This window comes from Orcinus orca, chromosome 1, assembly GCF_937001465.1.
Source record: "Orcinus orca chromosome 1, mOrcOrc1.1, whole genome shotgun sequence".
In the NCBI taxonomy this organism is placed as follows: Eukaryota; Metazoa; Chordata; class Mammalia; order Artiodactyla; family Delphinidae; genus Orcinus; species Orcinus orca.
The window spans coordinates 39,407,505-39,479,593 of record NC_064559.1 but is presented as its reverse complement, the minus strand read 5'-3'; the positions used below and the strand labels follow the sequence as shown (position 1 = coordinate 39,479,593).

The window sequence follows — 72,089 nt, the reverse complement described above, 5'->3', positions numbered from 1 at the left end:
AAAGATTTGGCCCACATGATTTGGGGGGCTGGCAAGTTTGAAATCTGCAAGGCTGGCTGGCAGGATGGAGGCCCAGGGAAGTGCTGATGTTGCAGTCTTAAGTTTGAAGACATGCTGGAGATAGAACTCTCTCTTTGCTCTTAAGGCCATCAGCTGATTGGATGAGGCCCGCCCACATTAGGGAGGATAATCTGCTTGACTCACTGTCTATTGACTTAAATGTTAATCACAGCTAAAAAAATACCTTCACAACAATGTTTAGACTAGTGCATGACCAAACAACTAGACTAGCCAAGTTGACACATGAAATTAACCATCATAGGTGAGGGTGGAGCCTTATGAATCTTCGTTTTCTTCAGTGAACTCAGCACAAATGCATTGTGTGCAGTAAATACTTGATAAAGAGATAACCAAAGGGCTCTAATTAGTGTTGTATATTCCTTCATTCCACAAACACTATGTTTAATGATCACCTACTTTCTGCCAGGTACTGTTGTAAGGGTTAGGGAAATAGCAATGAGCAAAACTGAAAGTATTGTAATTAAATCTGATTCTTTTTTGTTCATATGTATTGATATCTTGTAGACCCAGTCTGAGAGGGTTTTTATTTGTTTGTTTTAGTTTTGTTTTTAATTAGCTGATGCTGTAAAGTTCTAGAAAGTGAAACCCCTTCAACGGTTTGGTCATCAAAGCCATCAGAGTAGGATCCTAAAATGCCTATTGAGGTTAGGTAATTTGCATAATTGTGTTAGAGTATGTGGTAGACAGAATTGTAAAAATGGCCCCTCAAGATTCTTGTCCCCTGGTTACTCAAACACTAGTCTAGGTAGTGCTGAAAAGGGATTTTGCAGATGTAATTAAAAGTCCCAAGTCAGTTGACCTTAAGATATAGAAATTATCCAGGTGGGCCTTACCCAAAAGACGCATCCTTTAAAAGCAGAGAGTTTTCTCTGGCTAGCCACAAAAGAGGAAGTCAGAGATTCAAAGCATGAAGGGGATTCTAAAAACCATTGCTGGCTTGTAGAAGAAAGGACTTATTTTCCAAGGATGGGAGCAACCCAAAGGATCTAAGACCTGCCTCCCACCAACAGCAAGGGAATGGGACCTCAGTCCTGCAACCACAGGAACCGAATCTGGCCAACAACCTAAATGAACAGATTCTTCCCCAGAGCATCCCAACAAGAGCCCGCTGGCCAACACCTTGATGCTGGCCTTGTCAGACTCCACACAGAAAACCCTGGAGAGCTCACACAGACTTCTGACCTACAGAGGTGCAGGCTAATAAACAGATGTTACTTTAAGCAGATAAGTTTGTGGTACTAAGTTATGCCCCAATAGAAAACGAACACAGAGTACATAGCTAAATAGTGATACAGCCTGTTTTAAAATCTTATTTTTTAAGCGGCTGAGAAAGTAAAACTTTTTCTCATTTCAATAATCTTTGACACATATTTGCATAAAAGAAGAATGTTTTGCTATGTGGTCAGTGGTATTTATCTACTAAAATACCACAAATCTGAAACTTACCAGTTCTGCTTTGGGTGAAAAAAAGTCTATGGTTAAAGTATTAAGCTATTATGCTAAAAGCAAAATAAATTAATGAGGATCCCTAAGCCATATCTACTGTCATTTGTGTAAAATATTTAGTATCATCTTTATCACATGTTATGAGAATAAGTAATAATATGGTCAAACCCCTAGTGTTAAATACCGCAAGGACTAAAGAACTTATGAAGGAAATGAATAATTTGTTAATGCTTTGGAAATGAAGGCTTTAGGCAAGCAAAACCGAGTTTCCTGCTCTTAATAAATGTAGATGGAAGTGTTTCATGGTAATTTAATATGCCTGGAATAAACTTCCACTTTGCATCCGGCAATTTCCTCCTTTTTCATTTATTAGATATTTTTCTCTAGACTCACTCATCTCCCAAAACCTCTCAGAACCACCAACACACCCTGAAGGCAATCCAGACCCCAATACTGACTTTTGAATATAAATAGAATATGGGAGCAGGATGTCAGTCATGGTCTGGATCAAAACAGCCACTGTTTAGGTGAGGAAGCTACAGCCCAGAAAAGGGCCTTGTCCAAGTCACAGGACTTTGGTGGTAAGGTTGGGGCCCAAACTAGTTTTAAGATGGTAAGTAGAAATCTAAGTAAAGCTGCCTAGACTGATACTTGTCAGAATTAGCTTGGTTAACGTGTAGGAGCTGCTTAGGCAGTTTTCAGTTTTGAATTCTGGGCCCCTAAACAAAAATTATCAGAAGAGTCTCCATCCTCCTTATGTTTGTTAACTGTGAAATGAACATACTTCCTGTGGCAGGTCATCTTTGAGGACTGTTAGGTAGTATTTATGTACATGGCTTAAAATTACTGCAGAGTCCTGCAGGTTAGCTTATCTATGAAAATAAGGTTAGCTTTGATATAGAACAGACAAAGAAGCAGAAAGCAATGCAGAAAGCCCCTGACCTAATAATGGAGCCAGGAGTTCTGGCCCTACAATGACCATCTTTCTCGCTCTGGGTTAGGACTGTTGGATAATACGTATAAGGACCACTAGCCAAAAGGGGACAAGAATATCAGCTTTATTAATGGCTTGGCAAGTGTCCAATAATCTCCACAATGTGGGGAATCTATGGTGCAACTTAGACTAGAAAATCTGCTTAGAACTGGTGCCAAAGTGGGCGTCCCTCACCTCTGCCCTGGATTCTGAGCCTTGGGACAAGCAGGAGGGTCCCGGGGGTAAGCTGGACTGGAGGCTCTGGGTCTGAAGTGAACCCACTGAAGCAAGGCTGCTAGGCTGAGGCCCAGATCATTCACATCACCACAAGCAGGATAAACAGTTCTCTTTATTGCACAGACAAGGGAGAGGCCATGGGCTCTGCTTTCCCCACAGAAGGACAGATGTAGAACCTGTGCCAGAGGACCTGCTGGGCCTATTCCTGTTTTGGAGGCCAATAACCCTGCTTGCTATCAACAGTCAGGAATCAATCCTTTTTTCCTCTCTGGGCAAGAGCCAGTTGAGAGTGGAGATTTGAACAGGTGGTGGCAGTTACCTCCTCTGGGAAGAGGTGAGAATGCAGGGAGAGTACTAGGAAGTCTCCCTCCAACATAAAATGTTCACTCCTCTCTAGACAGGGTTTGAAATCAACTTTGTTTCAATATGTTAGAGAACTCTGAACCCAGAAGAACTATTGACAGAAACTTCTGAGAAATTGATAGAGCAATTAATCATTCTTCACGTTGGCCTGGCATGAAAGGTGCCTCCCCAGCAGAACCCAGGGCAGGTAGAAAGTGGTATTTGGAGGACGCCACTATTTCCAGGCTGTATGACCCTTGGAAAGTCCGATCCTCTTTGAATCTCATAAAATGGAGACCAGCTAATCTGTCTGCAAGAGTTGTTAGAAGGTTAATAGCCCATAGTAGACACTTAATAAATGGCATTACTAACAGCTCCTACTTTTTCCATGGGTATGGATACTAAGAGAATGAAGGGGAAAAATACATTCAAGCTAATTGGAGAAGAAAAAATTCCAACTAAAGAATAAGACTGGGCTTCCCTCTGTCCAGATTTCCAAATAAAGACTCTTAGTTGCTATCTGTAGGTCTCTCTATGTGTACATTTATGTGTGAGAATAACTGCTCTACTGTTGCTCTAATTACTCTAATGCTGAATTTTAAACATATTAAAATATTCAATATGTACCAGGTACATCGGCAAACACTGTATGTATATTATGTTGTTTCTACCAGGAATCTGGCACATAGTGAAGACTCAGTAAATGCTTGTTGATGAAATGAATAAATGGTCCTCGTAATAACATTATAAAATATGTATCTCTATTTTGTAAATGAGGAAATGAAGTTAGATATGCAAGTTAGACTTGTCCGAGGTCACATACCCATCAAGCATTATAGTTAGGACTGGAAACCAGTTCTGTGTGGTTTCAGAACCCTGAGTCACTGTATTAACACTACCACACACACACACACACACATGCTCACACACATGTGTTCACATGACACAAACTCTTGACTTACACATGTCTTTACTTATACATAGGGACTCTCTTCATGCTGCTATGGTATGCTAGGGTTGGTTTTCTTTTTTAAACCACTGCCAGGTTTAGTTAGATAGGTACATAAGGGTTCCATAAGGAATAAAGAAGTATGACAGTTAGTGTCATTTATATGACCAGGTAAATATTTATTGTATTAGGCCCCATGGAAGATGCAAAGATAAATCAAGCTGTACATATTGGATCTTTAAGGAGCTTCTAGTTTAGTGGGGGAAATGAAATAAGTATATAGATATTTATGATACAAGGTGGAAAGACATAAAACCATAGAATAGATGTAGATTAAGTGCTATAAGAGTTCAGAGAGGAGAGAGATTGAATGCATGTTCACCGGGAAGATGAGATTAGAACTTCATGAAGGAAGTTAGGTGAAATAGCCCTTGAAGCTGCGTGGATTTAGGAAGGGAACTCCAAGATGAATAGCATGAGCAAAGGACAGAGGTAGGAAAGCAGCGGGTCTATATGAGAAGCTGCATTTTTAGCTTAATAAGAGATAAGAAGCAGAATGGAGAATGAAGATTAGGGAGTTGGGGACATATCATGGGGAGGAGGGGGAGGGAATGATATTAAATAGGAGGCCAAGAAGTTTCGGTTTTATAATGAGGAACGGGTGAAGGATTTTTTTTAAATGAGAGCTGCTTGATCCTAGTGCTGTCTTAGAACACCAACCTGACAGCGATGTGTAAAATGAATGGTCTGGGGAGAGCCTGGAGCCAGAAGTCCAGCTAGGAGTCCAGCTCTCACAGCATACTAGGTGGGCAGTCCCGAGGGCTGGCCACGAATGGGGCAGCGGCAACGGGACAGGATGGTGAGGTCAAATGGACAGGAGCCCTGGGTGCAGGTGAGGGACAGGAGGCAGTGTGGTGGATGAGGAACAGTGCTGGGTACCAGCCTGTAACTGACTGATGGGAGACAAGGGGACACAGTGATAGGTCTGCACCAGCTCACAGCAGCCCCATGAGGCATATGATATTAGCCCTGCTTTACAGCCAAGGAAACCAGACTCAGAGTAATCTGTCCAAGGTCATGCCCTAGACCTCAGTGGGCTTCAGTTTCCTCATCTATGAAAGAAATGAGAGTGATGGGCTAGGTCTAAGGTCCTTTCCTCATTCACATCAGGTAAATGCATGACTCTGACCCTGAGGGAGATAACAAGTAGAGTCAGGAAGGCTGATAACTAATTAGGTGTTAGAGAGAGGAGGGTTGGTAGGAGGTACCCTTTTAAGAAGACACATTTCCAGACCTGGCTGATTGGAGGAATGGTGAGGTCAGTAACAGAAACTGCAGCAACACAGAAGGCTCATGTCTGGGGGGAAATCTGCTGAGTTCAGATTTGAACACGTTGAGTTTGGGGTGCTGGCAGGACATGCAGATATAGATGCACTAGTGGGAGATCACACAAGAGCACATACCTGTTGTCATTCCTTCCTTAGTTGAGGGCCTGCCCTTTCTTCATCTATTTATGCTCTTTGCATTCACTCCCTCCCCCCTTCATCACTCCCTCCCTCCTCTCTCTCTTCCTTTTCTTCCTCCCTTCCTCCCTTCCTTCCTTCCTTTCTCATATGCTTTCTTTCCTCTCTCTTTTCCCTCTTTTTCTTTTACCCAACTGAGTTAAAACATGTAGGAGACTTTTTAAACTGAAAAGCTACAAAAATATAAGGGACTATTATTAATATTTTTTCTATCAGTGGTTCTCACCTTGAGACAATTTTTCCTCCCAGGAGACACCTGGGAATGACTGAAGACATTTTTGTTTGTCACAACTGGAAGGGGGTGATACTGACACCTAATGGGTCAAGGCAAGGAATGCTACTATCCTACAACGCACACAACATCCTCCCCCCAGATGTCAATAGCTGCGTGCTTGAGAAACCCCACTCTGTACCCTAGGTCTGGCTGCAACCACTGCAGCGTTGCTGAGTTCTACCCGCGGCGCTAGTTTAAGGCAGGGAAGACTGGTTTATTCAGTCAGAAGTCAGGCCATTAGAGATGGAGGCATTTGGGGAATCTGAAATTTTTATAGTGGATTGTTTTTCAAATACAAAAATAATAACTGACATTTTTTGAGCCCTTACTATGTGCTAGGCATTGTTCAAAATATTTTATATATATTAACACAGTTATTCCTTCCAACCATACTTTCAGGTAGGAACAAACAAATTCACACAGCAAGTAGGTGGCCAAGCCAGGAAGCAAACCCAGGCAGCCTAGTACCTAAGCCACACTCTTAAACATGTCACCATGTTGCTCAATACAGCAAAAATGAGACTCCTAAAATGTTTGGCATATTCCTTCAACAGTTTTCCTAATAGAGGCCTAGATTATAGAACTCCATTTATACTTTCTCATTCAGGCTTGTTTTTCTTAAGCTACTCAGTTTTACAATGACTAGGTGAGCTACACTTCCATGGTCATAAAATAGAGATTTTCCTCGTTGCAAAGCTAATTGACTGCTAAAGGACCTAATTTGGCCTCATTAGCAAGATAACTGCTTTGCGCCTCGGTTTCCTCATCTGTAAAATGGAAATATTAACTACATTGTAGGATTTCTATGAGGGCTAAATGAGATAATACAACCTCTTTAGCATATGTTCTCTTCAACATATGGTCCTTAGACATGTGCCAGTTACTGGTGCATGGGGAGATAAGTATAGCATTAAGAATAAGCATTGGGGCTTCCCTGGTGGCGCAGTGGTTGAGAGTCCGCCTGCCGATGCAGGGGACACGGGTTCGTGGCCTGGTCCGGGAGGATCCCACATGCCGCGGAGCGGCTGGGCCCGTGAGCCATGGCCGCTGAGCCTGCGCGTCCGGAGCCTGTGCTCCGCAATGGGAGAGGCCACAACAGTGCAAGGCCCTCGTACCACAAAAAAATAAAGAAAGAAAGAATAAGCATCGAGAAACTTTGATAGCAATTTGCCAGAGTAATTTTATATCTGTTAAATCTAACAGTTAAAAGCAACCTTGCATTTTCATTTTTAATAAAAAAATTTCACTTTTCAAATAATACATTTTTATTGTATTCTACAAAACTATTTGTCCATGACAGATAGGGAATTTTTTTTAAAACATACTGGTTCATCATCACAGACAGTATGCAAAGGACTGAAGTAACACGCGTTGAACACTTAAAACGGCACCGGACATTTAGTAAGCGCTTAATAAATGTTAGCAACTAGTAATAATAGCACTAGATTCTAACAAAATGAGCTATCTATCCCAAAGATGTATGTTCCTGAGATTTATCTTCCAAGTCATTGTAAGTTCATCCTCAGTTCTATTAAATCTCTTTCCTACAGTGTGAGCCATTAAGGGAAGTGCTACTATACTCCTTACTCGTTTATCATATATTATCAGACACTAAATATTTTAACAGCTGGTGTCTGCCATTGGTCCCAAAGGGAGTATCATCAGCATCTTATGTAGCTATTCTGGCTGTTATTCTGCCACAAAAGGTGACATAATCTTACACTGTGCCCCAACTACCAAGGGGTCAGTCTCCCTGACTCATCCTCAGGTAGATGTCAAGGAAAACCAGAGCTAGACAGTAGTTACAGTGGTCAAAACAGATTCTACTCAGTATTGTTGCAATGTGAGAAAAGAGACTTTAGTATAGAACCGGGCTTGATTCCAAATACAGCATGGGCAAATGGGAATTTATAGCCAAGGAGCACGGTGGGGGTCAGGGGATGGAAAATTTCTAAGAGGAAACAGCGGGGGTCGGGAGATTCTGCTAGACTGACCTAACAGGATTCTTGCTGAAGACAGGCCAGAGTGATCAGATATCATCTGGTGGAGGATGAGGAATGCCATCAGATAAAGAGGGTGATCAGATATCAAGGGCCAGGGGCTCTTGCTAAAACTGGATTTTACAAGGAAGTGCACAGACGGGCCTAGGGAGAAGGTCCAGGATCCTAACTAAAGTTTGGTCAAGCAAAGAATCTTGGTCAGAGGGAGACCACTGACTCACCCTTCCTGCAGTATCTTTCCATGGTCCAGCGTCCCCTTCCTGAGGAACTACACTCTTTACCAGCCCAGGCATTACTAGACCACTGTTCTGCAGTTCCCTTCAATAAGGCATCAGAGGCACACTTTCCAAACAAAACAAATTCCAGGATCACAGAAATATTAGTGCTGAAATGGTTATACCTCTCCTTGATATTATTGACTGACTACAAGTTTTCATTTAGTAGATAAATGCAAGGGGTGGGAGAAATAAAAAGAAAAATCCATCACATGTAAGTGGTCCAGCTCGCCGGACAAGAGTGCACACTGACCTCCTTGAATTAATGTTTGCCTCCCTCCCTCTGACCTACTCCGCGCAGCCTATTTTCTCTATCCTCTCTTGAACCATTAGACTCATATCACCTCCTCTTCTGAAAGCCCCAGTGGTTTTACAAGGTCATGGGCAGGCAGGTCCTGACTCTAGCCAGCCTCACTGTTCTTCCAAATTAATGCTGCCCTGATACCCTCTGACTTAAGAATCTCTTGAGAATTTGGTGATGCCCTTTAGGATAACCAAATTTGCAATGACTCATTGGAATCACAAAACAAAGGTCTAGAACAATTTTCCTAAAGACTCTCATGGCTCACCAGGCCAGGTACCAAACTGAAACTTCCTGTGGAACAGTATTACGCGAGCCCTTTTTTCCAAGAGTTTTTCATCTGGAATAGGAGTCAGAGCCCTTGGAGAGTCAGGACGCGGGGCTCACATTTTCTTCTTTATTGAAGCTCCCAGGGAGGGCCTCTTACCTGCTTAATCATTCACATCATGATAAAATCTCTTCGCCCCAGGGGAACGTGACTAGATTTCTTTTGTTAAAATCTCATTAAAGCCTGCCTCAGCCTGTAATAATTTGTTAATAGATGGCAGTGCTATTTGGCTGCTACTGGGTTTTCCTTCGTTTCTTCTCAGGTCTCATAATTGTTGCCTTATCTCCAAGGCATTTGATTGTCACTGAAGTGTAAAAGATGCTACTGCCACTGCAGACCGCTGGGGGAACAGCCCACATTATCGTGAGGAAAGGGACGCCTCATTAGTTCCTTCATTCCTCTTTTCCCTTTTTAAGAGTCTTTTTATTCAGCTGAAAAATATGGCTCTTCTTATAAAGCCAGGCCAAATCCTAGGTATTTTCCCTGCTCAGTAGTTTGAGTTAAGCCTACCCGCTGAGGGTCTCTCCCTTGGGTTGTGTCTTTACAAAACCACCACAGCAGATAGTTTAGATTTTTTCAAAAGGTGTTTTCTGAGTGTCCATGCAAATGGCAGCAACTAGAGCATTTCTAGAGGTATGTGACAGTGTCTGTCTATGGGTGGGGAGATAAAAACCTCAGAGGTTTGTGGTAGAAATCACAAGGATCATGGAGGTGGGAGTGCCTTATAAACTCTAGCCCATGGAGACGGAGGATCATGAAGTGATTTGGAGTACCTGGCCTCTGGCTGAATTTTGGGCGGCCCTGGTGCCCATAAGCCTAAATAGAGGCACAAGTACTCAATACTAGACCTACCAGGCCATGAATTCCCTTTACAAAATATAAAGCAGGGCGTGTGGGGAGGAATGCGTTGTGTGTTTTCATCTGTACCGCTCTATCTGTTGATCAATTTCTGCCATCAGTCAGAATACAAACATGATGCCTGAATCACATAGTCATCCCATACTCTCTCTGACAGTTACGGGGGTAAAGATTCTTCTGATGATTTGATAGGGAAAATGGAATTCTATAAATACTACTACTAGTACTAGTCTTACTGCTACTGCTAACATCAATAGCTACCATTTACTAAACACTTACTCTCTGCCAGCCACTGTTCTAAGATCTAAGATCTTTACTTGTATTAATTCCTTTACTCTCACAATGACCTTGTGAGATAGGATTATTATTAGTCCCATTTTAAAGAAAAGGAAACTAAGGGTTTAGTGATGAGCAATAGAACACGAGCATTCTGACTACAGCGGTTCCTTCCTTATCTATTTAAGTTCTTTACATTAGCTAAGCTAAAGTGTATTTCAATTTATACTGGAAACAGAGGGTCAGTTCACCTTCCTTATGCCAAACCACCATAATGGACATAAGAGTGGGAAGGCAGTTGAATTATCCTGAGCTATTGGCCAGCTACGTCATCGTTATTGCTGTGCCTTAAATCTAACTTCAGACTTACCTGCTAGAGAGGGAGGCTCTCTTGGAACAAGTGACTTAGCATTGGCATCAGTGAGAGGCAGAGGAGATACAATGAATAAGGTACGGAGATGTAAAGAAGTGAGGATGGCCTGGAACAAGGCCGGTGGGAAGGGGGATGAGGCAGGTGGGGGCCTTCACTAGAGATAAAGTTGCAGAGTTAAGCAGACTACCTCAAAGACCATCCTAAAAAGCTTGGATGGTGTGCTGAGGGTTTTAATCAGGTGGGAAGCATGAAGAGTCTGTCATAGCGTTGCAAAAGATAGACCAGGGAAAACCCTTACTACTGGAGCAGTGCAAGGGAGAGATGATGAGAGCTTAAGTTGGGGTTGGGAGCAGTGGTAGAGAAGAAGTGAGGGGTCAGGAACAGAGAGGGTAGGAAGATGTAAGATTTGCAGGTAGTTATAGGGGTGTGGGGATGGAGCAGAAGTTGTCTGAGAAGGTTCCCAGGTTTGGGGTTTAAGTGATTGGGTGGATGTGGAAGCCAATATAAATAATTCAGGCGGAAGAGCAGATTCTGGGGGAGGCTTAATGAATTTTGTTTTTGACATGCTGCGTCGGTCCTGGATGGAGAACACTGAAGTGAGACTGTTGATCCTACAGTTGGATGTGGAGGTTTCATGCTCAGAGAAAGAGCTGAGACCAGAGACGGAGACTTGGAAGGTTTCGGCCTAAAGATGGCAGAAGTGCAATCGTGTGATTACGCAGATCTAAGAAGAAAAGGGGCCAAGGACTGAGCAGCCGTGGGAGGATAATGGTATGGGACAGTGCCTGGAACAACTCATCAAAGTTCTGGAACTTCTGTGTTCATCCCACGTTTGGAACATCTATGTACCCTGGTTTTTTCTTCCTGGTGGCAACTGGATAAAAACGAACAAAAGAGCCCGGGTGTTTGTCTTTGAGGATAGCAAGAAAGAGTGTAGTTAATGAGTGAATAACCTTCTCAGAAGTTAGTCCTGAGGAGAAAAGAGGTCTTAGAAGAGTAGGTATGAGGGACACCTATGAGGGGGAAGGAATGCAAGCTGACCCCTGGAGAGGCATCGGGGATGAAGGAAGGGGAACCAAGGCCCCTGGAGCTGGGCTGAGACAGTGCTTACCTGGCAGGAGACCCCTGTGTTTTCTGACCTGAGCTGAAGGAATGGCCTTATTGTCTTCCAGGGAGCATGGATAATGTCACCAGATCACAAAAAGCTGACTGCTATGAATGCCAGGTTGGTGCCAAAGGGATTTCCTTCTCTGGTAGGCGTGGCTTGATACTCCCATAGAGGAACAGGGAATCATTCAACAAGACTGCTTCAGGTCTTCTGTGTTGGGAAAGAAGAGGTGGGTTGTCTCACCTCAGACCCTTCACCTTCACATCTGATTTTTCCTTCCCAACTGGAAGAAAATATATCATGAAGACACTTTGAAGCCTATTAATTTTTTTAACATCTTTATTGGAGTATAATTGCTTTACAATGGTGTGTTAGTTTTGCTTTATAACAATGTGAATCAGCTATACATATACATATATCCCCATATCTCTTCCCTCTTGTATCTCCCTCCCTCCGAACCTCCCTATCCCACCCCTCTAGGTGGTCACAAAGCACCGAGCTGATCTCCCTGTGCTATGCGGCTGCTTCCCACCAGATATCTGTTTTACATTTGGTAGTATATATATGTCCATGCCACTCTCTCACTTCGTCCCAGCTTCCCCTTCCACTTCCCCATGTCCTTAAGTCCATTCTCTTCATCTGCATCTTTATTCCTGTCCTGCCCCTAGGTTCATTAGAACCATTTCTTTTTATAGATTCCATATATATGTGTTAGCAAACGGTATTTGTTTTTCTCTTTCTGACTTACTTTACTCTGTATGACAGACTCTAGGTCCATCTACCTCACTACAAATAACTCAATTTTGTTCCTTTTTACAGCTGAGTAATATTCCATTGTATATATGTGCCACATCTTCTTTAACCATTCCTATGTCGATGGACACTTAGGTTGCTTCCATGTCCTGGCTGTTGTAAATAGTGCTGCAATGAACACTGTGGTACATGTCTCTTTTTGAATTATGGTTTTCTCAGGGTATATGCCCAGTAGTGGGATTGCTGGGTCATATGGTAGTTCTATTTGTAGTTTTTTGAGGAACCTCCATACTGTTCTCCTTAGTGGCTGTATCAGTTTATATTCCCACCAACAGTGCAAGAGGGTTCCCTTTTCTCCACACCCTCTCCAGCATTTATCGTTTGTAGATTTTTTGATGATGGCCATTCTGACTGGTATGAGATGATACCTCATTGTAGTTTTGATTTGCATTTCTCTAATGACTAGTGATGTTGAGCATCCTTTCATGTGTTTGTTGGCAATCTGTATATCTTCTTTGGAGAAATGTCTTTTTAGGTCTTCTGCCCATTTTTGGATTGGGTTGTTTTGTTTTTTTGATATTGAGCTGCATGAGCTACTTGTATATTTTGGAGATTAGTCCTTTGTCAGTTGCTTCATTTGCAAATATTTTCTCCCATTCTGAGGGTTGTCTTTTGGTCTTGTTTATGGTTTCCTTTGCTGTGCAAAAGCTTTGAAGTTTCATTAGGTCCCATTTGTTTATTTTTGTTTTTATTTCCATTTCTCTAGGAGTTGGGTCAAAAAGGATCTTGCTGTGATGTATGTCATAGAGTGTTCTGCCTATGTTTTCCTCTAAGAGTTTTATAGTGTCTGGACTTACATTTAGGTCTTTAATCCATTTTGAGTTTATTTTTGTGTATGGTGTTAAGAAGTGCTCTAATTTCATTTTTTTACGTGTAGCTGTCCAGTTTTCCCGGCACCACTTATTGAAGAGGCTGTCTTTTCTCCATATATTCTTGCCTCCTTTATCAGAGATAAGGTGACCATATGTGTGTGGGTTTATCTCTGGGCTTTCTATCTTTTTCCAGTGATCTATATTTCTGTTTTGGTGCCAGTACCATACTGTCTTCATTACTGTAGCTTTGTAGTATAGTCTGAAGCCCAGGAGCCTGATTCCTCCAGCTCTGTTTTTCTTTCTCAAGATTGCTTTGGCTATTCGGGGTCTTTTGTGTATCCATACAAATTGTGAAATTTTTTGTTCTAATTCTGTGAAAAAAGCCATTGGTAGTTTGATAGGGATTGCACTGAATCTGTAGATTGCTTTGGGTAGTAGAGTCATTTTCACAATGTTGATTCTTCCAATCCAAGAACATGGTATATATCTCTCCATCTGTTTGTATCATCTTTAATTTCTTTCATCAGTGTGTTGTAGTTTTCTGCATACAGTTCTTTTGTCTCCTTAGGTAGGTTTATTCCTAGGTGTTTTATTCTTTTTGTTGCGATGGTAAATGGGAGTGTTTCCTTAAGTCCTCTTTCAGATTTTTCGTTGTTAGTGTATAGGAGTGCAAGAGATTTCTGTGCATTAATTTTGTATCCTGCTACTTTACCAAAATCATTGATTAGCTCTAGTAATTTGTTTTGTGGAGACCAGCTGTCTGGGCTGCATGAGATGTACCCTTCAAAGTGTCCTAGATTTGTAAGCTCCTTAATGACAAAGATTGGAACTTCTACTTACTAAATTTTCCTTTGTCAGACCATGAAACAGGCTCCATTTCAAATCCACTTTTTCTTGCTTTTCTGGAACTATACTCATTATCTCTCTACCATGTCTATATTCTTTTTCCCCTCCACCGGGTCCCAGAGCCTTCCTTCAAAACTCATTCGTGAGAAAGAGTCTCAAATTGTTCATGCTGATAACACTTAACAGGGCTGCCATATACAGCTGTGCAGGCTGGCACTGTGCAATTCTGAGGCTTAATTGGTGACACTTCAAAGGCAAATATCAAGCCAAGGAAAAAATCTGAAATGGTGGGATTTTAGTCATCACTTGAGCAGATGAGGGGTTTCTGAGGAGGACTAAGGAAACTTCCCCCAGTCCCTGAAATGAAGTAAGCAGCTACTTCTCCCGATGACAGAAATCTGTTCTTGCTCCCAGTGTAAACTCACAGGCAATTAAAGTCAATCCCACGTTGTCATTAAAAAAAACCAATTGACATTATGTTGAAAGACATCATGTGTCAGCCATTTGCCCTCTCTGTAGACCTCCAGCTTTTCTCCTGCACTAAGGCTAACTTTCCTTCAGAGGTTTTATATAAGGCAGAGTTATTTTTGCTCTTTGAGCCTGTGGGATTTTTCTACTTCTCAAGTAAATACTTTTGGTGAAATAGGTCCAGCTCTTTGGAATACAAATCCTTAGCTTGAGGTTGCTTGAGTGGAAATTTTTAACAAGCAGTTCCCTCAGCTACAGAGCCATGCAAAATGTGATTTTCTTAATATGTGTGTTGCCACAGAAGCTAATAAATGGACATTCCTCTGGTATGGACACATCCTGTTACTCAGCTTGACCCTAATATCACTGGCAAAAAACCCATTTGCTGCACTAGCAAACAGCTGAATTCATTATGTCCAGCTGCATGAATAATCCTCAGACAGATTCTTGTTGACACAGACAGAATGCCAGTCACTGAGGGGTGACAGGGCTGCCAGGAGGAGCAGCCGGTGTTGCCATGGTCCCTCCTGCTGCACCTGTGGTATCCCACTAATCAGAAGTCACCACTTGCTGCTGATAGGGTGATGGATGGCAAACTCATGATATCTCGTTATTTCTGAGACAAAGGGGGGAAAAAAAGGACACCAGGAAGGAAGGAATAATCTCCAGGTTTAGGTTGGGGGGTGGGGACTGATGCACATCGGAAGATGAAAGAGTTGAGTTAACCACACTTGCCATCACTCAGGGAGCTGAAAAATAGGTCTTCAGTATGCCGCCAGTTGCAAGGAGTAATCTTGTATTTTCAGGCTGAATGGGCTCTCTGAAGGACATTTGGGCTCCTCCCTGCCTTGGGGCTGAATCATCCCCATGCCCATACCAGCCTGGGTTGGGAAGACTTCACTGAAAGGAGACTGCATGGTCACCCCATCACTCATTCTGGGTAGCACAACCCTGTAGAAAACAAATTTGGGAAGGACTCCTGGATTCAAGCAATGACAACCCTTGAGAGAGACAGCACCTGTCATCTCTTGTGAGAATTCCAATGGTCAGTGGAGCTTTCAGTGAGAGGCCTTGCCTTGTGGAGCATGAAGTGACCCTGCAGGCCACCAGGCAGTCCTCTTAGCAATCCTTTCTTGGCCTGAAGCTACCTCCATTTTCCTGACAATTTCCCAGACTAGTCAGAGGAAGGTAAAATCATCCCACCAACCCACACAGGCACACATCTGACTGTAGTTTCCATTGTATTCAAGCAAGAGTTAATTGTTAGAGTGTTCGTTCTTTCAAAGTGTTACTGTTCCAACTGGTTGTGTCCCCTGTTTGTTCTCAGCAAAGTTATTTTCTTCTTGGGTTATCCTTGAACTCCAGGCATCCAGTCCCCTAACTCTTCATTGAAAAACCTTCTCCATGAAGCTCTTTCTAAACCAAGCCTTCAACCTGATGTAGTTTCCTCCTCCCTTATACTCCTATAGCAGTTTGTATGCTACAGTCACTCCACTCATTCATTCATTCATTCATCCAACAAGTATCTACTGAGCACGTACTATGTGTAGACCAGGCATTGTTCTAGGCCGTGAGGACATAGTTATGAATAAGACAGATGATGTCCTGATCTCATGGAGCTTACAGTCTAGTGGGGGAGATATTCAGTAAACAAGTTCCATCTACTGTTGCTGAGAGTAGGGTCAAAAATTTTTACAGCTGAGGAAATAAAAATTATAAGCCCTCCAAATTCTCTGATTCAGCCTTGGTTCAAATTATGACAACAGTTCACAGAGATGTTTGACAAGCCTTGGGGTGAAACAAATTTCTCTCTTAATAAACAGTGTCCATATTCTGTTTGAAGTGCTTTCCTGAAGCTGCCAACCTCCAACTTTTTTTGTGATCCCCAATTCCCCACTTCTCCTTCTCCAACAAGAATCTTTATTCTTACAGGGCAGCCGCTTAACTAGGTATGAGAGAAAGCAATATTCCTGAATTAATTCATACTAATGTGTGAATGACTAATCCACACATAATTCTCAAAGTGTTTTTGACATTTTGTGATAATCTTTACTGACCCTAAATAATATCTAGATTTTTTTCAGTCCTCAGTATAAACTGGAAAAAGAAAGGCAATATAGGAAAAGTTTCTATTAGGTTGTAGGTTATGGGTTCCTTGAGGGCAGATACATTCTCATTTTTGGATGCTCAGTTACCTAGCCCAAATGATTGGGTATCTAATCAACATTTATTGAATTGAAAAGAATGGAGTAATTCAGAGAGAGATGATAAGAAGTGGGAGGGAGAGGGTAGAAGAGCAAGGCACGTGAAGGGAGGGGGGAAACAGAAAAAGGAAGGAAGGAGGGAAGGCAAGAAAATCAGGAGGGAGAAAGAGAACTAACAGAGCCCAAATTATGGTACGGTTTCTGATTTATTTTGCAGTCAAGGCCCTCAGAGAAACTGTAGCAAGGAGGAATTTATTCCAATAGAAAAGGAAAAAAATGCTTTTGCTCCAGAGTGCCGGCAAGAGAATGGAATCAGGAGATGCCGAGCCCTAAGGATACATATTGATCAAAGCCATAAATTTCTCTTTTCCAACACGATAGAAATGACTCATGACAGATGCCTGGCCACTGTCAATTAGCCTCCCTGAGGGTCTTTTGGACCCAGAGGAATGCGTCCGCGATCATCTAACAAGCAGAGGAACTCAGGAACTAACCCTGTTAGGGTTATAAAAATTGATCTCTGTAAATTCAATATAATTAAAGAGTCTGCATTCATCCATAGAAGGCTGCAGTGGAATTTTCCACTGAAGCCAAACTAAAACAGAAACTTGAGAGAAAAGTGGAGGTAAAAAGGCAGGGAGCCAGGACCACCAATTTTCTTTTGGGTTTCAGGAAATAAGAGAAGAGCTATTTTTTAGATGCTAAAGAAAAAAAGTGAAGCCGCAGACTCTGGATACAGGGTACCCAAGAGACCAAATGTTCCAGCATTTAGAGAGAAATGGGCTCAGGGACTCTGAGCAATGGAATCCTTGAGCAAGCTGGGCCCAAGAACCAAAGGGAATTGGCATCCTCTTTGCCAAGATACACCCCAGGGAGTATAATCTGTATGGTCTGTGATGGGCCTTCTCTAGACAGATAGATCAGAATACTTCTGCTCAGTTCACAGCCAGTAAAACTGTATGTATGTATTATTTATTTATTTTTAAAATTTATTTATTTTATTTATCTATTTTTGGCTGCGTTGGGTCTTTGTTGCTGCGTGTGGGCTTTCTCTAGTTGCGGCGAGCGGGGACTACTCTTCATTGCAGGGCGCGGGCTCTAGGCGCGCGGGCTTCAGTAGTTGTGGCACGCGGGCTCAGTAGTTGTGGCTCGCGGGCTCTAGAGCGCAGGCTCAATAGTTGTGGTGCATGGGCTTTTTTGCTTCGCGGCACGTGGGATCTTCCCGGTCCAGAGCTTGAACCCGTGTCCCCTGCATTGGCAGGTGGATTCTTAACCCCTGCGCCACCAGGGAAGCCCTAAAACTGTATGTATTTAAATGTTTGCTTCGATGCGCACCAACAGTGAAACCATGGTGCTTGGATTTAGAGTCAAACAAAACCCTGACCCTACCGCTCACTAGTTTTATGACTTTGTTCAAACTACTTAATTTCTCTAATCCTCCATTTCCTCTTCTGTAACGTGGAGAAAACGGTCTCTCTCTCTACCATTTAATAAGTGTTTTCTATTGCACACACTCTTCAAATACAATCTTCTTTATTCTTCACTACCACCCCAAGAGGGAGGTGTTATTCTTGTCTTCTGACAGGTGAGGAAAATGAGGCTTAAAGCGATTGCCACAACTTGCCCAGGGCCACAGAGCTGCTAAGTGTTAGAGCAGGAACTGACACTTGGCCTAACTTCAGAGTCCACAGACTTACACTGGGTGGCATCGCCCCTCCAGCTGTCCTAAGACCGTGCAGCTGAACAGAGGTGAAGATTTCCCATGTTTCTGGTCAAATATAGCTGAAGGAGTACCCTCCTTTCCCCATCACTTCAAGATCTACGAACAAAAAAACAAAAGGTCCTCTCCTGCTTCTTTTTCAGTTAACAGAAGGCACAGAGACTTTTTTTCTGGTGTTGTTTTATCTCAGTGACATAGAATCATCCTAAACCTAAGGATTGGGAAACACAAATCTCAGCCCCCAGGTCTCCAGTGAACAGAATTGTTACAAGGAACTGCCATTTGTCAGGTTTCCTCATTACCTTCCACAGGGCAAGGGCACTGCCAAAGCATGGACCCTGTTTCTGTGGACCGTCAGTGGCTACAACCTTGGAATTCAACCTCTCCAGCTTATTAGGACAACAAATTACACAATACGAGAGCTGCGGGGTGCATTCAGGTGGAAAATGGTCTCTTTTTTATGAAATGATTTAATTAGGAGCCATTTTCCCATCAGCTCAGTTGTCAGAGCACAGCCAGGGCAGCCACTGAGAAAAGCACTGGGCCTCTGCCTTCCTGGCATCCTCCGTTCTGCTGCCGCCTCTCAGAGAAGGAGGAAATTGAAACCACTTTAGGAAAGAACAGTTCAAGCTGCGAAAGGAGCAGATCAGGCCTGAGGGCCATTTTGTACAATCTTCCGGGAGTCCACTGTCTCAGGCTGTGATTCCCCTATTTGTAGACTGATTCTCCAGCACAAGGATTTTTCAAGCTCTCTGCTTCCTGTGCTTCTCCCTTCTGCTCCTTACTCCCTAGTCATGACCTCCTGCAGCTCTGGTAGCTGAGAAAACAAAATGAATTTCAAAGGGATCCTTGCTGAAAGTGTATAACTCTGAAGGATGTTTGGGGTGGAGTACTAGTGGCAGGTTGAATCAAGTTTGGTTTGTGCTGTCCAGAGGCTGAAAAGTTTCTACAATGGCATTGGAAATCTAATTATATATACATATAAGAGCCTATGTTCCATTCCAGACCAGCACGATTTGGACATTTTTGGTGCACTGCCATTACATTTTCAGCACTCAAATATACAGAATTTGGATCTGTAGAGATGACATGTCACTCTGCATTACAGATTGGCGCCTCCATCCCCCCTCTCACAGACTTGGGAATTAGCAGGGCATGAGTCTCCCAGACACCAATAGGCATTTTTTTTCTTTGCAATTTCCTAGAAGGAATGAGGTAAAGATGAGGTTTAGGATTAGTGACCGCAAAAATGTACATCAGTGTTGAGAGGATCAGAGCTCCATGAGTTTAGTCTGGAAGGAATTCACGGAGAAAGTGAGCTTTGAAAGTGGTTTGAAAACATTTGACAGATCTGTGGCTCCCTTTATGCATATTTAAACTTCTTTTTACCCAAGAAAACCCAATATTCCCAATTCTTTCTGCTCACTTATGGAATGTAGCATACACATGTAATCTTTTAAAGGGATATATTTGTTCATACTGTTGTAAGAAAGTATTCCTTTTCGTTTGGTGTGAGGTTGTGATGGCATGTGAGTAATGCCTAGAGCAGTGTTCATCAAAAACCAAACTGAGCTGAGACCTTTTATTGGGTTGTAAAGTCAACTGAGTGGGTCATGACCAGCGCTTTTTTTTTTTTTTTTTTTTTTTTTTTGCGGTACGCGGGCCTCTCACTGTTGCGGCCTCTCCCGTTGCGGAGCACAGGCTCCGGACGCGCAGGCTCAGCGGCCATGGCTCACGGGCCCAGCCGCTCCGCGGCATGTGGGATCTTCCCGGACCCGGGCACGAACCTGTGTCCCCTGCATCGGCAGGCGGACTCTCAACCCCTGCGCCACCAGGGAAGCCCATGACCAGCACTTTTTAAAAGGTGATAATCGAATGGAGGAGAAAAGAACAGAAAACATCAGTTTAGGAATGTAGGTGTGCTCTTGCATGTACACTGGGTCACAGTATAAAATGCAGTTCTTACAGCTCTAAATGCGGCATTGGAAGACCTAGGTTCTAAATTTGGTTCTTCTATCAACTAACTATGTGACTGAAAGCAAGTACTGAATAACCCTTCACTAAACTTGCCTTTTAGCATCTGTAAGATGAAGGGCTCTGGTAAAATTCTAAGCTTCAGTGAGTCCATAAAATATGAAAAATATAAATTTATTCCTGCACAAATGTGCTGCATCCCAAAGTCAAGTAGAAATGGGTTGAGGGTGTTTTCAATTATCTGCACTGTTGCTCCTCCAATGACATGCATGTGGCCATTGAAGACTTGGCTAAGATGAGACTTTGGATCCTCTAGCCACACTGTCAAAGGCATGCTGAGTTTATTGCAGGTTTTATGGAAGGGATATATCAAGTCATGATGACATTTTAGAAATAAATATGTCAAAGACAGAAATCTTGGCACAATATCTTGCTTGTGGTCTAAGCATCTCCTCTACCAACACTTCATCTCCCTGAAAAAAGAAGCCTAACAAGAAATACAAAGCTTTGTGGAGCTGGGGACAGTGCCCCGTGAGGGTTGACACACACTCTCGCCACTGTTTCCCATTTATATGTAACGTCGCGGACGCATTCCAAAATGAGAGGTTCCCTTCACGTGTTCTGTACCCTAGGCTACTCCTCACCTACAGAAAGTCTGACTTTCACCTCCACTGGCCGTCCCTCAGGCCTCAAGTGCAATCTGTCATGACATTGCTCTGTGGACCAGTCCCAGCCTGAGTCAGGACTTCTCTGAGAAATCATGACCATCAGTTCTCACAGGAACGCACTTCAGGTAGTCCAGCCGATTTTCTGTATATCCTACACGTGTGACATGGCAAAGTCCTTGAACCCGGTCCCCTCTATCCTCTGAAACTGAGATGTAATGGAACTTGATTTGTCTCGATAACTGATTATAGCACAATTATCGCAATAATTGTAATGTTTTGTAATTATGTAATTACTTGATTATCTCTTTCATTACACTATGAATAACTTGAGGTGTACAATTTAGTCATTATATCGTTAGATTCCCCTACAGCATGAGCACCTCCTGGCACATTCTAGGCTCTTCATAAATGCAGCTGAAATTCAGTTCATCACTGGGGAAGACAAAAGAAAAGATGTTATCTAAAAAACAAGTAAACTGGTGGTGTTCTTACATTTGGGATCTTACATTTAAATGTATTGGTGTCTGGTATCGAAGTAATTCACTTCTAACCTAAAGGAACTGTTGAAACTTAAAGAGACTTTGGAGACTGAGGGTTGACTAGCTATGGCCTGCGGGTCAAATCCAGTCCACTGCCTGTTTCTATAAATCATATTTTGTTGGAATGCAGCCATATGGTGTCCATATGTAGCTGCTTTTGTGCTACAACTGCAGGTTTGAGTCGTTATGACAGAGACTGTATGACCCGCAAAGCCTAAAATATTTATCTGGCCCTTTACAGGAAAGGTTTGCCGACCCCTGATCTAGACAGAGCACCACTCTGATTTTACATGTGAGGACAGTGAGGCCAGGGAGAGGAAATGACTTGCCCAGACTTGTTAACAACACAGTTGACATGATGCTCTGGGTCTCCACTGCCCGGTATCTCTTCTTCATTACCTCACTTTTTCTTCACCTGAGTAACAAGAGCTCACTTTAGAGATATGAGTCAGAAGAGGTAGGAAACTGTCCCGTGTTCCTCTGCTTTGCCAGGGAAACATTCCTGAGCCTCTCAGAGCTGCCGGGTGATGTCCTATTTTCCCATGTGTGTCCATTTGAAGGAGTAATGGGGTCTCAGCCTGAACCTGAACTTTGTCCAGCCTGGATTCAGACAAACTTGGGCGTGTTTGGAGAATCATAGCACTGGGCCTCCTAAGAGGGGTTTCCCATGAGTCTCCCAGGAAAGAGTTCATCTTATGGAACAAAGGATAAGTCCATGTGGGAGGAGGAGAGACACGCAGATGCTTCTCCCTCCATGCGCTAAGGACACCTGCCTGAGTCCTAGGATGAAAGGCTGCAATAAGGAAAGAATTAAAACTAAGTGAGCAGTTCCACAGCACCTGGCAGGGGCAAGGAGGGCGTAAGACAGGGGATTTGTGGGCCTGCAGTTGGGGGCTTCGGCACAATGAGTGGTGGTCTGTGGTTGCCTCCAGGTGGCTTCAAGGGCATAAGCGAGCTCTCTGATAGACCTCAGCCCAGCAGGCTGGGGCAGGACTGGAAAAAAATGACCAGTGCTAGTGATAACCCAGAGGACTCTTCTATGTGTGCATGTGAGACGCCCCTTGGGGTCTCCTGGAACCATCAGGGAGGGCTATGACGAGGCTGGAGGGTTCACAGCAAAGGGGGCTGAACAGGTGAAATGCTATTGTTTTTATCCCTGGCTGGTAGAGCAGGTGGCATTGACAGTTAGCAGTGCGAATCCCCTCACCCGTCTCGGCTGGTGTTAGAGCACCGCAGAGGGCGAGTTCGGGCTCTTCCCAAGCCATATCCTCGGATGCGGACAGTTCCGCCTCCAAAGCTCTGTTGCTGAGTTTATTAACCCTGGTTCAATAGGGCGGGGATAAACTCCAAGTCATCCAACAAGCAATTCCCTCATTGTCAGTTACCACTGCCTAAAAATAGTCAATGTAGTTGATGGTATTGGCACAGCCAACCTAAACTTGAGTGGGATCCAAAGGAATGGCTTTTGGCCTGCGAGGGAAAAAGCAAAAGAAAACAAACACTTGCTTAACAACTGTGATTCCCATCCATAGTAGGAAATATTGGCTTATAAATATTGGCTTGTAAATAGGGCTTAAAATAAGTCAGACAGAGAGAGGTAAGTCTCTTCATTCCACATGGGTGGTTACTGCCATGAACTAAAGACCATGGACGGAGGTGTGAAAATGGCAAAAGAGTGAGGGCAGGGAAAGTAGGCAGGGTCTGCAGTTTGGGTTAGATAACTTCTGAAAACCATTTTCTAGGCTTACATGTGATCATGTGTGGTGACTTTATTTGTAGGCAAATGGTATCTTATAAGGAGTGAAGCTGTGTATTAAGAAAAATTACCTAGGGACTTCCCTGCTGGTGGTCCAGTGGTTAAGAATCTGCCTTCCAATGCAAGGGACGCGGGTTTGATCCCCAGTCGGGGAACTAAGATCCCACATGCCATGGGGCAACTAAGCCCGTGCCCCACAACTAGATAGCCCACGTGCCACAACTAGAGAGAAGCCTGTGTGCCGCAACGAAGAGCTCATGTGCCGCAACTAAGACCCGATGCAGCCAAATAAATAAATATTAAAAAAAAGAAAAATTATCTAAAACTTAGAAATAAGACAAAAAAATATTACACATGCCATTTAATGTCATGCCATCACATTGTCTAACAAGCCCACCTAAGGATCATCTGATGCTCAAAGAGAGGTAACTTATAGTTAGACTTACTAATTACTAATGATTTGGGCCCAGACTCTGTAAAGTTAGATGTTAACTTGAGAATATTGCTAGGCTACAAATGACGTCTATTCAGTAGAAATGCAAATGAATTCTTTCAGAAAGAAAACATAACCTCAAAGGGTCTGATCTTGTTGCCATATATGACATTAACTAGTTATATCTTCTTTGCAAACCTACTTCCACATCCTTTCTTTTAAGGATCATATGAAACAGTCCCTTGTATCCTCCTTTGATTGACTGGGCTTTGTCATCCTGCTGACTCCCTCACTAATGAATTAGATAAATCTTTGACTATATGTCTGTATGACAGTCATGTTTTTTAACATTTTATAGAACCCCACCCCCACCAAAATTCACTGCGGGCTTCCCTGTTTATAATTATCCATCTTATTCTCTGTGCATCATAACGAATTAGACTCAGCTGGCAGATTAGACAGTCTTTTTGTTTTTCAAAAAATGAAAGTTCCTTTTGTTTCTACTTTGAAGCTAATTCACTTCAGCAAGTTGCTTAGTGACCTTTTGGGCCCAGCGTTGTACTGGTTACTCCATGAATTACAGAAGATAGGTCAGAGCCCTGTCCTTACATATCTTACAGATGAACTGGGAAGATGAATCTTATGCATTTTTTAATAGTCATCTACATTGAGACATTGCTATGATATGCTCAGACCAGTTAGCTACCTTGAGCTCTGAGGCTAATCTAATTTTATTCTAGGATCTAGAAAAAAAAGGTAGCAAGAAAGATGAGTGTAGCTGTAACAAGTTTCTGCCTCTCTTGGCTCTCACCCAAACTAATCGGCCTCGGAGATTGATTTCCCCTCCGGCCAGCATCTTGTTCAGCATTTCTGCTCATCATGCTTCTGGCACTGCTTCCTCAGAGGACTGTCCATCATTCCTAAACCATCGCTGGTTCTCTTGATAAATCAGCAGACAGATGCTGGGGATACAGGATGGAAATTCAGAAAATATACTTGATTCACAGACTCATTCCTCCCTCTTGTTACCTTGCTTAGCCTCTCAATCAGAGAGAATCATCAGGCAGTGTGGCAGTGAACCAGGAGGAGTATTTGTGTGTGTGTGTGTGTGTGTGTGTGTGTGTGTGTGTGTGTGTGTAGGGTGGGGGTGGGAGTACTTGGACGAAAAGCGAGAAGATTCCTGGGATGAATTTAAGGGAAGAAAGCTTCTAAATGGGGTGTCCTCTAACGCCTCTGAATTTTTTTTTGCGGTACGCGGGCCTCTCACTGTTATGGCCTCTCCCATTGCGGAGCATAGGCTCCGGACGCGCAGGCCCAGCGGCCATGGCTCACGGGCCCAGCCGCTCCGCAGCGTGTGGGATTCTCCTGGACCGGGGCACGAACCCATGTCTCCTGCATCGGCAGGCGGACTCTCAACCACTGCGCCACCAGGGAAGCCCTAACGTCTCTGAATTTTTATAGGCCCGTCTTTGAGAAATATTTTAGAGAATGATGCTGATTGTACAGTCTCTTCAAGGTCAGAAACAAAGGCCAGTGTGTTCACTGTTGATACAAAGAGAGAAGGAGCAAAGAGTGCGCTTTGGCACCCACATGTCCATTTGGATAAGAGGCTAAGGACTGGGTTGGGGTAGAGTGGGGAGGAGGTGGAGATACATCTGGCCATACTTCCATTAAACTACTTTATCAGTGAAACCCAGCTGGGGTCTCCCAGTCCCTTCGGATCCAGATAAGGTTTGTTTGAACTGCCTGGATTATTCCAAAGAGAGAGCCCTCTCCCAGATTTCTGTGAATTACTAGGGGCTCTATATGATCTTGTTCAGCTCTGGCTCTAACTTTCTGCCCCTACTGAGTTCTTGTTCTCTGCCCTATATCTTATGACTGTTCTGTTATTTTCACCCTGGCTTTAACCCAAACATGAAAGAACTGGTCCCCTTTCCATAAAACAACCATTCGCACATGGAGATGAAAGAGATTTATATGCAGCATATAAACTATTTAAAAGTGAGTAGTAGATATTCCTCTTCTTAAAAGTCCCTTGGCTATTCTGCCCTATTGCTCTGCTATTCCCCCAAATGGTCTTGTTCTTTTATGCAAAGGCAATGTTGTGTAATGGTTAGGGACATGAAAGCTGCCTGCTGGAGTTCGTATCCTAGTCTAACCCTCACCAGCCGTATACTTTAGGTAAGTCACTTCACCTCACTGTGCCTCAGTCTTCTCATCTGTAAAATGGAGCTAATAAGCCACTTACCTCATAAACTAGTTGTTAGCATAAAAGAAGACATATATGCCAATAAGCACATTGAAAGATGTTCGGCATAATTAGGCATGAGGAAAATGCAAATCAAAACCACGATGAGCTACTACTTCACACCCATTAGGATGGCTAGAATTAAAAGTTTAGATAATAAACAATTGTTGGTGAGGATGTAGAGAAATCTGATTACATTACATCAGAGATGCAAAATGGGGCAGCTCCTTTGGAAAACAGTCTGGCAGTTCTTCACATGGTTAAACGTAGATTTACCATATGACTCAGCAATTCCAAGCCAAGAGAAATGAAAACAAAAAACTTGTACCTGAATGTTTGCAGCAGCACTATTCATGGTAGCAAAAAGGTGAAAACTATCTAAATGTCTATCAACTGACGAATGGATAAATAAAAGATGGTATAACCATAGAATGGAATATTATTCAGCCACAAAAAGGAATGGAGTATTGACACATGCTATAATGTGGAAGAATCTTGAAAACATTAGGGTACATGAAAGAAGCCAGTCACAAAAGACCACATACTATATGAATATTTTCATATGAAATGTCCAGAATAGGGAAATCTACAGAAAGTAGATTAGTGGTTGCTTAGGGCTGAGGCGGATGGGGGTTGCTAAAGGAGTTGATAGCTAAAGGATATGGGGTTTCTTTGTGAAGTTGATGAAATGTGCTAAAAATGACCATGGTGATGTTTGCACATATCTGTGAATATTCGAAAAACAATGGAATTGTGTACTTTAAATGAGTGAATTGTATGGTATATAAATTATATCTCAATAAAGCTTTTTATAAAAAAGGGAAGATGGGGCTTCCCTCGTGGCGCAGTGGTTGAGAGTCCGCCTGCCGATGCAGGGGACACGGGTTCGTGCCCGGGTCCGGGAAGATCCCACATGCCGCAGAGCGGCTGGGCCCGCGAGCCATGGCCGCTGAGCCTGCGCGTCCGGAGCCTGTGCTCCGCAACGGGAGAGGCCACAACAGAGAGAGGCCTGCGTACCGCAAAAAAAAAAAAAAAAGCTAAGATGTATGTTTATATTTATAGCAGTACTTAGCACATAGGAAAGTTCTGAGTCCTGAGAGGAAACCATGAAACATTTAGATGAGTTATGAAGGAGAGATCAATGAAAAGTCTATTCACAAAGGTGTAGGAAGGGTTAGGGGAAATTAACAAGGTGGAGTGTCCCAAGGGCAAGAGGAGGGAATCCAGAGAGTGGGCTGTAGTAGCAGAGGGTGGCCAACAGGGTCTGTGGTTTTCAGAGTGAAAGCAGTCACTGCCTATCAGCAGCCCATCAGGGAGGAGCCAGGAGAATGAATGCTTCCTCATGGTCACTCCCCATCTGCTGGGGAGCCCATAGATGTCGTTCATACCAATTGTGTTTCCCCCAAATCCATCTGTTGAAGTCCTAACTGTTGAAGTACTTTAAGCTGTAACTAATTTGGAGATAGAACCTTTAAAAAGGTGGTTAAGATAAAATGGGTTTTATTGGGGTGGGCCCTAATCTACTATGATTTATGTCCTTATAAGAAGAAGAGGTACAAAAAATGCTGGAGAGGGTGTGGAGAAAAGGGAACTCTCCTGCACTGTTGTTGGGAATGTAAATTAATACAGTCACTATGGAAAATAGGATGCAAATTCCTTAAAAAACTAAAAATTGAACTACCATATGACCCAGCATTCTCACTACTGGGCATATACCCCGAGAAAACCATAATTCAAAAAGAGACATGTACCACAATGTTCACTGCAGTACTATTTACAATAGCCAGGACATGGAAGCAACCTAAGTGTCCATCGACAGATGAATGGATAAAGAAGTGGCACATATATACAATGGAATATTACTCAGCCATAAAAAGAAACGAAATTGAGTTATTTGTAGTGAGGCGGATGGACCTAGAGGCTATCATACAGAGTGAAGTAAGTCAGAAAGAGAAAAATAAATACCATATGCTAACACATATATATGGAATCTAGAAAAATGGTACTGATGAACCTAGTGGCAGGGCAGGAATAAAGACGCAGTGTAGAGAACGGATATGAGGACACAGCGGGGAAGGGGAGGCTGGCATGTAGTAAGAGAGTGGCACTGACATATATACACTACCAAATGTAAAATAGATAGCTAGTGGGAAGCTGCTGCATAGCACAGGGAGATCAGCTCAGTGTTTTGTGATGACCTAGAGGGGTGGGAGGGAGGCTCAAGAGGGAGGAGATGGGGGATATATGTATACATATAGCTGATTCACTTTGTTGTACAGCAGAAACTAACACAACATTGTAAAGCAGTTATACTCTAATAAAGGTGTATAAAAAAAGAAGAAGAAGAAGAGATTAGGACACAGACAAACACAGAGGGACCATACGAAGACACAGAGAAAAAACAGTCACCTACAAACCAAAGAGAGAGGCCTCAGAAGAAATCAACTCTGCAGACACCTTGATCTTGGATGTTGAGCTTCCAGAATTGAAAATAAATATCTGTTGTTTAAGCCACCCCGTCTGTGACATTTTGTTATGGCAGCCCTAGCAAACTAAAACCTCCCCATTCCAGAATGTCTGTTGCTCACCCTTCTCCTCCACCTCGGTCCTAATTCTTCCCCACCCCGACTTTTTTTAGAAGGCTGAGAATAAGGCTATTTGAGTCCCATTTGGGGTTTTGCTTCCCAGTTCTGCCCTATTGTTCACTCATAGGAAGAGTGTATGGGGTGCTACACTAATATTTTGATTCAAGTATACATTCTGCTCCATAAAATTTATTTTATTTTTTTATATTTTTGGCCATGCAACGTGGCCTGTGGGATCTTAGTTCCCTGATCCCCAGGGATCAAACCCAGGCCCCTGGCAGTGAAAACGCAGAATCCTAACCACTGGACCACTAGGGAATTCCCTGCTCCATAAAATTTAGAATTATAAACAATATCAGATTTCATTTTATTTCTTCAAAACAGATTGAATCTGTACTGAACCTCATCCTTCTGAGTTGCCTAGAAATTCAATCTCAGTCACAGCTGGGCCTCCCCTTTCCAGATTTGTGCAAAGGTCTTACGGAATCTTACAGTCTACAACATCGAGGAAAGGCCTTCTGAACTGGTCTTCAGTCACTCTGGCCTCTTTTGACCTGCTCACTTTCCAGACTTGTGTGATCTCTGAAAGAGAGCAGTTGCATTGCTTTTGGACCAGGCTTGGGCACAGCGGGTCTTTGCAATACCCTTCCCTGTCTGGAAGAAGCCCTCAATACTCTTTTCTTTTTCCTTTTTTTTTTTTTTGCAGTACGCGGGCCTCTCACTGTTGTGGCCTCTCCCATTGCGGAGCACAGGTTCCCGACGCGCAGGCTCAGTGGCCATGGCTCACGGGCCCAGCAGCTCCGCGGCATGTGGGATCCTCCCGGACCGGGGCATGAACCCATGTCCCCTGCATCGGCAGGCGGACTCTCAACCACTGCGCCACCAGGGAAGCCCCTCAATACTCTTTTCCTTTGGCTGCTTCTGCCTCTTTTCCTCCAAGCCCGGCCTCAATGTCCTCTACCTCCGGGACCAGCCAACAAAGTTCTCTTGGCCTAGAAAATGCTGCTTCACCTTCCCCCCAGTGCTCCCCAAGGCAGAGAAACACAAAGGAATGCTAACTTCTTGGTGGGAATTGGCAAGAACATCTACAGCAATGAAAACAGAGTGTAAATTAGTATCTGGGTAAGTCACCAGAACTGCTTTGTTTTGATGCAGTTTAAGGAAACTGCCACAGTTTCCTCTCTAGAGAGCTGGATCTCAGGGGCAGTGCAGCTGGAATTCTGTCATGGAGAGAGCAAGCCCAGGACTCGGCTGGTGTTTCCTCTAAACTCAGATTCCTGGGGGGGCATCAAGCAATCCTACAAACGATGGCTGCTGGGTTACATTCCTTTCTGTGCCCAAGAGCCCCAAGCTGCTTTTCTGACCAGGGGAGCTGAGTCAGCACAGCTTGATTTTGTCTTTGCCTGAGGTTTCATAACAGATAGAACACAACCAGGACACCTCCCTGCCCACACCCAGTGGCTGGTAAGAACTCTGTGACAGGTGTTGTAGATCCATCCATTCCTCCTGTCAAACACACCTCCTCACCCCGTGTAGCTGGAGGTGGAAAGGAAAAAAGGCAAAACCTCCAATTCCAGGGTGCAGGGTGGCCACTTTCTAGGAAATGATTAGGACCCCAGGGGGAAGCTGTGCTCAGACCCTGAGTACCTAATGAAAAAGGATGAATCTGCCACTGTGGTGCTGGAGCATGGGTGACCCAGGTGGCTGAGGGGGTCAGTGAGGGTCAGGTGGACTAATAGCCCCCAGTGTCCTTAATGTACAGGGCCTTCATTCCAGTAGCTCCCAGAAAGCCAGCTTCCTGCAGGAAGCCTTCTTGGGCTTTTTCGAGAAAAGAGAACCAGTGTCCCTCCTGCTAGAAACACCCATACGCACAGTGCGGATGTTTCATTCTGCCATTTGTTTGGAAGGTTGTTCCTTTGACCCCTGTAGAGGTTCCAGGATGTCTGCTCCCTTTCTTTTCTCTCTCCACGCGAGGATTTGCCACTCACAAACTGGCACATCAGGCAGTTTCTCAGGGTGATAGTGTCAGCTCTCCTCTGCAGTATATCCAAGGAGCTTTTCTTGAGGGTGGACAGCGGTTTGGAAAGTGCAACAAGGAGTAAGACAGAGCACAACAAGGAGTAAGACAGATAGATTTGGACAGCCAATGGGAAAGTCTAGAGAGGCCATGATTAAATTTGATAGTGAGCCGTGATGATTTCATGGAGGGGATCATTTGAAGGGGGTCTTGAAAGGTAAGAGTTCCACAGTGGCGACAGGGCATTCTGTGCAGAGGAAACAGGATAGCCAAAGAGCTCTATCCCTTGACCTGCTCTATTTTCTTCCAGCATTTAGCACCATCTGAAATGACATTTTTATCTAGCTTCTAGTTGTTTATTTTCTGTCTCCCCCATGCACTCTAATTCTCCAAGTGCAGGAAGCAGGTCTATCCTAAGTGCCCAGAAGAATTCCTGGCACATGGTGGGTGCACAGTACATATTTGTAGCATGGATGAATCAGTAGGCAGTCCAAGCAAAAGGGAGAAAATGGGATTTGATGAGATCTACAAGTACTTATGTGGTTTCATTTCAACCCCACAATTCTACTCCCTAAGAAAGATGTCATTATCTCCATCTTACAAATAAGGAAACTGAGGTAAGACAAAGGCAAGCAACTTGACAAAGGTCACACACCCAGTAAAAGGTAAAGCTGGGATTGAAGCCTAAGCTAGCAGGTTCCAAAGTCTGGACTGTACCACAGGAAGAGGCTAACAAAGGCCTGAACTAAGTAAAGCCGTGGGAAAGGGAGTCAGAGAGAAGAGCTCATGCTTAAGAGTTGCTGTGCTTAACAAAACGGACCAGACGTGGCCACAGACTGAGAGAATCCCCTGCAGATTCATCTCCATCTGAGCCGCCAGTCCTGACCTCCTTCTCAATCACATGGGGATGACAGAAAAAACATGCAGCATTGGCCACTAACTAGCTGTTTAACTTTGGAAGACTTAGATATCTAATTTCTCCAAGCATGTTTCCCCCACATGAAAAAAATGGTGACAGATACTAGGTTTACGGTTGTTATGAGATGATGCAGATACAGCACCCAGGACAGTTCCTGGCCCATAGTAGGTGTTCAATAAATATTAACTTACTGCTCTTTCCCCGTGGCCTCCTGCTATCTTTCGGTCTGGGAAATACTGTTCCCAAGAGGAGGACCAAAGAGGGATGAAGTGTTAGGACGGCATCTGCTCTGGGGCAGGTATGGAAATGGACAGTCTCAGGAAGGTAGTGAGTGACAAGCCAGGCCTGGAAGAGGTGGGTGGATAAGAGGCTAGGAAAGTACCCAGCAGTTTTCTCTATGAGGAAAACTCTGACCGCCCCCTATAATGAAGGTTCAGACAAGCAACCAGAATTCCAAGTCATGTCCCCAATCTTTTCTCTGCACAAAAGGTGTAGCCAGAGCTTGGTGAAGGGGAAGCAGGGGACCATTTGACTTGGGCCTCATACATACAAATTTGGTTGTATTTCCAAAGGAAGTTATTCATCAAGTTATTATAATTTGGGGTTTGTGTTTAAAATGTTAATTTTTAACAGTTATCTGTGAGTTTAATTATGGATTGCACCTAGTAGTGATTTTCCATTTCTTAAAACATAATGTACACTGCTCTATACAAACTGTTTCCTGAAATAAACATGTTATTTGTGGAATCATTTTTAAAAGGTGTTAACTTATAAACAATTAAATTATACAAGTTTTTGTAACTGTCTTTGAATTTTCATATTTCCTATGTGTTGGAATTGTTTCAAAAAGAAGAAGAAGAAGAAAAAAAAGAGGCTTGGTTTTCTGGGTCTCTTCAGCTCAAGAGGGCACAGGGCAGTGGCAGCCCAGAGGCAGCCAGAGGGGAGGTGAAGAGCCTGTTACTGAACTTGTTTACAGCACCACCTGGTGTTTATAACTCATTAAAATGTCACACTTCCTCATCCTTAAGCCCTGGAATTTGCTGAGTAAAATCCTCACAGCTATTTTCTGAAGCCCTCGCTCTCAAAATTTCTTTTTCACTCACTTAAAAAGAATAAGGCTTGTAGGCAAGAATAACCCAAAACAGAAGTTGATGCCCCACGACTTTCCTTTGTTTTCTTTTAGCTTTGTACTGTGGGACGGAAGGTCTGTAGGTAACACTAGTTCAGACTGACTGAGCGGTGACTATGTGCCAAGCAGTACTAAGTGCCCTGCATGGATTAAGTAACTTAATTATTATAACAACTCTAGAGGCAGGTATTACTATTACCATAAGCCCATTTTACAGATGTGGCCACTGAGACACAGAGAGTTTAAGGAATTTCATAAAAATCACTAGAAAGTAGCAAAGCAAAGATTTGAACCCAGGCAGCCTTGCTTCAGTGTCCATGATTTTAAACACTGTTATGCTGCTTTTCCGTGTAGGTGCACGTTTCAAGAAAAGGTATCTTCTTAATTTTTATTTGGCCTGATATTAAGAATTAAATTTCCCTGGGTAAAGCTCAATGGACCAAGGATAAACAGAGCAGCAAACAAGTTAAAAATATGCCTTCAATAATCATCTGCTATATGAGGCATTAAGCTTCTCAGAAGCCTAGACCGCCCTTTAGAATGTCATACAATCCAGAAGGATGGCATACAAAACAATTTAGTGTTTGTTTATAACAACGCTACCACCACCAAGAAAGTATGATAATCCTCTGTCTTTTTAAGAGTTCAACAATTTCAGATCTCTCCTTTTAAAGGGGTAGTAATAATAATAGCTACAATCTATTGAGTGCTTTTTTTTGTTTTAGAGAAGCATCAACTAGTGAAAAACAATGTGGGTTTGGGGGAATCATACTACCTGGGTTCAGATCCTAGCTGTTATTTTTTTTTAATGAATTTTTATTAGCATACAGTTGCTTTACAACGTTATGTTAGTATCTGCTGTACAGCAAAGTGAATCAGCTATACATGTACATATATCCCCTTTTTTGGATTTTCTTCCCATTTAGGTCACCACACAGCATTGAGTAGAATTCCTTGTGCTATACAGTATGTTCTCATTAGTAATCTATTTTATACATAGTATTAATAGTGTATATATGTCCAATGGAATATTACTCAGCCATAAAAAGAAACGAAATTGAGTTATTTGTAGTGAGGTGGATGGACCTAGAGACTGTCATACAGAGTGAAGTAAGTCAGAAAGAGAAAAACAAATACCGTATGCTAACACATATATATGGAATCTAGAAAAAAAAACTTTTTTTAAAATGGTTCTGAAGAACCTAGGGGCAGGACAGGAATAAAGACACAGACGTAGAGAATGGACTTGAGGACACGGGGAGGCGGAAGGGTAAGCTGTGACAAAGTGAGAGAGTGGCATGGACATATATACACTACCAAATGTAAAACAGATAGCTAGTGGGAAGCAGCTGCATGGCACAGGGAGATCAGCTCGGTGCTTTGAGACCACCTAGAGGGGTGGGATAGGGAGGGTGGGAGGGAGACGCAAGAGGGAGGAGATATGGGGATATATGTATACGTATAGCTGATTCACTTTGTTATAAAGCAGAAACTAACACACCATTGTAAAGCAATTATACTCCAATAAAGATGTTAAAAAAAAGTATTAAAAAAAAGTGTATATATGTCAATCCCAATCTCCCAATTCATCCCACCACCACCCCTTCTCCCTTGGTAACCATACATTTGTTCTCTACATCCGTGTCTCTATTTCTGCTTTGCACATAAGATCACCTATACCATTTTTCTAGATTCCACATATATGTGTTAATATATGTGTTTGTTTTTCTCTTTCTGACTTACTTCACTCTATATGACAGTCCTGTTTTTTTTTTTTTTTTAAGCTTTTAAGGCCTCTCAGAGACAACCTATAGGCGACTCAGGGGTCAAGCGGCAGATTGGACCACAAGACCTCTGAGTTGCCACCAAACTGGGGATCCGGACGCATTTCCTAACTTTGCTTTGAAATACACCTGGAGAAATGAAAAACAGGTGGTCAGCAACTTTCAGAGAATTGAAGTCTGTTTTCTTGCCAGTTATCTTTCTGCTACCATCAGTTTCCATAAACCCTATGAGAAGACATATGTCCTCCCTCATTCTTATAGATCCAGTTGGACTGGAGATTACGGAAGTGATGGCACAAAGCCAGACACATCTTAGTGCTCACAACGCACTGTCACCAAATGGCCAGGCGTCAACCTTGAAGCACAATGTCTATGCTGCTTCCTGCAGACAAGAAGAAAGAAGAAAGAATAGGCAGAGCCTTTGGACTTCAGGACTTGTGATCCCATTTTTGTCCTCTGTAGCCGTTAGGACTTGGCAATTCAGCCTGAGGCCAACAATACAGCCTGGCCTCAGTGGCTGAAACAAATGAGGGATATAGGTTTTCACAGAAAAGTGTGAAGAGAGACCACGCAGAGCTGGGACGGCAGCTTCAGGATATGACCTGAGAGCCAGGCTCCGTCTGTCTTTTGGATCCACCATCTTCTGTGCACAGAGTTCTGTCCTTTAGAGCTTCAACCATCACTTCTGTGTTGCAGGCAGGAAAAAGGGAAGAACAAATGGAGAAAGTGGTGTTCCTACCAGTTTCAAAGAGCTCTCCTAAGAGTCTGCCCCAAGGTTAGGGCTCTTTTCCCTGGCCACACCCTACCGCAAGGGGGACTGGGCACTTTGTCGCCCAATAAAATCCAGGGTCCTCTTACTAGGGAAGTAGGAGGCGAGTACAGGGCAAACGACAGCAGTCTCTTCTACTTTCTCTCATGTCCCTCTGTCAGGATAGTGGAGACTGTACCCCACTTTATAAAGATAAGAAAGCAGAGAGGTGGCCAGGAGGACCTGCACAGGGCCACAGTGGGTTGGTGGTAATGTCGGTGCCACACCCAGCTCGGGGCCGGTTTTGAAAAATGATGGAGAACATAAAAGGCAGAAACCCATGAACATCTGTGGGCAAAGAGCAGCTGTGAGCCCAGGGCCATCTCTGTGGGGAGTCAAACTGACAGATGAGACGGGCTGCAGAGGGCAGTGAGAATGAGGGCTGCAGGACACAGGGCTCCATGTCATTCCCTGGGTTGGCAAGAGCTAGACAGCTTTGGCCTTGGCTCAGTTGGGAGAACAGATGGGCAGGAATTCGGCACAGCTTCCAAATCAGCCAAGCAGCAAAGACTGCCTTCTTTCCCTGTGTCAGCCGACGCTACAGCTCCCACCGGTCCCTGCCAGCTGCAGAGACCCAAGCCTGGAGACCATGACAACTTGGCCAGGACTGTGCCATGCCCGCCCACTGTGGGAGCCAGGAGGACAAGCAAGTGCAGGTGTTCCTCCCAGCAGTGAGGGTGACACCTAAGTGGAGCTGCCCACCAGGTTCAGATTTCTCTGTGCAGGGCGAGCAAGCCTTGTAGCAATCCACTCTCAGCCCTGACTCCTTTGGCGCATAGGACTCTAACGATTGAGACAGCCGGCCCGTTTGATTGAAGCCCAGACCTCTGTTCTTTCTCATGCTCTCACCTCCCACAGGAATGATGGCAACGTGGCCAGGGGTGAAAGGCAAATCCAGGAATGATACTGAAATGCAAGCAATGCAGAGGGAACTCCTTCCCACATCTGAAGAAAGGAGGGTCCTCACAGAAACAAGGCAAACGATGAGGGGATAGGAACGCGTGTTCAGCTCAGAAACAGGACATGATACATAGAATTTTATTGCAGCTCTGGCTGGAGCATATGGTATAAGAGGAAGAAATACAAGTCTTTAGAAAGAAATGCACTTTGTGCTGTCAGCTAGACGTGGTAGATTCACGTGGGAGGGATGGCTAGGCCCCAAGGAAAGGAGAGGGAGCTGTCTTCTCTCTTTCCCCCTCCAAAGACTACATGAATTTTGGATTATCTGTGTATCTACTCCCAATTCACTGACTCTGGTATTAAGAGCAGACTGAAATTTGTTTAGAATTTTACTTAGCTAGAAAAGTTTTTTGAATGAGACTGAAGTTTAGAATTCTGTTTAGCTAGAAAAGCCAGAAAAGCTTTTTGTGAATGGTGCAAGGATGACCACCATAACTCCTTTAGAGAGAGAAGCTGGGGGCTTCCCTAGCGGCGCAGTGGTTGAGAGTCTGCCTACCGATGCAGGGGACACGGGTTCGTGCCCCGGTCCAGGAAGATCCCACATGGCTGTGGAGCGGCTGGGCCCCGTGAGCCATGGCCGCTGAGCCTGCGGGTCTGGAGCCTGTGCTCCGCAATGGGAGAGGGCACGACAATGAGAGGCCCACGTATCCCCCCCCAAAAAAGAGGGAAGCTGGGAAAGAGATGGGAAAGAGAGTGGGAAAGGAGAGGGCGGGCCAGCTGTGAGGGCCCCACCCCCAGGAGGATGCTCCCTGAAAGGAGCCGTCTGTGCATGCCCACTACATCCCTCCTCCGTGAGGCTCTGGCGCCCTGCAGCCACCTGCAGGTTGCACAATGAGGCTCTTCCAATGATTATAAAGAACCCCCAACCCTGTTCCCTTACCCCAGGACTTCTGTAATCTTGAGACCCTAGACTCATCAAAGCTACACTCTGCAGCCCGAAGATCTGTTCACGCAGCCGAGGGAAGGCTGGGCAGAAGGCAGCCAGCAGGCTCTCGCACCACCTGCCTCCCCTCCTTCCTCAGTGGCCCCCACGAGGGCACAATCAGGGCTGGGAGGCTTCATGAGCCCCCCTTGGCCCTCTGGGATGTGAGGAGTCAGCAGGGATTCATACCCATCCTGCCGGGACCATCTGCACTCAATTATAAGCCCTTTGGGAGCCAGCAGAGGGCTGTTAAGCTGCCGCTGGTTCTCTATGATTAGCTAGTTCTTGTCTTTTGAATACTGCATATGGTGCAGCCAGCTGCAGAAAGCATTCATGACTCAAAGCTTTTTTCCCCTCAAAGAGAAAAGTGCTAAGCTGTTATTACTATGGGAAGAAAATAAAAAAGTTTAAAACTCTTACTTTCTGGTTAAGTTCCTTTTCCTACCTTAAAATTCTACCTCTTCCCAGGATTGGGACCATTCCTTTGTCTATTTTCTACCAGCACTACATAGGTACTTGCTTGCTGAAGATGAGCCTTGCTAAGAAATATCAAGATTGGGTATAATTCCAGCTCAGGTGTTATTATCCGTGGTCCAGTAGACCCTCTTCTCTCCCTTATTTTGTGTGAGTGAGAGACCTGATGTTAAGGCATGCTTTTAATGAAACCACTCCAAAAAGTCAACTCTTTGCAATCAACTCAGGAGCCAGGGCCACTGCCGAGGCTTACCTTCTTTCCCAGGTGCTGAGCCAGGAACAGAAGCAATACTGCTTGGTTCGCACTTGAAACCCTCAGTGTTCTCTGTAGGTGAGAAGCAGTTAGCTGGCTATAAGCTACCATTAATATCAGTAGGGATGCTTAAAAAAACATGTATTTCTGGGGCTATATCACAGACTTGAAATCCAGGCTCACATGTGAGTGGAGGTCCAGAGAAGATGGAGATTTGAGAGTCTTGTGAATAGTGATAATGAAAGCCACGAATTAGCTACAATTCACAGGGAAAAGAATATGGAAATAGAAGATGGGGGTAATCAGAGTCCCTTCTTCCTCATATCTCTGAACTAGGAAAATAACTCGTTTCTTTTCTCATAATACACAGGCTCTATGGTAAACACAGCACAAATATGTCAATACCCACAGGGCACTCTATGGATAAAACAGTTCTTTGTAGAGTGGATACATGTATATGTATAACTGATTTGCTTTGCTGTACACCTGAAACTAATGCAACATTGTAAATCAACTATACTCCATTTTAAAAATATATATTAAAAAAATGTTCTTTGTAGCATGAGTTTGGCTGGCTTAAGCCTATAAATTTGCAAAACTTTAGGAACCCATCTATATATGGAATGAATAGTTCTACTCTTCATGTTGAGAGAGAAATAAAAATGCTTATTTAAATATCTAGCAGGAAAAGTACCCCAAAAGTGATATCACTTTTTTTTTTTTTGATGAGCAATTTTAAGCATGTCCAAGAGGAAGAAAATCTGTACCAATCTGGGTTGCTCCACTGAGCCTAATGGGAGCCACATGTCTCACTATGTGAGAAGGGAGTTACAAATTTGGAAGGGGAGAAAACAAAAGGAACCCTGTGTTGTCAGTCTGAAATTGGAGGTATGGTGTACATTCATGGCTTTCAATATATGGACACAGAAATAAATTTAGATGTCGTGGGCACATAGGTATGTGTATACATATACACACATGCAGATATTCCCCAGCTCTGACCACTGAGATGGCCTGGGACCACCAGTGGCTCCACAATGGTATTGAGTACACTTAGCACTCAAATCTTCGCTTTAAGATAATTTTCCCCTAAAGAAAGCAGGGCTGGAATAGGGAAAGTATAAGACAAACTTGGAATGTCTTATAGTGTCAGAAAATAAAGAAATGCCCAAGTAAAAGGGGGATGTGTCAAGAAGACACAGGAGCCAGCTTGAAGGTGTTCCTGCTGGCCATATCTGAGACCATTTAAGCATCCAAAGGAATAACGATAATAACCAATTACAACTCACTGAATAAAAAATGAAGAATCCATACTTGTAATATTAATATAAATTTAGGGCTTCCCTGGTGGCGCAGTGGTTGAGAGTCTGCCCGCCAATGCAGGGGACACGGGTTCGTGTCCCGGTCCGGGAAGATCCCACATGCCGCGGAGCGGCTAGGCCCGTGAGCCATGGCCGCTGAGCCTGCGCGTCCGGAGCCTGTGCTCCGCGACAGGAGAGGCCACGGCAGCGAGAGGCCCGCGTACCGCAAAAAAAAAAAAAAAAAAAATTAATAAAGGGGGAATGAGTGATTCTATAGTGAAAAAGTCTGGCAAGCACCACCTTAAACAAGTGGTCAGTTAGCATCATAATGATGGGACAGGTGGAAATCATGCACCGCCTGAAGAGATGCAGCAAGGAAGATGCAGCATCGGTTCTATGCTGCTCCTGCCAAAGATGCATAAACTAAACCTAACCTAACCTAATCTGACAGGAAACACCATCCAAAATAACTGGTCTGTAATCTTCTAAAGCATCAACGTCTATTACTCAGCCATAAAAAGAAATGAAATTGGGGCTTCCCTGGTGGCGCAGTGGTTGAGAGTCCATCTGCCGATGCAGGGGACACGGGTTCGTGCCCCGGTCCGGAAAGATCCCACATGCCGCGGAGCGGCTGGGCCCGTGAGCCATGGCCGCTGAGCCTGCACATCTGGAGCCTGTGCTCCGCAACGGGAGAGGCCACAGCAGTGAGACGCCCGTGTACCGCAAAAAAAAAAAAAAAAAAAAAATGAAATTGAGTTATTTGTAGTGAGGTGGATGGACCTAGAGACTGTCATACAGAGTGAAGTAAGTCAGAAAGAGAAAAACAAATACCGTATGCTAACGCATATATATGGAATCTGAAAAAAAGAAAGGTTCTTAAGAAACTAGGGGCAGGCTAGGTAGACGCAGATGTAGAGAATGGACTTGAGGACATGGGGAGGGGGAAGGATAAGCTGGGACGAAGTGAGAGAGTGCCATGGATTTATAATATACTACCAAGTGTAAAACAGATAGCTAGTGGGAAGCAGCCGCATAGCACAGGGAGATCAGCTCAGTGCTTTGTCACCATCTAGAGGGGTGGGATAGGGAGGGTGGGAGGGAGACACAAGAGGGAGGAAATATAGGGATATATGTATACGTATAGCTGATTCACTTTGTTATAAAGCAGAAACTAACACACCATTGTAAAGCAATTATACTCCAATAAAGATGTTGAAAAATTTTTTTAATTTTTAAAAATTAAAAAAATAAAGTGTCAAGGTCAAGAAAGCCAAGAAAAAGCTGAGGTACCATTCAGAATAAAGGCCACTACAGAGACATGACCACTCAAAGCAGTATGTAACTCTGAACTGCATCCTTTTGCTATAAAGGTTATTATTGGGACATCTGGCAAAATCTGAATGGGGCCCAAGGATTAGTGGCAATTTCCTGATTTGACGGTTGTTTTGAGGTTACATAGAAAAATGTCCTTGTTTACATGAAATACATACTAAATTCAGGAGTGATTTTTAGGAGTGACAGGCCCAGCAACTTGGCAATTTATTTTCAGATGATTCAGGTTCTGAATTTGTAATTTTTCTGTCTGAGAATAGTTCAATTTTTTTTTTTTTTTTGGCCGCGCTGTGCAGCTTGCAGGATCTTTTTTCCCTGACCAGGAACTGAAACTGGGCCTCGGCAGTGAAAGCGCCGAGCCCAAACCACTGGACCGCCAGGGAACATCCTAAAAATGTTTTTAAAACTGTAACTTCTTTTCCTTTTTAGTTATATGACTTAAAAAATGACTATAGCAATGAAGACAGTGATGTTGAAGATGAATTTGCGACATCAAGAATTTCACAAAATTATTTCTTGAAATAAAGTAGAAATTAATGTTATTTTATATAATGTGATTTTTAAGTATATATTTTCACCAAAACATTTAGGAGTTAAAAAAAGATCAGTGAATGAATGTGCTCTTCTAGGTCGAATTAAAATAGAATATTTAAGGTTTAAAAAAGTTTGGCTGGGGAAAAATAACAGTTTTGCAAAACCTGTGTGATCCAAAACTAAGATGATATTCAACAGCAAGAAGTATTCCAATTTCTCATAACCAGTTCTCACAAGCAAAGAAATGCATGCCTCACTTTAAGAAGGTGTCAAATAGAAACAGGCAAATCTGAAAGAATTTACCAAGTGTAATAAATTAGAGGTGAAGTCACAACAAAAGAATTTATGGCGTGCAAAAAAATTCACAAGTAGAAGATTCCTTCTATCAATTTCTCAGAGTCCCATGAGCTCTCCCCTGACCTCTGAAAGATGGGTTTTACCAAAATCTGGTTTACACTGAACTTTTCAGGTATATATGATCTGAAAAGAAAGAAGTATCTGATAAGAACCTGCCTGGTGCTCCTTCCTTGTTGCAGCCCTTCTTGGTGTAAGTGATCAGAATCAGGTCCAAGCGACACAGAACCAAGCATGACATATCACACCAAACACCATTTCCTGTCCAACCAATTCTCATCTCTCTCCAGTAATGAAGAGGTGGACGTTCTTCTTGGACTGCAGCATCTGTGCAGCCCGCTCCACCCCGACCACAGCAGCCAACCTCTGGGCATCGTACTTGGAGTAGAGGACAGTGCAGGTCCAGGCAGCTTCCTCTCCTCTGGTGGTGGCTTGCAGCATGTTACAGACTTCACTGTAGAAGTGGGGATATGTTGGCAGTTCATAGAAAATCAGGTTCCTGATGCCTTTTATTGTGTATCTGTTAGAAGGAGAAAGAGAGGCTATGTCTACATGAGAAATTTTATGGAAAAGCCACCGAAGAGTTTTACAGGGACACAGTCACTCTCGCTGTTTCACGCAAGGAGAAAGACCATGGCACAAATAACACACAGACCAAAAGTTACTCTAATTTGAGCCGGAGGGGCTCATTTTTTGTGACAGCGTATTTGAATTCCTAATGTTTGGCTTAAGATAATGATAAAATGAATTTGCACTTCTTGAGCCTAATCTGAGCAGACTGAGGTAGGGTGGGGAAGAATAGTAGACAAGGATTAGAAATCTGCCGCAGAAAATTTGAAAAGCGGGCATTTCCAATTTAACTATCCTTATTATAATCAGGCAAAACAGTGTTCTATAATGGAGATGAGGTCAGACCAGACCCAGTACATAAAATAAACTGCATAAACTGTAAATGCACTCCCATTAGTCTTTTCTTGTCATTCTGTAGACATGTTAACTCCATGGCAGATGTCCCAAGTTCACCCATTTACAAAATCCTGCCCGAGGACTCATTAGGCATTATGGGAAGGCAATTAATTTCAACAGCTTCCTAGCTTCTTTCCCTGCTGCACAGGGCTGCATGGTGGCGGGGGAGGGGGGGGGCATGCAGACCCTAGGGACTCGCCTTACGGTTCAGGTTGAGATTAATCATTCCCTCTTGGGCTCCATGACCAAAGATTTTGTACGTTGACAAGGTTCTGATTTTTCCTGTTAGACTCTCATACAGGGCTGATGTCAGACTCCCTCGGGAATTTTATTTTATTCATGGACGATAAGTTTTCCTTGTCTTTTTATCCCTTAGCTCATCCTGATCTCTCTGGAGACCCTCCTCTCCCAAAATGTAACTGCAGTCAATTACTTGGTTCATCTTTCCACATCCTCTTTCCATAAAGGAATTTTAATGGCTAATGATGTTGAAAAAACACAGTTCTATCTCAGTAGTTATCAAAACAAACAAACACAGAGTTCCATTTCTGCTTAGTATGTAGAAAACTCAAGAGAATACTGCTCCCATGCTAACAAGAAAAAGATAATCTACAACAGTGTTCCTTTTCCTGAGCCTAGACAGCTGATGTCACAGGGAAACCAAGTGAACTGATTCAACGGTGCCCTGGTGTGTGTTTAACAACTGATTCTCAGTGGGGGAGGATAGGTGCTGATTTGAAGCATTTGCCAATTTCTGTGGTGTAAATACTCCATTTCAAGCTACCAGTGTCATGTTGCTGAACTTGGAATGGGAAGAGATGTGCAACCATACCTTAAGAGCTGGTATGAGCCAGCTTCAGCCCATCACTGACTGAATTCCAAAGAGTGACAAGATTGTCTGAAGAAAGACAGGACATATGAACCACTTCACCTTTGGCAGAGCACAGTGGGGAAGAGGGCAGTTGCTAAGAAACTGGGTAGGAAGAAAAAAGCTACACTTTTAACAAGTTCTTAAAGGGCAATTATGGGCTTGCATGGCAGTTCAGAATCCCTGGGATTCCCGGACACTCCTTTACTTCACAGTCATGAGGGCTTTTCCATAGGTCTCCACTGGGAGCCCTGGAGAGACTGGAGGCAAGGCAGAAGACCTGAGACACCCCGATGGTGGTGCAGACATGAAAACTCACTCTCTTCCCAGAGCCATGTTGTACATGAAGCTAAAGCCTGAAGCCAATGAGAGGGGCAAAGGTCAACTGCCAGGGTGGAGTCAGAAGCAGCAAAACTGTGTGCCTTAAGGGAGGGGCATTAACCCCTCACCCCATTCCTCCCCACCACAGGACTTACATCCAGTGAAAAGATCAGTCTGTCCTGGGGAAAGGGTATGAAACCTATTCAGCCCAAGATCCTGCACTGATGTAAGCAGATGTTTGCCACCACCGCAGAGAAGCTGGGAACTCTTTCCCACCAAGACCCCTCGTAGAACAAGGCAGAGGCTGGCCACCGTGGAGGCTGGTGCAGGAGCCCTGAGAAAGCGCCAGCTCCAAAGCCCAGGATGGACAGAACCTGCCTGCATCTGAGCTGGACCAGGAGAACACCTGCCCCACTTCAAGCCTTAGGGGAGGAGCGAGCAGGAGCAGCCTGCTGCTGGGGGAGGGGCCCGAGCATGGGAGAGGCTCTCCCTCGGCACAGGGGTGCAGGGCATGGTGAAAGCTGAGAGGGGAGCAGGACACTGAGACAAGGCCCTCCAGCACCGGGCCCCACAGTGGGCCACTGTCTGCTGGAGGAACTGGCAGTCTGTGGTAAACAGAAGGTAACTATGGTAACAACCAAATCCTAACTAGATTCACACCTGCCACACTAGTGGCCTGACAGAAGAGGTGTCCAGGCCAACTACTTACTCAGGCACTACATTCAACTGACAATTACAAAAAACACAGAAGCAAGAAAAAGACATTAAAACCATGAGGTATCATTTTGACTATCAAGTCACTGGAAAAAAGTAGGGTTTTACAGAAATAGGCTAATGGAGTATAAATTATTGTGAGTGTGTATTTTAGCGGGGAGGGGAGAAGACAGGAGTGGCAACACACAGCAAATTTTAAACTGGGTACAGCTTTTGAACAAGTAAGTTTTCCTTTCCAAATTTATCCTAAGGAAATGCCCAGGCAACTATGCCATCAACTACGCATGTGGATGCTCTTGGCATTACTGTATATAATACCAGAAAACAACAAGTCAATATGCCCATTAAAAGGAAACTGGCTTAATTATATACCCATACAATGTAACACTATGCAACCATTAAAAAGGATGCTATACACACCTTAAAGATTACTTATAATTACACAGAAAAGGTATCTTTACAATGTAAAGATTTAGCAGACCTACCTTGCCCAAATGATTACATTTAGTATCACCAAAAATGGGACAAACTGACACCTTGGGCCTCTTGAGGAGATGCAGGGGGAAGAACACAATATCCTCTACGTAGAATTCTTACTAAAATAATGTTTAAATCTTTGGTCCCTGAACTCTGATGCTCACTGAATCACCTATTTGTTTTTGAAAAATACCTGTAATTGGTCCCCATCCCCAAACACCATGATTTAATTGATACTGGGGTATGACCAGGGCATTCAGATTTTTTTTTTTTTTTTTTTTTTTTTGCGGTACGTAGGCCTCTCACTGTTGTGGCCTCTCCTGTTGTGGAGCACAGGCTCTGGACGCGCAGGCTCAGTGGCCATGGCTCACGGGCCTAGCCGCTCCGCGGCATGTGGGATCTTCCCAAACCGGGGCACGAACCCATGTCCCCTGCATCGGCAGGCGGACTCTCAACCACTGCGCCACCAGGGAAGCCCCGGCATTCAGATTTTTAAAAGCTCCCCAAGGGGATTCTAATATGTAGCAAAGTTTGGGAACACTGATCTAAATAATAAGAAAACAGCCAAATCCAGATGTGGGACATTCTACAGGAAACTGGACTGGACTCTTCAAAAAATATCAGTATCACAACAAGGAACAAAGGAAGAGAATTATTCTAGATCAGGGGTTCTTAACCCTGGCACTTCTGCCATTTTAAGCCAGGTAATTCTTTGTTGTAAGGGCTGTCCTGTGCACTGTAGGACGTCTAGCAGCACTCAGGCCTTGACCCGCTTGAACCACTAGACCACTAAAATAACCCTCCAACTGTACCAACCAAAAATGTCTCCAGATATTTCCAAATGTCCCTTGGGGAGCAAAACTGCTCCTGCTTGAGAACTGCTAAAATAGACTAAAGAAACATGTCAAGCAAATGCAATGTAGGATTCTTAACTAAATCCTGGATTGGGGGTGGTGGTGGTGAGAAACAGCTGTAATAGTCATTTTGGGAACAACTAGGAAAATTTGCATACAGACTAAATATTAGATGATATTACTGCAGTAATGTCAAGTGGTATGTTAATGGTGTTGTGGTTAGATAAAAGAATGTTGTTTTTAGGCTCTACAGGCTGAAAGATTTAGGAGTTAATAAGTGTCATGAAGCCTCCCGTAATTTACTCTCAAATGGTTCAGGAAGAAAAAATACGAGATGTGAGTGGAAAGAGAGAAGGAGAGACAGAGAATGTGGGTGCATGAGAATGTGGCAAAATGCTAACAGCTGGTGGAGTCTAAGTGGAAGGAGTTAGAGATGTTCACTGGGAGAGTCTTACAATGTCTTTGAAATGAAATCTTCCCAAATAAAAAGTTGGAGTGGGGGCAACATATAGTAGAACTATATATATATTAACTTAAAAATACATCCATAACATACAAATATATACCAAAATGCTAACTTGTTTAAGCTTTTTTTCAATAAGCACATAAAATATTTAAGATAAAAGAAAAAAAATCCAAATGTGTCCACTGTGATCCCAATTTTGGTATCCTTTTTAAAATGCCTGTGTCTGTGCACGTGCACATGTTTTTTACATTAAAAAGACAGGAAAGAAATACACCAAAATGGGTATTTATATCAATAAGATTATAGGTGATCCTTTTTTTTTTTTTTTTTTTTTTGCGGTACGCGGGCCTCTCACTGTTGTGGCCTCTCCCGTTGCGGAGCACAGGCTCTGGACGCGCAGGCTCAGCGGCCATGGCTCACGGGCCCAGCCGCTCCGCGGCATGTGGGATCTTCCCGGACTGGGGCACGAACTCGTGTCCCCTGCATCGGCAGGCAGACTCTCAACCACTGCGCCACCAGGGAAGCCTGGTGATCCCATTTTTTTAACCTAGATTTTCTAGGTTCTCTACAATAATTGTGTAATACTCTTATAATGAGAGTATTTTTAAAGCAAAATAAAACAACAAAACCAATTCCAATAGGTATTATATTTAAAAACCAAGAAAATCTCTCTTAGTACCAATTCGTCCACAGTAGAGACTAGGCATCTCCTGGAAATAAGAGAACGTGACCAGAACCCCTTCAGAGGGGCAGTTAGTACCAATTCCCATGATCTTCTGCACCTCTTCCCCTGCCTTCCTCCTCTCCTGTATGTGCTTTGGGTCTTCAGTGACCCCTACAAATATGGCATAACACTGTGACAGGACCTAAAACTAAGGACATTCCAGATGTCTATGTTACCTGACAACTGTTAAAGATAAATGAGGCACCCACAACTGACTTGCAAGGCTGGCTCCTGCATACAGTCTATAAAGACTAGGTCTGTTACTTCTACAACTGGGGTTCTCCCTGAGGCAGGGAACACTCAGAAACACCCCACTAGCGTTTCCCACCTCCAGAAATCCTACCTCCAGAGTTTCTGATTGCCCCCTGCTTAAGAATCCTCCTTCCTGTGCTAACCCACTGATAATGCTCAGAGAAAGAACTGTGAACTGTCCTCCCCTCAGGAGGGCCATCATGACCAAATGCCCATCCCATCCTAAGAATCTACTGGTTTCATCTCCCCAAAGAAAACAAATCCTCAGGTGGAAAGTTTTTTGCTAGCTCACAAACGAACTGCAATATGTCTAACACGGCCTACTTCCATAGAGAATATAAATACAGAATTTTAAAGCTGGATACTAAAGTTTAAAATACATGTACTTTCCCCAAGGTAAAATGAAAAAAATCAAATCACAAAGACACTGCAGATCAAAATACCCATCATCACCTTGGTGACCTCTCAAGCAAAAAAATCTATAGCTAGGAACTCTGAGATAATCGGCAGTTGCAGATTATCTCCATTCAACTTAAACACCCACTAACCTGGCCCAGGGTATAAAGCTAATGGCATGTGTTCGGTTTGTCTTTATAGTGACTTTGGGGACAAAACAGTTTGGTCAATAAATGAACAGTGTAAGACAGGAGACTGTCCTGCCTACTTAAGAGGAAGGGCTCCTTTGACATCAGGCCCTCTCCTTGAAAAGCTGCTACTTGAGAGCAGTCCTCATCCCAGCTTAGTTCACACTTGCTACAGACAATCACGCTGGGAAGTTTCCCAATCCATCCACTTCATTTAAAGGACTTGCTTTGATGTATCAAGCTTTTGGAAAACTAAGGGCTCATTAGACCTGCTGAGTGCAAACTCCCCCAAAATACCATTTCCAACATGAATGAAAACAACAACTCACTGGAACAAAGCAAATAATGATACCAGCAAGAAGGCATTCGTTAACACTCTTGGGCCAAACAGCCTTGTCTGGGTAGCCAAGAATGAAGCCCAGCAAACACAAATGTAGTCACTCCTCAACTCTCCACTAGCAGGTCATCTAGGCAGCAGAATACCCAAAGAAGTCATGTCACGCCAGCTTGCTGCGCTCCGGCAGGCTGCTGGATCCCTCCCTCCCCATCCTGGTAAGGAGAACGTTTCGGAGGAACACCATCCTAATATCGGCATGAACTAAAAGGCAATGCAATGCCAAGGTGTATCATCTAATATGTTCCAAAGCCTAGAAGATTCAGGCTTAGATGTTAGGGATTCTCTGAGGAAACGTGCCCCTCATTAGCTTATAATTGAGAATCAATAAAACAGTAAAGTCAGAACTTAAACTCACTGGACATTATTGTGAATCAGGAAAGAAAAGGTTATAGGATGCAATTTCCAGTCTCTCTAGGTAAGAGCTTAAAAGGGGCTTTTACATTTGGCAGCAGAGAGAATCAGCAAAACAATAAAATAACCAAACTCTGGGGGCACAAAGGGCTGCAACTAATCCAAATAGTAACAGAAGGCTCAATATTACTAACACTCTAATTAGAATTAAAAAAAAGAAAAAGAAAAAAAAAGGTCAATACAACTTATTTTGTCAAAGTCATATGGTGGGGAAGCTAAGCAAACCCTGAAACCCTTAAATATTCAACTCTAAGCCCCTCACCTTTTGCTTCTCATAAACTTCAAGGAGCCCCTTAGTCCTGGTTCTCCTTGGTGCAGAAGTTGTGTGTGCACTGCCTCAGGACAAATGAGAACTTTCTGAACACTGACACTGTACTCAACTTCCATCTCCACAGACCACACAGTCCCCAATGTTTCATCTGTGCTTCTGTGACAGGTTCCTCCCTTTCCTGTATTCAGCTGAGAGCTGCTCAACTCTGTAATGTCTTTCTTGAGGGGTATACCCACAGCTACAGGAGGTACCCTAAGTATGGACCCACTCCAGATCTATATACAGGTTATGCTGTAGTCACTCATTCGTTTCTACCACCTTTTCCAACAATGCCCATTTTGGAAGAAAACCAACCAACCAATCAAGAAAAGTCTGTCCAGCCCCCCAGACTCTGGCTTGTCTGCAGGAGGTGAAGCAAGGGAGGACTTTATAACACAGCAAAGCCCACCATGCACTTGGAAGCAGGCCCTCCAGAGAGGACACTTGAAACCTGGCCCTACTTTACCTTTTGTAGAAATGGAAGCGCTCTGTGAGGAGCAGGAACTGCTTCTCTCCTTGAAGGAAGAAGTGTCTGGCCCTGGAGACACCAGACTTCTGGGTGTACTCGCAGATATGAGTGAAGTTCAGGTCCTCCTTCTTGAAGTAATTTCGGAGACGCACAAAGTCAAAGTAGGAGGGGACATAGATAAGCGTGTGAGACATGACTGCATCACGATACTGAGGCAAAATCTTGTTGACGAAAAAGTTAAACCTGATTTGGAAAGGCAAAGGGCAAAGTCAGTGGTCTAGAGGTGAGCCATAGTGCCACTGCCGACTGCATGACCCTGGGCAAGTCACAATCTCCTTCTACCTCCCCTAAGAGGCCAACTTGGCCTACCTCATTGCAAAGAGATTATGTAAGGATAAAACTTGTTAAGCACATTAAAAAGCAAGTGCTAACACTATTCATCATGAAGAATAGATGTGATACTGGTATATCCCAGAGAATTATTCTAGGAAGTACATAACTGTATCATTCATTCATTCAGGTGTCAATCAGTCAGTCAACAAATAATTACTGAACACCTACCATGTGTTAAGCACCATTCTGCTACCATGGGTCCCCTGACTAAACACAATGAGAAGACAGGGGAAAATTACATAGAGAATTAGAAAAACAGTTCTTGCCCTGAAGGGCTTAGAATTAAGTTGTTGACATGCGGCATTAAAAAATTAATGTAATTTTAAAATGCCACAGTCTAGGGGAAAGTACCCCTGATTTACTAACCCTAACACTATTGGAACTAGGACAAGACACTACTTCTCTGGCCTTCAGTGTCCTCCTCTGTCAATGGCATGACTGGATTCAACTATCTCATTTCATTTTGTAAATGGTTAACTAATAAAGCCAACATGGAATACAATTCTAAATTTGAATGCCCAAGTAAAATCCCTCTCTGTGACCCCCAGGGGTCCAATGGGACAGGGGAGGGTACCTGGCATCAATCACTGAAGCTAGGTTTTCAGCTTCCATCCTCTGGAAGACGTGTGGGAGCTGCACCAGGACATGACTGATGCAGCCTGTCATCGGGACGTTCCTCACAGCCACCTGCCAGGAGTCAGTGAGAACATTAGGAAGTGAGCTATCCCCACTGTTGACCAAATGCTATCCTCTCCTTCTGCCTCATGACCCAAACAATACACAATACTTCATGAAAATTCAGAGAAAGAAGGAGAGAACCCACCTGGCCTTGCACATTGACGCAGTACTTGTTGAATACAGAGTTGATCTGGGCATCCTGCAGGGCCCCAAACAGCAGCGTCTGACGATAGTACTTGGACCAATTATTGAGGCTCCACATGCGCACTCGAGAAAAGTCCACCCCATGTGAGTCCAAGGGCAGTAGGTTCATGTGGTTCATCAAATGCTTTGAGCAGAAATAATACTCTATTAATACTTATTGAACAGTTACCTGTTGGGCATTGCTAACCTTTCTATAAGCCCATCATCTTATTTAACCCCGTGAAGTACATACTATCATCTCCCAAATTACAAGAAAACAGGCTCAGATGACTGAGTGACTTGCCCATAGTCAAGTGAACAAGAAGAAAAGCTCAAACTGGCCACCTCGTGGATCTTTCAAAAAGGATCAAGATGCTACCTATACAGAATATTTCTTTTAAAGGAAATTCTGAAATGCCACTCTGGTCACTCTATAAGCAACTCAGTTCCAGATTTGGACAAGAAGGGAAATGACATGGAAAACAGAGCTGCTGTCCTTCCATGACTTAGTTCCCAACAATGTTAGAAAATTCCCTGAGTGACTACATGTGCCTTTTGCTCAAAATAAAGATGACTCAACCATCGACATGCCTTTTCTATTTTAATCATATTTTTACCTTGTAATGTATATTGAAGGGTCACAAGTACTATAAGATTATTCCCTACTTTATAAATAAGTACTCCCCTTTATTTGTCCCAAACTTACTCCAAGTCCTGGGGTTGCAGAAAAGGTAAATTCTCACATGCCTTAGAAAAATAAACCTATAGTTCTGTGATGAGGATTGTTCCAAAGCACAACCCTAAACCCCAAAACATTGCAGGGTATGTTGAGAGGGAGAAAAAAAATTACAGCACAAATTATAGTAGGGGGACAAAAACATCTTACATTTCTCTGCAAAGCATCACAAATTAAGAAACCATGAGCAATGTTTTCCCATCTCCACTGAAGAGAAGACCAAACAAAAGAGAACGAGCATAAATAGGAGGAACTATTTTAGATAAAAACATTCCTGGTGAGGAGGAATTTCAACCAACCGACCAACCAACCACACTAAACTGGTCTATTACTAGAAGCAACTTTTAAGGGGAAGAAATCTTTTCTGGAGATTTGAAAATGTTGACAAGAATTTTTATCTTTCTGGATACTTTACTGACCAACTTGTGGGTAGAAGAGGGGACAACATTTCCCATTTTCAAATTGGAAAATGTGGAATATTTCCATTTCCAAGCTGAGTTTTAATCTGGACTTTAATAACCATTTCAGACTCAAACCACTGAGCTTCTTGTCTGTAAATGTTAATGACCAGCATTACCAAGACATGCTCCCAGTTCTGCATCAGGTAAATGTCAGCTTGATCAATGATGAGAAGCTCAATAGAAGACAGAAAGTCAAAATCTCTCTTCTTCTCTCCTTCTCCACCAATGATGGTCCTCAAGCCCAGAGGGGAGGCAATGAGGATGTCTGACGAATAGAAGGGGGCATAAAGTCGGATGCTTCTCTGCAGTATTGCCACTCCTATACACAAAACAGCCAAGCACACATCAGTTCATGAGTCACCACCAAGCCATTAGCTTCCACCCTCTCAAACTGCAGCCTCCCCTTGTACCTTCCACATCTTCCCCTTTGCATATAATTGTGCTCAAACTGCTTTAATTATTAAAATCATCATCATCATCCCTCCTTTGCATCTACGGTCCCTTCTAGCTCCCACCCTCTTCTTTTCCTTCACTGGCAAACCTTCCAGAAAATTGTCTCTACTTTAAAATCTCCCACTCACTCCTTAATGCACTGCAATCTGCCTCTGAGTCTCAGGACACCACTGAAATGACTCTTGCTAAGGTCACCAACAGCTCTCAGTTCCCAATTCAATGGCACTTTCGTGTTTCTTGTCACGAACGCATAAGCACACCCTCCTTGAAATGTTCTTTTCCTTACCGGTGGTTTCCACGACTTTAACACTTACTTCTCCTATTACTGACCTGGTCCTTATCTATTTTTCCATATTCAAAGAGCTCTTCTACAAATCCCTGGATTCACCCACAAGTTCTCTTTCACTCTACATAAAGCTTTGGATAAATATATTCACTAATTATGGCTTTGACATTATCATCACAAAAATCTATATTTCCTGTCCACATCTCTTTCCTAAGCAACAAGCAGCAGTTTGTAGAGAGCCCATACTCTTCTCATACGTGAAGGAGACTCACTTGCTAATCTTAAAGCACCTACCAGAGGGGCAGAAGTTGGCTGGGACTCTCTCTGGGGACAGAATGCTGGCAGATGCCATTTTTACAAGTTCCCTCTACCTTGATAGCACGGGTGGGTGCCGTTTTTTGCACTCTCACTCTAAGTTGCTAACAGTGGTGGTGGGTGAGTACCCTCTACCCCACTTCCCTGCACTACTTGTGTGCAGCACTGACAAACATGGCCAACCAGCAGCCACGCCTACCCTATCTCATGCCACTTGCAGGACACGACCTGAGGCAACAAACGCATGCAGCCCACACAGGGGACACTCCTTGAGCACCAGGCTCAGGCAGATGGGGGTGGGACTGCATTTCTAGACTCCATGGGCGTGAAACAAACAGAGAGTTTATAAGACAACCAAGGACTAGGAAAAAGTTAAAAACACAGTTCATCTCCCACACAGGGCCACTCCTTCAAGACAGGGGGCAATAACTGTTTTGCATAATACATAGAAACAAACACAGAGAGTCAAGCAAAGTGAGGAAGCAGAGGAACATGTTCCAAATGAAGGAACAAGATAAAAGCAGAGGAACACGTTCCAAATGAAGGAACAAGATAAAATCCCAGAAAAAATATTTAATGATAAAGAATTCAAAGTCATTGTCATAAAGTTGCTCATCAAACTTGGGAGATGAATGAACGAACACGGTGAGAAACTCAAGAAAGAGATAGAAAATATAAGAAAGTTCTAAGCAGAACTCACACAGCTGAAGATTATAATAATTGAACTGAAAAATACACTAGAGGGAATCAACAGCAGACTAGATGGTAGAAAAGAACAGATCAGTGACCTGGCAGACAAGGTAGTAGAAATCACCCCAACAGAACAGCAAAGAGAAAAATATTTTAAAAATATGAGGACAGTTTAAGGGAACTGTGGGACAACATCAAGTGTACTATCATCGGTGTTAAGGGGTCACAGAAGAAGAGAGAGAAAGGGGTACTAACATCCACATTATAGGGGTCCCAGAAGGAGGACAGAGAGAAAGAAAGGGGCAGAAAACTTATCTGAAGAAATTATGGCTAAAAATGTCCCTAACCTGGTGAAGGAAACAGACATTCAGGTCCAGCAAGCACCAAGAGTCCCAAACAAAATGAACCCAAGGAGATTCATATCAAGACACATTATAATTAAAATGTCAAAAGTCAAAGGTAAAGAGGGAATCTTAAGCAGCAAGAGAAAAACAACTAATTACAGACAAGGGAATCCCCATAAGAATATCAGCTGATATTTCATCAGAAACTTTGTGGTCCAGAAGGAGATGGCATGATATGTTCGAATATGCTGAAAGGAAAAAAAACTTCCAACAAAGAGAGAAGGAAATAATAAAAGCCAGATGAGAAATACTGAATAAATGAAACGGAGACAAAAAAAAAAAGATCAGTGAAACTAAGAGCTGGTTCTGTGAAAAGGTAAACAAAATTAACAAACCTTTAGCCAGACTCAATAAGAAAAAAAGAGAAGGGGCCCAAATAAAATAAGAAATGAAAAAGAAGTTATAACTGACACTACAGAAATACAAAGTATCATAAGAGACTACTATGAACAATTATACACCAACAAGTCAGATAACCTACAAGAAATACATAAATTCCTAGAAACACACAATCTTCTAAAACTGAATCATGAAGAAACAGAAAATGTGAATAGATCAATTACTAGTAATGTGATTGAATCAGTAATCAAAAAACTCCCCCAAAACAAAAGACCAGGACCAGAGAGCTTCACTGGTAAATTCTACGAAATATTTAAAGATTTAATACCTATCCTTCTCAAACATATTCCAAAAAACTGAAGAGGCAGAAACACTTCCAAACTCATTTTATGAGGCCAGCATAACCCTGATACTGAAACCAGACAGAAACACCACAAAAAAAGAAATGTACAGGCTACTATGCCTGATAAACATAGATGCAAAAATCCTTGACAAATTATTAGCAAACTGAATCCAACAATACATTAAAAGGACCATACACTATAATCAAGTAGAATTTATTCCAGGGATGCAAGGATGGGTTGACAAAGTGGGTATAGAGGGAATGTATCTCAACATAACAAAGGCATATACGATAAACCCACAGCTAACATCATATTCAGTGGTGAAAAGCTGAAAGCATTTTCTCTAAAATCAGGAACAAGAGAAGGATGCACACTTCTGCCACTTTTATTCAACATAGTATTAGAAATCCTAGCCACAGCAACTAGGCAAGAAAAAGAAATAAAAGATACCCAAATTGGAAAGGAGGCAGTAAAACTGACTATTTTCAGATGACATGATACTTTATGGAGAAAACCCTAAAGACTCCACCAAAAAACTGTCAGAACTAATAAATAAATTTAGTAATGTTGAAGTATACAAAATTAACAAAAATCTGTTGCATTTATATACATTAATAATGAACTATTAGAAAGAGAAATTTAGAAAACAATCCATTTACAATAGCATCAAAAAGAATAAAATACCTAGAAAAAATCTAACCAAGAAGGTAAAAAACTTGTACTTGGAAAACTACAAGGTATTGATGAAAGAAATTAAAGATGACACAAACATGCAAAAATACACCATGCTCATAGATTGGAAGATTTAGTACTGTTAAAATGTCCATACTGGACACCAAGGGGGGAAAGTGGTGGTGGGGGTGGGAGTGTGATGAATTGGGAGATTGGGACTGACATGTATATACTAATATGTATTAAATGGACAATAAGAACCTGCTGTATAAAAAAATAAATAAAATTCAAAAAAAAATGTCCATACTACCCAAAGAAATCTACAGATTTAATGCAATCCTTATCAAAATACCCATGACATTTTTCATAAAACTAGAATAATTCTAAAATTTGTAGAGAGCTGCAAAGGACCCTGAATAGCCAAACTGATTATGAGAAAGAAGAACAAAGCTGAAGGTATAACACTACCTGATTTTAAACTACACTACAAGTCTACAGTAATCAAAATTGTATGGTAATAGCACAAAAACAGACACAGTTCAACAGAACAGAATAGAGAGCCCAGAAATAAATCCATATTTATATGGTCAATTAATCTATGACAAAGGAGGCAAGAATATACAATGTGGAAAAGACAGTCTCATCAACAAACGGTGATGGGAAAACTAGACAGCTACATGCAAAAGAATGAAACTGGACCACAAGCTTACACCATCTACAAAAATCAACTCAAAATGGATTAAAGGGCTTCCCTGGTGGCGCAGTGGTTGAGAGTCTGCCTGCCAATGCAGGGGACACGGGTTCGTGCCCCAGTCCAGGAAGATCCCACATGCTGCAGAGCGGCTAGGCCCATGAGCCATGGCTGCTGAGCCTGCACGTCCGGAGCCTGTGCTCCGCAATGGGAGAGGCCACAACATTGAGAGGCCCGTGTACTGCAAAAAAAAAAAAGAAAAAAACCCAAACAATCCAATTAAAAAATAGCAGGGGACCTGAATAGACATTTTTCCAAAGAAGTCGTACTGATAGCCAACAGTCAAATGTAGAGATGTTCAACATCACTAATCATCAGGGAAATGCAAATCAAAATCACACTGAGAAATCAAAACTACAATGAGGTACCATCTCACACTGGTCAAAATGGCCATCATTAAAATGTCTACAAATAACAAATGCTGGAGAGGGTGTGTAGAGAAGGGAACCCTCCTACACTGTTGGTGGGAATGTAAGTTGGTGCAGTCACTATGGAAAACAGTATGGAGGTTCCTCGGAAAACTAAAAATATAATTAACATATGATCCAGCAATCCCACTCCTGGGCATATATCTGGACAAAACTATAATTCAAAAAGATACATGCACCCCTATGTTCATAGCAGCACTATTCACAATAGCCAAGACATGGAAACAACCTAAATGTCCATTGACAGATGAATGGATAAAGATGTGATACATATATACAATGGAATACTACTCAGCCATAAAAAAGAACCAAATAATGCCATTTGGCAGCAACATGGATGCAACTACAGATTATCATACTAAGAGGAGTCAGTCAGAAAGAGAAAGACAAATACCATATGATATCACTTATATATGAAATCTAAAATATGGCACAAATGAACCTATCTACAAAATAGAAACAGACTCACAGACCTGTGGTTGCCAAGGTCAGGGGTGGGGAGAGAGAGATGGACTGAGAGTCTGGGGTTAGTTGATGCAAACTATTACATTTAGAATGGGTAAACAACAAGGTCCTACTGTATAGCACAGGGAACTATATCCAATCTCCTGGGATATGCCATAATGCAAAAGAATATAAAAAAGGATGTATATATGTGTATAACTGAGTCACTGCCATACAGCAGAAATTAGCACAACACTGTAAATCAACTATACCTACTCCAATTAAAAAAAAGAAGAAGAAGAAGAAGAAGAATGTATCAGGTGGCTAGTAAGTGCTGTGATCAAAATGAAATAATATAAAATGATAGGCTGTGATTTTGGAGTTATAAATTCTTACAGCCACCATGTATTATAAGTTGCTATTAACCAAAGCATAGAGAGAAAAAAAAACACAATCAGATATCACCTCAAACCTCTCAGAATAGGTCTTATCAAAAAGACAAGAAATAACAAATGCTGGCAAAGATGTGGAGAAAAGGGAACCCTTGTGCATTGTTAGTGGAAATGTAAATTGATGAAGCCACTATGGAAAACAGTATGGATGTTCTTCAAAAATTAAAAATAGAACCACCATACAATTGAGCAATTCAACTTCTGGGTGTTTATCCAAAGAAAAAAAAACACTAATTCAAAAAGATACATGCACTCCTACATTCACTGCAACATTTATAATAGCCAAGATATGGAATATGGAAGCAGCGTAAGTGTCCACAGATGATGATGTCCACAGATGATGAATGGATAAAGATGTGGATACATCCACACACACACACACACACACACACACGCACACACAATGGAATATTACTCAGCCATAAATGAATGAAATCTTGCCATCTGTGACAACAAGATAGACCTTGAGGGTATCACAGTAAGTGAAATAAGTCTGACAAAGACAAATATCAATAGCATGTGATTTCACTTAGATGTGGAATCTAAAAAACAAAACAAACAAAAAACCAGAGTGATAGATACAGAGAACAGACTGGTGGTTGCCAGAAGGGAGGGCGGGGTTGGAGGGTGGGCAAAATGGACAGGGGAGATCAGGAGGTATAAAACTTCCAGTTATAAAGTGAACAGGTCACAGGGATCCAATGTATGCCATGGGGAATATAGTCAATAATATTGCATTAACTTTGTATGGTGACAAATGGTAACTATACTTATTGTTGTGATAAGTTTGTAAGGTATAGACATTGAATCACTATGTTGTACACCTGAAACTAATACGTCAATTATATATCAATTAAACAAAAGACTGATCTATCAGCTGCTTGTTGGCCACCTGAATATGTTCAAAACTAACCATAAGCTCTCATCCCCTTGCACTGCACACTCCAGCCATGCTACAGCCTCTGAATCTTAGGTCTATTTGGTTTATTCGCCCTGATGCCTCCACACATGCAGTTTCCTGTCTGAAACTTTTTCTTCCACTCTCATCACCCCACTTTGTACCTGGCTAAATCCTACTCAGGTTTCAACTTAGTATGGATGGTACCTCCAACAGAAGGCCTTCCCTAACGGTCCTGTGCCCATTTTGAGTAAGGATATTTGCTTTAACTACTTTAAATAGAACACCCACTATCCTCTAACCATAACACATCTCATCCCATACTGTCTGATTTGTCTTAAGGCTGGACTTGTTTAACAGTAACTTTTAATCCCGTATCTCCAGCTTCTTAACAGTGCCTGGCACATAGTAGATGCTTAATAATTGGTAAATAGGCATACGTGACTAAAAATATTTTCCAGGAACTTTTTCAATGTACAACCAGCCAAGTACATGGGAGCTGAATGACAGACAAGCAAAAATGTGCAAAGCTGGGTGGGAGTCAGTAAGTCCAGAGTGGAGATAATTCAGGTGTGGGCACTCCACATGGCAGGCAGGAGGTAAGTCCATTATGTACAGATGCTCTAGTTTATTCATCTTCCCCAGACTGACCCACCCAGCCCCATCACCTCCAACTCCCCCAAGAACCCCTGTAGCATTGACCATGAGCTACCAGCTATAGGCATGCTGAGACATTTGTTATAAACATGCATGTGCCTTTCATACATGCCTTCACAGACACTCCAACCCATTAGCCAAGTATGTACCCCATTAGCCAACGCAAGACTCTCCCCTGGCAGACGAGTCGTCTCAAATGCATCCTGGTTCTGCTAGGAGGCTGAGTCAGTGACCCTCTGAAAGAATGCCTAATTCCAGGCTTCTAGCTTCCAGCTATGTGCACCTCACACCTCAGGTCCCTCAGGGTCTCAGTTTTGACAAGGAGGAATTACCAGTCCTGAAGTGGTCATCGATGTTGCCGACAAATACAGCTTCATAATCCTCAGGCCTCTTCAGGTTGGGTGGTCTCTCCTCGGGATCTGAGCCATACTCTCCATTAAACCTCTTTTTGTTGCTTACAGTTATTTTCTTCTTGCTGTCGCCCTCAAGAAGACTGATGAAGAGCTGTACCACCCGCAAAGCAGCTTCCCGGAATGGCACCACTATCAGCACCTGTGGAGGGAGTGATGGGCAGCCTTGGACGGGCAAGGGGAAGGAAGGACAGCTCGAGGTGAGCCTGCTGAGGACCTAAGGAGCCCTCTGTTCCGCAGCCGCTGGCCAAGGACCACATCCGTGTCACCCTCTTTACACAGGACCTGGCTCAGTACTGAAGGCTGAGCATCTTTCCGACCCACAGCACCATGTCCTATGGACTTCAATCTCATGGCTCCTTGCGGGGGGGTGGGGGGGGCAATTCTTAAGCAGAATGTAGAAATATTTTTTGAGGTTAAGTCAATGCCTTTAACAGAGGTGTCCATTAGCAAAAACCCAAGGGCATAAACACACAAAGCTCTTTCAGGACAAGAAATGTTACTCATTTCTGTCTCCCACAGAACTTAGTTCAGTATTTTGATCCGTAAGACCCAAGGAATATGCTGAACAAATGAATTAGATGTATTAAGTAGAGAATAAAGCTAGTAAGGAAAGGACTAAAACATCATTACTTTTCTAGTACATTTCCTAGTACATTTTTCAGAAATGATGATAAAGGATTTCTGAAATAAGATCATATTTCAATGGGAAATATAGGATTCAGTTTTCCAAACATTTCGAAAAGTGCTTAATTTTAACTGTTGAGGAAAAAAACCAGAAGATGCTTAACAAATGATTAACTTCTAACTACCCTTGTGTAAACAATAAAATCAATGGATATAACCCCAGTCAGATCAGGCAATTCACCAAATTCTGAATGTGATTCATGGGTAATCTACCTCATACTCTATTTTGCAGTTCTAAATGGAAACAGATAATCTTATTATCCTGATGTTCAAGATTCTGAGGTAGTTTCCCAGAAGGGCAACCAGCACAGCCAGATGGGTGTAGTGATTCAGTTTGGTACAGTGCAGGGATGATGGATCAGTTTTGAAGAGGGCCAAGTTACTGTCCCGGCTGTCACACTAAGTAAGTGTCTAGGCTTTGGTTTCCCCAACTATCAAACAAGAGGGTTGGACTAAGAAATCTCTAAGAGCCATATCAGTATTAAAATCCTAAAATCCTATTAAGCTCAATGAGAAGAATCTAAGAAGATGAGGCGTCTTCAATATAGACACAGAGGCTAAGGGGTAAGGGGGTATGGGCGGCACAGAATCTAGCTCCAGGACATCATGAAAAATGTAGACAGAATTAAAAGATGTAAGCCCCCAATCCACTGGAGCTTAGGCTTATGAGCCCACATAAATGTAATCATCACTTTAAGCAGCAATAATGATACAATGCAAAAATAGGGATTTTGTTTTCCAAGGTTTACATATTTATGTGGCTTAGTGAAGAGAGTCCTTGGTCTCTGTCCACAGGTGTAGTAAGTAGGGATTGAATAAAAGGCTCCTTAAGGTCCCATCCAGCTCTCACAATCACAAAGAAGAGATTTATAGTGGAGTGTTACTTATGTAGGAACAGGGTTTATCTTTAAGGAGAGAATTATCATGGAGGTACCTCCTGCTCCAGTTTCCAGTTAGATCTGCTGTTAGAGACAGTCCACTGAGCTGTCTGCAGCACTTCTCTGACATTACCTGGCCCATCTAATACGCTCATTCTTGGACTCATTCATTATTCCAATCATTAAAACATCTGAGAACCTGCTAAGTGCCAGGACCTATATGTTAGTGCCTTACAGCCTCCTTGAGGGCAAAGTTCTGCTGCTGCCACTCACCTTGGGCCTCGTTAGCCCTTGGTCCCTGAAGTCATCATCATCACCCACCCCAAGTTTCTGGCTTCGGCATCTGCTGTTGTTGGCAAGCACCTGGGCATTGGCTTTGAGGACGTGATTTATCACATGCAGGCAGTACACGTGGCGGATCTCTTCCCCATTCTTCAGGGCAGTCCTTTCTGGGTAGAATAGGTCCCGGTAAGAATTCATAATTAAGAAGAGCTCTTTCTGGAGGGGTGTGAAGGGGCTACTTGAATTTGGGGGGCCAGAGAGGAACCGGCTGTTGGTCTTGATCCAGGTGGATTCCAGAGGCTTCTGGAGATGAAGTGACTTTAAGTCAATGTCCTTTGGGGGTTTAAAGGTTTCCAACTGTTGAAACCTGGATGAAAAGACAAGCTGGCCCAGGATGGGCCACTGTGGGAGGAATGATCAAGAACTAAGTTAGAAATGAATTATAGTACCTTACATTCATATAGTGCTTTATAATTTACCAAGGCCTTTCACTACTTACAGATCCTCTCACTTTATCCTCACAACAACCTTACAAGGTAAACACTATAATGCTCTTCTTGCAGTTTAGGAAATGCTGAGATTCAGAGGTTATAGGATTCAGACAAACAGGGGAGAACAGAGCTAAGGGTTAGAGCCCAAGGTTTCTGACTTTAGAAACCTTGTGAGCTCTTCACTAGATCAGTGGGTCACAAACTGTCCTGTGGACCACACTGTAGGAAGTCAAAATTTACTCTAGACAAAAGAAAAGGGGGCCCGACGGTCAAATAACTTCGGTAAACACCACAAAACCTAATCCCCCTCAGGGAGAGTCACATGCAGATCAGACACTAAAGGTTCTGCTGAGTCCTGTAACAAGGACTCTGTTCCACTTCGTTTGACCCAGAGTTTTCCAAATTTACTTGGACATGGAACAAGGTTTTTGTTGTTGTTTTGGATTTTTTTTGGGGGGGGAGACATATATTAGAATCGTAAAGAATAATATTTTGTGGAATAACAGTCTGGGAATTTTTGCACTGTAACAAAACTACTGATCTTAGCAATAAAGAAAGGATGACCTCTGCAATAAAAAAGAATTAACTATTGATATATGCCAACAACTGGGTGAATCTCCAGGGAATTATGCTGCGTGAAAAAAGCCAACCTGTATGATTTTATTTGTATAACGCTTTTGAAATAACAAAATTATACAAATGGAGAACAGATTAGTGGTTACCAAGGGTTAGGAATGGGGGAAGGGAGGTGGGTGTGATTATAAAATGGCACCAGCGAAGAGGAGGGATCTTTGGTGCTGGAAATGCTCTGTATGTTGACTGTGGTGGTGGCCAGGGCAACCTACATGTGATAAAACAGTACAGAACTAAATAACACAAAGGAGCAGGAGCAAAAGTGAGGAAATCTGAATAAGACAGGTAGATTGTATCAGTGGAAATTTCCTACTTGTGATATTGTACTACAGTTTTGTAAGATGCTACCACTGGGGGAAACTGGGCAAAGGGCACACGGGATACCTTTGCATTATTTCTTACAACTGCATCTATAATTATTATCTCAATAAAAATTTCAATGAAACAAGGAAACAAGGATGACCAATTCTTATGAATAGCATCAGTGGTGAAAAAAATATCACCGAAAAAAGAAGCAAAAACTGCTCCATACTGAATAATTTAGGTGTGAACTTATCTCAGATATTTCAAACAAATGAACAGCAGTAGCTACTGTTTGACTGAACACTTTGTACGTATTTTCCAGTAAAATAAATTACTTTATTTTGATGCAGGCATTACTGTCCCCCTCTAACAGAAGAGAACAGTGGAGATTAAAAAGGTAGATTAACTTGCCTTAGGTCATGAGATAGCCTGTTGCAGACGTTGGTCTAAACCCTGGTGTACCTGTCTCCAAAGCATTCTTATCTCATTGGTCCCCACCTTCCAGCTTCCCAGTGCCTTTGTTAGCTATGTCTGTGCCTTACTGGGCTCTTCCAGTCTTCCTCTGTCTTGCTTCCTATCAAGCCATCTGCCACAGGTGTGTATCATACATTCAGGGAGACCACTAAAACCCAAGACCATTGCTTTTCTCCATTTGTGACTGTGATGATGAAACAATGCTTACTTTTAGTTGGTGGGTAGTTTTGGGATTTGTGGCAACAGCCTGGACTTCTTTTTCTTTCAGTTCTTTGTTTACATGTTGTGCAAATGGATCTAATTCAGAAATAAAGAATATTAGAACACTTAAAGCAAATGACAGGGATTTTCCAGTCTTCCCCTGTGAATGACATCCTGTTTTCATGATGTTAACTCATCTTTTTCCCCATCAACTTTCCCCATCATTTATCCCAGTCCAGAGCTTAAAAGTTTCTGACAGGTTCATCTCCCTAAAGCATTTCTTTAATCACATTATTCCCCAGCTCAAAAACCTCTGAAGAAACGTCTCGGTCTGAAATTCAACATACACCTCTAACTTACCTCTCTAATGTAATTTTTGAATTACATGGCTCTCAAATTCTTCTGCCACTGTGGCTTTCCTTCCTTTAACTGAAAATTCTATTCTCTGGTTCACCACATTTCTATATATCCAAATAGTATCAGTTGAATGTTACCCCCTATTGTGATAGCTATACCCCCTATAGCTATCACAATAAATAGCTATTTCCCAGGAGCCTACTGTGTCAGGCACAGTTCTGGCTCCAAAGAAGCCATCTCTGGTCCCCTACAGACAGTCATCACTTTCTCTCAAGTGCCCCACCCTGCCCTCAGTTATCCACACCAACACATATATGTGCATGTCCTACCTCACCTAACTAGACTGCAAGATCCCTGAGGGCAGATTCCATGTCTGATTTAACCTGCACTGGAAGACAAATATAAATGCTCAACACTCAACTGAGGTGAACAAATGATCAAAATGGTAGGGTCATTGCTCAGGGTATCAGTGCTCTGCGCTGGCCACCCAATCTTCTCTTCCAGTCCCACTCATGTAAGAAGCAAAGTTAAATGACCCATTCAAGGACCCAGGTAGTAAAACTTCAAATGCAGTGCACCTTACATTAAGACCTAAGATAAAGGTGAACAATAGGAAATAAGAATTCTAGGTAATAATATATCAGTACAGACCAAACAACCAGAGAAACTTCAGGATAGTCAAGCTTCCTAGTGTTTCCTCCAGGTTTTTTTTTTTTAAGTTTTTTTGAGTTCAGAATGCAGTTTGTGCCCAAATTCTACCTGCTACTTCTTCCTCTTGTCTAGAATAGCTAACAGAACCAAAGGAGGATTAAAATTTCAACTTCAATGGCACAGCTGGTTGAAGAATGGCACTGGGACCAAAAAAAAGGCAGTCAGGACACAGAATGAGACCAACCTGACTCGCCCACCCAGGCACAGGCTAAGACACAGGGATCTGAGAGACAGCAGAGCCCTGCCTCAGCCTACCAGAGGCTTGTCTAAGTGACAGTCATGGGGACAGAGGCATGGCCCAGAGTGTTCTGTATCTTGACTTTGGCGGTGACAATATAGATATACACATCTGTCAAAACTTATCGAATTACATACTTAAAAAGGGTACACCTTGTTGAATGTAATTCATACCTCATTAAAGTTGATTTTAAAGTTAAATTAAAAAGTCACCTATGGGGACTTCCTCAGTGGCACAGTGGTTAAGAATCCGCCTGCCAATGCAGGGGACACGGGTTCGAGCCCTAGTCTGGGAAGATCCCACATGCTGCGGAGCAACCAAGCCCGTGAGCCACAACTACAGAGCCTGCGCTCTAGAGCCCGCGAGCCACAACTACTGAGCCTGTGTGTCACAACTGCTGAGCCCGCGTGTCACAACTGCTGAAGCCCACGTGCCTACAGCCTGTGCTCCACAACAAGAGAAGCCACCACAGCGAGAAGCCCGCCCACTGCCACAAAGACCCAATGCAGCCAAAAATAAAGAGAGAGACTGGGGAGACAGGGTGGAGCTTTCTGGCTTCTGAGGTGCTTCCTGGTAATAAGGACCAATCAGATTAGCCACTGCCGGGTCTCACAAATCTGGAAAATTACTGCTCCAATGAGGAAGAGCAAGTGAAGGATAGAGAGAAAATTGCAAAGTACTTTTCTCCTCTTTCTCTCCCTTCCCTGCTTGGGGAAAAAAATCAGAAGTCTTCCCCTGACTCCAGCTGTGGATGTGAGCTTTGGGGAACTGGCCTTCCCTGCTATCATTCTTCAACTGTTTGTTCTCCTGAACAGCCGCGCCCACTCCCAACACTGCCTAACCCTGAAAAACACAAAAGATCTTGGAGAAGCATTTCTTTCCAGCTCTACATCTAGCTGCTAAACTATCTGTTTCTATTACTGCTCATTCCAATAACAGGAGATTTAACAGGTATTAGACCACAACCACCCATACTAAGCACCAGCTGAATTCAAACATCACGAGCTGTGCTGTGACCTTGTAATGCTTTCAGAGAACAGTTGCCTTCTCTTTCCTCTTCGAGAAAGTTGGTTTCTAGGCTGAAGAGTGACTCATGTTTTGCATCTGTAAACTCCTCTGGGGATTCCTCTAATGTGCCAGGTGGCCCGTGCCCATCTTTTCCCTTAGGGTCAGAAGGTAAGGCCGCATCTGCAGTTTTGATAAAACATTTTGTGAAATTATTTACTACTCATAAATATAATTACACTTCTGTTGACAAATGAAATCGAATTCCTTAGGCTATCATTTACTTTTAAGCAAATTCAGGTAGAAGACATAAGTTTCAAAATTGAGCTTGACTACTGACCCGGTACATGTAAAGATGTTCAAATCAGCGTTGATATAACAAATAACTAGAAAAAAAATGATTTTGTCATTTCTATCGATGGGGTACTAATTAAATTACCACATATTATTTACAATGGAATACTATGTGATTAAGCTAATGTGAACCCACAGTTACACACGTTATATTATTAAAGAAAAAAAGTAAGTTACAGAAATGTACGAGACCATTATGCACATACACACAAATATATGTAGATACTTGTATTCACTCATATCCATAAAAATGTAGTCTGGAAGGTTCTATAAAATGTTAAAGGTGTTCATCTCAGGGTGGAGGAGATATACGTTAACTATATTACCCTCTTAAATTTTACAGTAAATATATATTACTTTTATAATTAAAAAAAACAAACTTTTCATTTTTAAAAACCCAAAACATGAAAGAAAACTGGAAAACCAACAAAATTAAACAAAAAAACCCCTAAGTCTGAGGCAACGAGTTTTTTATCCCAGTACAAGTGATAAATTAAAATACTAAGAATGGTGTGTGACACCTTAAAGTATAGAAAAAAATACAGTAAGGCAAATAGGCATTAAGATAATAGGATATAAAAAGTTACCCAGATATATTCAGACAATGGACTACTATTCCAGTAATAAAAGAAATGAATTACTAACATGAACTACGCGGATGAGTCACAACATGAGGAGCCAAAGAAGCCACACGCAAAAGGGTACTTATTGTATGCTTCCATTCATATGAATTTCTAGAATAGGAAACACTAATACATACAGAAAGAAAGATGTCAGTGGTTGCCTGATGTCAGGCCTGGGAAACTGACTGTAAAAGGACAAGAAGGAACCTTTTGTAGGTATTGGAAGTGTTCTGTATCTTGACTTTGGTGGTGACAATATAGATATACACATTTGTCAAAACTTATCAAATTACATACTTAAAAAGGGTACACCTTGTTGAATGTAATTCATACCTCAATAAAGATGATTTTAAAGTTAAATTAAAAAGTCACCTATGGGGACTTCCCTGGTGGCACAGTGGTTAAGAATTCGCCTGCCAATGCAGGGGACGTGGGTTTGAGCCCTAGTCTGGGAAGATCCCACATGCTGCGGAGCAACTAAGCCCGTGCGCCACAACTACAGAGCCTGCACTCTAGAGCCCACGAGCCATAACTACTGAGCCCGCGTGCCACAACTACTGAAGCCCACGTGCCTAGAGCCCATGCTCCACAACAAGAGAAGCCACCACAGTAAGAAGCCGGCACACTGCAACAAAGACCCAATGCAGCCAAAAATAAATAAATAAATAATAATAATAAAAAAATAGTCACCTAGATGTCTGAGTGAGACAGAGTTCCTTGAAGCTTTCAATCCCAGCTCTTCTCTGAAGCCTCCCCTCATTTACCCTGGCAGCATGTGACCACTTTGCATCTCTTTAACACCTTATATTTATCGGTTCCATTCAAATTTGATGCTTGAAAAGTTTTGTATATTTTATGTCTATCTTCCATTAAACTTGGTTCCTCTAGCGGAGGAACAATAATCTTTCATAAATTGAGACCATTACAAAAACAGAATTATGTTCCCTTTCCTCTCAATCAAGGAATTTGAACTAGGATTGATGAAATCCTGGAAATCATAAGCAAAAATGTCATTTCTGCATTATTATGGCCAGAGGGTCCTGTGTTTTCATCAGATTCTTGACGATATCACAGAGCCCAACAATGTTAAGAATCTCTGCTTTGAATCCATGTGCTTTCACCCAGCTCATACAGTACAAGGCACCATGCCCCTGGGGCAATCTGTCTGTGGTCCCTGCAAAGATGATAAACCCACATCAAAGACACTTACTCTTCTGCACGTCAGTAGACGCTACTGCCGTCTCTTCCTCCACACTGATGTCACTATCGCCATCTTCAAGATTCATTTCTGTCTCATCTATAACACTGTCTTCTTCCTCTTCTTCCTCCTCATCTTCCTTGGAAATATCCTTTAATGTGGCAAGTAGTCTGTTGTAACCAGAAACTTGTTCTGGTTCACTCTCTGCTTCACTTTCAGAACTTGAAGTATCTAAACTCTCTGACTAAAAGGAAAATAGGGATTTTAAAAACAAAAATTATATTGTTCGTGTTGCTACCCCACGACTATCAGGCCGACAGTGGAACCAAGTTCAGACTTTTCTAAATAAACACTAGCTTTTCTGCAAATATGCAATCCTATCTATTCAACCAAATCTAGCACCAAATTTGTTTAAAACAGCTAATCTAGCTATGATTCTAGAAGCTCTTCCTCTTCTTTGAACTGCTAATGTTCCACATGGAAAGACAGCAAACTAAACACATGGAGCTTTAGGTTATAAGGCGATCTAACCTATGTGTCAGACATGTGGCATCTTTAAAAGAGCAACAGGAAAACTTACAACAAAAAAGTGTAGTTTACTTTTGAGTCTGTGGTAATGAAATAAGACCTTTGATGATTTTGCACTCTATTTTATGTTAAGCAAACAAGACGTTCCCTCTTAGGATTCACCAAGAGCCCTCTGGTAAGCTTCCTTAACAAGTTCTAACAGGCTTATCTCTCAGGACAGTTTCATACTCTATACTATATTAGTTATCACAATGGCATTTTAACAGACATCTGCACTTAAAACTAAGCAATATTACTAAAATATAGCTTACATCTAAAATCAAAGAGTGGAAATATAGCCAAACTTTATTACTATATATAGTCTTAAAAGTAACAGTCCAGAATCAACTATCATAAAGAAGTTATAAAGCATTACCAGTTGACAAGTCTGTGGTTTTGCTTCCTTTCTGGAAACCCTGAGAAGAAACAGGTAATGTTAAACTTTAACTACCAGCATGTAGCAATTAGGAAAAGTCTAATCATACAACTTTAAATGAACATGGCAGACTATACTGTTATAAATACATTATATCTATTGTCAAGTAAAAACTCCATATGCATTTGGACAGGTTTTGTAACAATATGCCAAACAGATAATAAGAGACAAATGAAAAAGTCTAACAAGACCACATGACAAATACTACAGTCACACAGTAACAGGCTCTCATCCAAAAGATGGGAAATTTTGGCAAATAAAATCCCTCGGGGTTCACCTTTTCTAGCAAGTTTCTTAAGTAGACTATCCTTCTAACTGTTGATAAAGCAGCTCAAAGTGGTGGGATGAGCGCTAAGATCATAACTGAGAGTCTGGACACTTACAGAGGAACCCACAACTACCCAAACATTAGTTTCCTCATTGTCATTGAATAGATCGGTGATGTCGAGGGTCCCAAGCAATTCTTTTTTTTTTTTTTAACTTATTTAATTAATTTATTTTTGACTGCTATGGGTCTTCGTTGCTGCGCCCGGGCTTTCTCTAGTTGTGGCGAGCGGGGGTTACTCTTTGTTGCGGTGCGCGGGCTTCTCATTGCGGTGGCTTCTCTTGTTGCGGAGCAGGGGCTCTAGGCTCGCGGGCATCAGTAGTTGCAGCACCCTGGCTCAACAGTTGTGGCTCGCGGGCTCTACAGTGCAGGCTCAATAGTTGTGGCGCGCGCACGGGCTTAGTTGCTCCGCGGCGTGTGGGATCTTCCCGGACCAGGGCTCGAACCCCTGTCCCCTGCGTTGGCAGGCGGATTCTTAACCACTGCGCCATCAGGGAAGCCCCCAAGCAATTCTTTAAAAACATATAAAACGAAAACAAGCTTATAAAATCTCTGCCCAGTCGCCACACAGGAGGCGTGCCGTCTAGCATAAAGCTACCGGCTAAACAAAAGGTAGAAAGACCGGTGAAGAACCCCATCTCAGGCGGGAAGCCGCCAGGATCCCCGGGCGAGCTAGGCCGGCGCCGGGGCAGCGTAGGACGCGGCGGGAGCTGCCCTGTCACTATCCCCGGGCACCGGCGGACCAAACGCGGGGACACGCGGGCTCCCACCGGGAAAGGACGCCGGCAGCGCCGGTCCCAGCCTTGCCTCTCCATACCTGTCATAGAAGGGATGCTCCTCGCCGAAATCCCTTAGATGCTGCTTCTGCTTTTTGGTTAGGGAGTTGAGCAGCTGGCTCTGGCTCCGGATCCTGCGCTTGCCCATGGGGGAGACGTCAAGTCAGCCAGCTTCCAAGAACCGCGTTTTCCACCTGGAAGTAGTCTCGTCAACCCACTCACGCGGGATTTCCGACGGCGCTTTACGGCGGAAGCAGGGTGCCGTAAAGCAGACCCGCTTTACGTCGCGCTTGTACGACAGGCGTTAGAACTTCCTGTTTCCCATTCCGGCCCCTAGCGAGGCTCTTTGAAAGCGCATGCACGCGTGCGCAGCTTTTCTCCGAGCCCTGTAAGGAAGGCCGGCAGGCAGGCTTTGGGCCTCCCCAGGTGGGTAAATGGGTGAGTGTACTTTGTGCGTCTGTTTTGGCTGTGAGAATCAGACTGCATAAACGTGTAGTAACCGAGATGGTTGAATGCAGTACCTTTATATTATGCCATAATACAAATACCAACTAACATTTAAGGCTGCCGGCACATCTCAGTTCATCCTCACAACAGTAAACAAATAGGCCTTGTTAATAAGCCTGATATTGGAGATGAGAAAGCTGATGCTTACGAAAGGTTACATACACACTAGCAAGAGAGGAGATGGAAACCACAGGCGACCACAGGCTTTTCCCACTAGGATCTGCCACATGCGTGTGCTATGTGAAGAATGGGGACGCAAGGCTGAGATTCCCGCCCTTACCCTACCCCCTCATTTTCTGAAAGTATTGCAAGGGCCCCTGGTAACAAATGTCTTATGGCATTTTTCATGTTATAAAAGCAAAAACACATCCAGAGAGGTAAAGTTCCTTTCCTAAATCACCCGGAGAGTCGATGTTAGAGAAAGCAGTAAAACTCAGTAAAGTGTCTCAAAACTGAATTGGGGCAAATTGGGATGGAAAACTTTTAAAGGGTAAGTAACTTTTCTATATCTGGATCGTGGTGGTGGTTACACCTTGTATACAATTACCAAAATTAATAAAACTGTACCTTTAAAATGGGTACATTTTAATGCAAGTAAATAATAATCTCAAACAAAGAGGAAAAAACAATGCAACTGGACTGAATACTCTAGAGACAGGCAGAGTGTGCAGGGATCCTTAAAAACCACAGGATAAACACAGAGACACTTTTTTTCTAATAGTAACTTACAATGTCAATCATAAACCACAGAATTCACCTGAATAAGGTGAAATAGGAGCCATCAAAGACAGTGTTCACTGGCTCTGCTATTAGAGGAGCGTCTGTGAGAGAATCTGAGCTTTGTCCAATACCATGTCACACCTATAGAAGTCGCACTAGAACTATTAAAATCCTATTTTTGTGGTTAGATTCTGGGAGGTTAGGGTGGGGTAGGGAGGCGAGGGGAGGGAGTATCAAGAAAATATGCAAACAGCAGGTAGTGCCAGCAGATGGCCCAGCCAAGGAACCCATAAACAAAGAGACATCTGTCTTCTGTCTAATTTCAAGATAAAAAGTACAGTCACTTACGTCAACAAAAGGCTGTTTGCAAATGTCATCATACATATCAAGGCGCTATGACAATAAAGTCATACAATGTTTTTTCTCCTCCCACCCTATTCCAAGTGCCCCAGCTTCCCTCCCCAGAGGCAACCAGTTTCTTGGTGTTCTTCCAGAGATCTGCTATGAAAAGCTATACTCTTGAGCACTTGATGTGACTCTTTACTCTCTCCTGGTTTCCATGTCATTGTAGTCCTATGGACAGGTCTAGACTGTTCCCAGGTTCAGACAGAACTGTGCCCTAGCTCCACCCAAGTGGTCTCATCATTGGCTCACTGAGCCCGCTTCTGAAAATATTTATATTAGCCTTTGACAACATAAAAGGGTATGCTTTGTGAAATTTTAACCTGAGAGTTCGGAATTTAAACATATTTTTCATGCCTCCAGTGAAAGTTCTCTTAGTAAAACCCACACAAAGAAGATGCATGTGCCAACTAGTGAAGGCCCTGGGAAAATTGTAATAAAGGCAAAATTTGTTCTTCCTTTTCTTCTTCCCACACTCAGCCCTTCCTTTTCCCTCCTGCAGGGTTTTCTTTGACCTTTGCCCTCAGGGACTCAGTATTTTCAGGGGTAAAAACAGTCCAGGAAATAATCTTTTGTACTAGTTTGTAAAGAGAGGCTGATGAATTAATGTTACTTGGGTATTTTCAATTCGGGGAGACTCCCTAGGATAACGATCTCAAGGGGTGGGAGGGGGGTGGCTGTCCCTTAGGACAAGATGGTCAGAATATTCAGAAAAGTGTTAGTTTTTCTTTATTAAAAACTTTTTCTTTGGAAAATTTCAAGTATATACAAAAGTAGACAAAACAGTATAACACACTCCCATGTTCCCATCCCTCGGCTTCAATGCAAGGCCATCTTGTTTCATTTGTATGCCCACACACTACCCCTAACTCCCGCCCCCGTATTATTTTTGAAGCAAATCCCAGACATTGTATTAT

At 42.9% G+C, this 72,089-nt stretch overlaps 1 protein-coding gene across 4 annotated transcripts; it reads right to left on the bottom strand.

The window, feature by feature from the left end:
* Window positions 1-40,192: 40,192 nt before the first annotated feature.
* Window positions 40,193-69,854, bottom strand: UTP25 (UTP25 small subunit processome component). 4 transcript variants are annotated; one of them, XM_049707741.1, is made up of 13 exons: window positions 69,585-69,849; window positions 68,383-68,422; window positions 67,452-67,683; window positions 65,277-65,447; window positions 62,961-63,049; window positions 60,843-61,253; window positions 58,927-59,146; window positions 51,578-51,780; window positions 50,227-50,409; window positions 49,978-50,090; window positions 49,572-49,610; window positions 49,008-49,253; window positions 40,193-41,717 (listed from the first exon to the last, which is right to left on the bottom strand). In XM_049707741.1, the coding sequence occupies exons 1-13, from the start codon at window positions 69,689-69,691 to the stop codon at window positions 41,474-41,476; spliced, it is 2,298 nt and encodes a 765-aa protein (XP_049563698.1). In that variant the 5' UTR covers window positions 69,692-69,849; the 3' UTR covers window positions 40,193-41,473. The 4 variants fall into 4 exon arrangements, with proteins under 4 accessions (XP_049563698.1, XP_049563974.1, XP_033293977.2 ...); XM_049708017.1 differs by lacking the exon at window positions 49,572-49,610 and having other exon boundaries at window positions 69,585-69,846; XM_049708453.1 differs by lacking the exon at window positions 40,193-41,717 and having other exon boundaries at window positions 49,008-49,138; window positions 69,585-69,854.
* Window positions 69,855-72,089: the final 2,235 nt, after the last annotated feature.

What these genes read in the sequence shown, in the direction of transcription:
- UTP25 (XM_049707741.1), bottom strand. Translation starts at nt 69,691, where the DNA reads ATGGGCAAGCGCAGGATCCGGAGCCAGAGCCAGCTGCTCAACTCCCTA. An exon ending in GTCTACTGACGTGCAGAAGA is followed by an intron (nt 65,448 to 67,451) that starts GTAAGTGTCTTT and finishes TCAAAACTGCAG; the next exon opens with ATGCGGCCTTACCTTCTGAC. An exon ending in AGAACTGGGAGCATGTCTTG is followed by an intron (nt 50,410 to 51,577) that starts GTAATGCTGGTC and finishes TTCTGCTCAAAG; the next exon opens with CATTTGATGAACCACATGAA.